At 39.0% G+C, this 62,677-nt stretch overlaps 1 protein-coding gene across 1 annotated transcript; it reads left to right on the forward strand.

Annotated features, from left to right (window-relative positions):
* Positions 1-30,157: 30,157 nt before the first annotated feature.
* PRRG4 (proline rich and Gla domain 4) lies at positions 30,158-55,023 on the forward strand. Its single transcript, XM_003254378.1, has 6 exons — positions 30,158-30,535; positions 30,869-30,993; positions 37,008-37,171; positions 39,131-39,179; positions 40,635-40,767; positions 54,482-55,023. Exons 2-6 carry the CDS (start codon positions 30,891-30,893, stop codon positions 54,711-54,713), a joined length of 681 nt encoding a protein of 226 aa, XP_003254426.1. The 5' UTR covers positions 30,158-30,535; positions 30,869-30,890; the 3' UTR covers positions 54,714-55,023.
* The last annotated feature ends 7,654 nt before the right edge of the window (positions 55,024-62,677 follow it).

Raw genomic sequence — 62,677 nt, forward strand, 5'->3', positions numbered from 1 at the left:
AATAGGTTTCTGCAGCCTACTTAAATGCTATAGTAAAAACAAGTGCTTATAACTTGTTATAGTTACAGGACTTACCACATTTCATTATAGTTATTTCTTTCCATGCTTGTGGGCAGAGAAGTATCATATTCATCTTTGTATCTGTAACCTCGGCACAGTGCTTGGCACATAACATACATTTAATAAATATTAATGGATAAATATTTATAGTCAGAGTTGCATATTAAAATTTTCATGTAATAATTGGTAGCACCACAAATCGTAGTTGAAATCTTTCTAAAATTTGGTGTATGTATTGAATTTTCACTCTAGCTTTTTACTTTGTATATAATATAGTAACATGTCAATTAGCTATTGAATTTTAAGTGTCAATATTAGTATGATGGATTAATCAACTACAAACAATTATCTAGAAGATGTACTACATATACCATGGGAGAGGTTTTATGTGAACTTTTGATTTATTTATTTTATTTAACCTTATTTTAGATATAATGTACATGGGAGAAAAAGTCAAATGTTATTCTTGACTTCAAGGTTGCAGTGGGCTATGATCAAGCCACTGCACTTCAGCCTGGGCAACACAGTGAGACTTCATCTATATATTTTTAAAAGTTATTCTTATTATAAAATTGAGATTAGGCATACTCTTAATAAGACTTTTGCTTTCTTCCTAATAGAATAGGTTTTCTTTTGAGCTTCTAATTCAAAATTTAATGAAAAGCAATAAAACAAACTCAACACATTTATAAAATTTATCTTTTTTGGCCCCCTCAACTAACTCCTCTTCTGGACCCCTTTACTTAAGTTAATGATGGCACTATCCTTTCAGTTAATTAAGACAGAAACTTCAGAGTAATAGTATACTTCTCGTTCCTGCTCTCTTATTCCTCTCCTCCAAGTTGCAGGCCTAGTCAAGGATTTAGGACGAAGTAGGAGAAGAACAGTGAAGTAATGAGTCCTAGCGTTCCTACTTAAGCACCTGGGTAGATAGTATAACCATTTAATAAAACGGAGAAGGAAAGTCAACACTTTAGGGGCAAAAAAATTGTTATCAAGATGCCTTGGCTGCAAATAACAGAAATATTCAACTTAAATTGAATTGTCAATAAAGTTATTGCATCAGATAATAGGAAGTCAAGAGATGGAGGATTCCTGATGTGGTTTGTGAAATCACTTGCTCTATTCCTTAGTATCTTTGTTTTGCTCTCCTCCAGTGTTGGCTCCATCCTCACATAGGCCGAGATTGCTTTTAGTTCTGAGCATCACATTCACATACAACAACATAAAAAAGAAGAAGAAGGCTGGGTAGTCTAGTGACTACTTAAAAGGGAGAAAAATCTTTCCAGAAACTTCCCGGCAGACATCTGCTCATATCTCATTGGCTCAAACTCATTCACATGCCTATCTTAAACCAGTCACTGATAAAAGGAATGGGACATCCAAGGCTGGCTTACATAAATCAAGATTTACTCCTAGAGCTGGAGACAGAGCCATCTTCCCCAATCCACATGGTGGGTAGGGGTACAGAAAACCTAACTGGGTTTATAGAAAACCTACAGTGGCTCACGCCTGTAATCCCAGCACTTTGGGAGGCCAAGGCGGGCAGATCATGAGGTGAGGAGTTCGAGACCAGCCTGGCCAACATAGTGAAACCCCGTCTCTACTAAAAATACAGAAATTAGCCGGGTGTGGTGGCACACACCTGTAGTCCCAGCTACTCGGGAGGCTGAGGCAGGAGAATCGCTTGAACCTGGATGGCAGAGGTTGTGGTGAGTGGAGATTGCACCACTGCACTCCAGCCTGGGCAACAGAGTGAGACTCCATCTCAAAAAAAAAAAAAAAAGACTAACAAAAGTATAACTCTGCCAATAACAAAGAAGGAGAAAATGGAGTTAAGTAGGCAACCAACAGCATCTGCTACAAAAATCAGTGGTTCTATTTTTGCAGATGTCAAGTTTAAGGTATCTATGAGACATCCACATGGAAAAGTAAAAAAGGCAACTGGAAGTATTGAGTCTGAAGCTTAAAGAAGGTTCTCAGCTGGAAATACAAATTTGGAAGTGAATAGCATAAAGTGTTTAATCCATGGAACTAGGTTAGATTACCCAGGAAGAGAACATAGAGAAGAGGACCTTAAATTATTCATCTTTAAATCAGAGATAAAACATTACATATTTTATTGGATTATTATGAGAGTCAGTTGAGACAATGAATATAAAACACTAGATACACAGTGAAAACTCAATATCTGTTAATCATATGCAAATCAATATCTCTGATAGCCAAATTTCAGTCACAGTAACAGCCTATAAAAAAGATATTTTCTATCAGGTAGGTCCTTCCAAATATCATACTTCATAGATGACTGCCTACTGCACTAACATTTATAGTTTTCTCATTCTCTTTTTTTCTGGTATTATTACTATATGAAATGTCTAATTAATTCAAAGTTTTACTTATAAAAAGTTACTAATATCATGAAGGCATGACCAAAAAACACAGGAAAATGTTCTTAAAATATAAAAACACACCAACCATAATTTAATCTTAGTGAATCAACAATTTTCTCATCATCTCATCCCTCAGAGTCTTCATTAGCATCACCAATTGTGAGAATATTGGTTAATATGACATGACACCATTTTGCTAAGATTGTACACTTCTGTAAAGTGACAGATGATCAAGGAAAAAGCTGTATACCAATATATAAAAGCAAGTTACAAGCATCAACAAGCAATTGATGGGCTTACATATACTGTATACAGAATTCTTCCTAACAGAAACTCATCCTACCTCATAATTTAAAGGTTGTTCTAACAAGCAATTCCTGGTGATTATTACACTAAAGTGTGTGAACCACTCACTAATAACTACTGCTATGGAGGAGAACCTCTTGTACCTGGCTATCACAGCTTCAGATTATCCCTGTTTTCTGAAACTATTTACCATAATTTTTTTTTGAGACAAAGTCTTGCTCTGTTGCCCAGGCTGGAGTGCAGTGGCATGATCTCAGCTCACTGCAGCCTCTGCCTCCCAGGTTCAAGCAATTCTCATGCCTCAGCCTCCCAAGTAGCTGAGACCACAGGTGTGCACCACCATGCCCAGCTAATTTTTCTTTTTTTTTTTTTTTTTTTTGGATTTTTAGTAGAGACAGAGTTTCACCATGATAGCCAGGCTGGTCTCAAATTCCTGGCTTCAAGTGATCTGCCAGCCTGGGTCTCCCAAAGTGCTGGAATTACAGACCTGAGCCATCATATTTACCATAAGTTTTGTTTGTTTGTTTGTTTGTTTGTTTGTTTTTGAAATGGAGTCTTGCTCTGTCATCCAGGCTGGAGTGCAGTGGCGTGATCTCGGCTCACTGCAACCTCCTCCTCCCAGGTTCAAGTGATTCTCCTGCCTCAGCCTCCTGAATAGCTGGGATTACAGATGTGTGCCACCACATCTGGCTAATTTTTGTATTTGTAGTAGACATGGGGCTTCACCATGTTGGCCAGGCTGTTTTCAAACTTCTGACCTCAGGTGATCCACTTGCCTTGGCCTCCCAAAGTGCTGGGATTACAGGCGTGAGCCATTGCACCTGGCCAGTATTTACCATAATTTTTGATACTAGTTTGTCTTCACTAATAGACTAATGTACTAAACAGCATGCACCTTTTATTAAATATTAACAAATCACTTATCAATTTAGTTCATAGGATTCAATTATTTAGTCAATTCCATAAGGGAACATATAAAATTGAATTTTTATAGCTTTAGCTTGACTAGATCTTGAACTTTGTATAGTGCCATGAAATTGCAGCTATCCTATATTGCCATGAAATAGTATGTGTTAATCAATTATCCTAGATAGTATAAATGTGACATAATGCTATAGATTTTTCTTTATATTTGAAGATTAGACTGCTAATCACGTCTGGATATCTTTAAATTATGATCTAAAAGTGCAGTATGTAATCATTTTGTGGGTAATTTATTAAACCTGTTTTTGTTTGTTTGTTTGTTTTCTGTTTTGTTTTTGTTTGAGACAGAGTCTTGCTCTGTCACCCAGGCTGGAGTGCAGTGGCACAATCTCAGCTCACTGCAACCTCCCCATCCCAGGTTCAAGTGATTCTTCTGCCTTAGCCTCTTGAATAGCTGAGACTACAGGCGTATGCCACAGCACACGCTAATTTTTTTTTTTTTTAGTAGAGACGGGGTTTCACCATGTTGACCAGGCTCATCTCGAACTCCCGACCTCAAGTGATCCACCCACCTCGGCCTCCCAAAGTACTGGGATTACAGGCTTGAGCCACCACACCCAGTCTAAACCTGGTATTCTTGTCAAATTGAAGACATCATTTCTTTTTTTTTTTTCTTTTTTTTTTTTTGAGACAATATCTCACTCTGTTGCCCAGGCTGGAGTGCAGTGACACAATCACAGCTCACTGCAACCTCTGCCTTCCAAGATCAAGTGATTCTCCTGCCTCAGACTCCCAAGTAGCTGGGACTACAGGCACACACCACCACGCTCCGCTAATTTTTGTATTTTTAGTAGATACAGGGTTTCATCCAAGCAGGTCTTGAACTCCTGGGCTCAGGTGATCTGCCTGCCTCGGCCTCCAACAGTGCTGGGATTACAGGCATGAGCCACTGGTGCCAGCCAAAGATATAATTTCTAGTAACTTTTCATAGTCAAGAGTTTTCTTTACAAACTAGAAGTGAGTGCTTAAAACACTAGGGGTGGCCAGGAGATTTGAATTAGCTCAATTTTCACATTAATAGGCAACTGACCCTACCTTTTGCCTATGGTTTCAAATACTGAACTATTCCTTTGTGCAATAAGACAAGTATTTTCCCAGAAATAGTGAATGGGTTGCCCTGAGCCTTCCATATTCTCTTCCTTCTTCTTCTTTTCATACAGTGGTTAAAGATTTAGTCCATTTGGGCCGGGCGCGGTGGCTCATGCTTGTAATCCCAGCACTTTGGGAGGCCGAGGCGGGCAGATCATGAGGTCAGGAGATCGAGACCACGGTGAAACCCCGTCTCTACTAAAAATACAAAAAAATTAGCCGGGCGTGGTGGCGGGCACCTGTAGTCCCAGCTACTCGGAGAGGCTGAGGCAGGAGAATGGCGTGAACCCGGGAGGCGGAGCTTGCAGTGAGCCGAGATTGCGCCACTGCACTCCAGCCTGGGCGACAGAGAGAGACTCCATCTCAAAAAAAAAAAAAAAAAAGATTTAGTCCATTTGTTTTATGATAGTCTCTAATGTAAAAACAAACAAACAAAAAAGATTTAGTCTATAACCTCAAAACAAAGGTTTACTTAAGCCCTGTCTGTTTGGATGCTTTTGATTCAAAGTAGGAATATTCTTCATTGAGTACTTACATTGAGATTAAAAAGAGACTCCACTAATGCCAAAGTATGTAGTGAATGTTCATCCTCTGCCCATCCTTCATCTGCTTCTTCCTCCAAAATTAGTTCAGGATATAGATTAAACACTTACCTCTTCTTTCCCTGACTCAAACTGCAGAATAAAGGAGTGGGTACAGAGACAGATCACCTTAAGAGAACAGAAAAAAGTCATCAGAAAGTAGTTCTATCTCTGCAATCATTGATACACTAATTCGAACATACAGAAACTTAACATCTCAAAGAAGGCTCTTCCATTACTCAGCCTGAGTAGAGTGAGTTTCTAACAATAGTGTCCCAGCCTTAAGAGTGAAAAAATGAGGCAGTTACCCAGATAGTTAATTCAATTTCCCTCTCAATTCTCTTCAATTAATGATATAGACATATCTTCCACATCTTATTTTCTGCTTTTCATGTTAATGCTATTTGAACTTTTATTTGATGTTCATAAACAAGTAATACCATTTATGTACCTAAAGACTGCTTACTAACTTTCCAAGGTCACAGACTCCCTTTATTTCAATCATAGTAAATCCCTGTGACATTAATAAGCATTCCACATAAGTAGGAAAAGGATGAAAGAGCTCTTAAAACTTATACTGCTATAAAATATACTAAAACGCTTGCTGGGCCCTTTTATTCATAGAGTTCAGTGAGTCAAGTCAAGTGTAAAAAACTGTATCCAAAATGTGGGTCTAAGTTAAACAAAAGTATAAAACACAAAGCCAACTTGAGGTAATTTTCTGAAGAAAATTCTTCAGATCAGATTTATCTACCATACAAATTGTTATTTTGGCCAAATGCGACTTGAAACATCCATATGAAGTCGGTTAAAAATTTCACAAGACATAGCAAGACAGACCTAGACCAGTCTTGGGAAAAGCTATGGTATTCCTTTTCAGTTAATTTCCACATCTTTATGCCTGTCCCCCGGCTCCTGACCAGCCCTCTGAGCCACCAAATGCTTCTCTGTGGAGACTCAACTGGAGCTGACCAGTGACAGGCCTATACTCAACTATAGCATTAAAGAATTTTAGAGCCAGAAGGAAATAAAATTCTCAATTCAAACTACAATGCCAATAATTAAAGCCCAAAGATTTCAAATACTTTTCCCAAAGTTAAACAAGCTATAGCTAATTCCAAATCTGTGGTTCATTTTGTGGCCTTTGCAGGATCCAAGACTCATTTTTGGAAAGTCCCCTTTTCTTATTATGAAGTAGTAAACTAATTTGACCCAAGATAATAATGGGTTTAACTCACATTACCCTATGTGAACTTCCTGACTAATATGTGTATAATCTTTGCTGTAAGCAGAAAACTAGTTAAAGGGGGTAAAAAATCCAAGTTTATTTCCATTATTGATTGTAGCTATTTTTGTGAAAGCCAAGCCTCTTAAAATAACACTTAGATTCCTGTTGATTTGTGTTGACACAAAGGAGACACAGGAAAAATCATGGAGAAAAAAGCTAGTCACTGCCCAGGCATGGTGGCTCACCCCTATAATCCCAGCACTTTGGGAGGCTGAGGCGGGTGGGGGGATCCCTTGAGCCCAGGAGTTCAAGACATGGTGAAACCCCATCTCTACATAAAATATAAAAATTAGCCAGGCGAGGTGGTGCACACTTGTAGTCCCAGCTACTCGGGAGGCTGAGGCAGGAGGATTGCTTGAACCCAGGAGGTGGATGTTGCAGCGAGCTGAGATCATGCCACCACACTCTAGCCTGGCAGCCTGGGTGACAGAGCAAGACCTGTCTAAAAATAAAAATAAAAAAAAAAAAAGAAAGAAAGAAGAGAAAAGTCTTCCAAATAGACTTTTTTCAGGTGGTTAGCCTCCCCAGGTCCAAATCACAGAGCTGGCCTTAAAGGCAAAATGGTTAGAAAATTCTTAGTCAGGATTATGTGAGCAAAAAGGCTGGCACAGTTAAGAATTCTGATCTGGTAGGTCTAACATGGGCCCCAGGCAGACAGAATTTGAAAAAGCATCTGTTTGATTCTGGTACTAACCTGCCACGGTTTGCCACTGTTACTACGGGACTGAGTGAAGGAGGATGAACACAGAAATGAAAACTTAAGACAAAATAATCTGTTTTAAAGAAGGGGTCCAGGGAAGAAGAAGAGGGCTCCCTGCTTCTAGTGAGCAAGAGCAGCCGCCCTGAGCTTCTACAGCCCTTCCTATTTATTGGGTAGAAAGAGCAGGGAGGAGGAGGTAACGATTGGTCAGCTGTTTGATTGATCACAGGTTCACATTATTGCTAACAGGCTTCAAATGTGCCTAATCACAAGAAACACTGCACTTGGGGCGTGACTGCCCCCAGGATTCCTTCTGGGCAGTGGATGCAGTTTGTCAGTTTGCCAACATCCTGCATTTATGAAAACAGTTTGCTGTTTACTCTTATAGCTTCCAGTGGTATACTGAGTTGATCACGACCCTCACTCTTTCAGCCTGCAACACTAACCCCTGCTGATAATGAAAGGAAATAAAGGAAAATCTCTAGACCCATGGAAAACATTCTGAAATTCAAGAGCAAGAGCTACCTACAAATGAGGCCAACAAATTTTTTCTAGAAAGGGCCAGATAGTAAATATTTAGGTTTTGCATGCCATACATAAAGCTTGTCCAACCCATGGCTTGTGGGCTGCATGTGGCCCAGGACAGCTTTGAATGCAGCCCAACACAAATTCATAAACTTTCTTACGACATTATGGGATTTCTTTTTTGCAACTTTTTTTTTTTTAGCTCAGCAGCTATTGTTAGTGTTAGTGTGTTTTATGTATGGTCCAAGATAATTCTTCTTGTTCCAGTGTGACCCAGGGAAGCCAAAAGATTGGACACCCCTGCCATACATCCTCTGTCACAACTCTGTCCTGCATTGTAGCAAGAAAGCAACTACTGTAGCCTGAATTGTGCAAAAGTAGCCACAGGTACTACGTAAATGAATGGATGTGGCTGTATTACAATAAAACTTAGTACAAAAGCAGGCAGCTTTAGTTTGCCCACCCTGACCAAGAGTAATCAGAAGAATGGTTCCCTCTAAAATAAATTCACTAGAAAAGCATGTTTAGAGAAAAGTTTAGAAAATTTTCTGGTTCTTTTTCTCAATAAGATCCAAGAATAAATTGCATTTATGAGAACAAAATAAACATTTATAAAAATGAAACAATTTGAGAACAGAAAAGATTGGATTTAAAACATGATTCCCAAAATTAAAAGCATGTGTACGACAAAGTTGGAAGCAGAATTAGTAGATCAGGAGGCAAACTCAGAAATTTAACCAAATTAAAGAAAGGATAAAGGAAAAAATATATGAGAATAAGGAATAGATGTGTGGAAGAAAAAGTCATTGAATAAGAATTCCTAAAAGGGAAAATAATATACGGAAAAGAAGGAATAACCAATTATAAGAAAAAAAGTCTTTCTATGCTGATAATTTGGCATGAGTGGGGAGTAGGGAACACATCAGATAAAACAAGATAGGCCATGTGGGCTGGGCGTGGTGGCTCACGCCTGTAATCCCAAAATTTTGGGAGGCCGAGGTGGGCGGATAACTTGAGGTCAGGAGTTTGAGACCAGTCTGGCCAACATGGTGAAACCCAGTCTTTACTAAAAATACAAAAATTAGCCAGGCGTGGTGGCATGTGCCTGTAGTCCCAGCTATTCAGGAGGCTAAGGCAGGAGAATCGCTTGAACCTGGGAAGCAGAGGTTGCAGTGAGCTGAGACTGTGCCACCGCACTCCAGCCTAGGAGACAGAGTGAGACTCCATCTCAAAGAAAAAAAAAAAAAGGCCATAAATTGATAATTGTTGAAGCCAAGTGATGAATGCTATTCTTCCTGCTTTTATAAAATAAGAAATATTTTTCTACCTTCGTAAGTTTATCTAAGAAACAAACTTTTAAATTATTATGGTTTTCCATAATTATGAAATAATATATGTTAATTGTTTAATGCCAAATAAAGCACACAGAACTCTAATTTATAATCCTACTACTCAGACATTACTCCTATTAATATTTTCATTATCTATTCTGCCAGTACTTTTATCTATTCACATACAGGTCTATAAAATTGAAATCATTCTGTACATACTGCCTTGTATCTTGCTTTTTCTTGCATCATATAATAGATAGAATTCCATTTTATCCTTATTAATTAGGCCCAGTAAAAAAATATGTGTTTGACATTCTCCTAAAGGCCATATTTACAGGCTCATTATGATTTTGCAGCTAAACTTCAACTAATATGGTAGAGAAACGTTTAAATGTAATGCAAAACTTAAACATTATAAGCATCCAGCACAATTTAGGGATAAAATATGATGCCTTCAACAGAAGTAAGGTTAAGGGAACCTGTGTTCTTGTGTGCAAGCAACTGAAATCAGCTCTGGCTAACATAAGCAGAAGAGAATTTATTGGAAGGATATTGTGAGCTCACAAAATAAGAAACCTGGAGGAGTAGATCCAGAAAATGGCGGAAGCTGAAGGAGCCTGAGTAGCAAGAGCCACAACCTAGACAGTAACAGAGGAAGAGTCTGGTTAGGACGCTAGGGGGCGGAGAGGGGTCACACACAGGACTGGACTGTAGACTTGCTGTCTTGAGCATTACAAGTAATTCCTAAATTCTTTCTGCATCTGTGTGTCAATCCCTGAGTTGGAGTTTCCAGATCCTGGAGCCTAGATAAGGTGCCCTTACTCTTGCTGCCACAAGCCAGGGAAAAGAAACATCCCCCCTCTTTGGTTTCAGTAGTGGAAGGCAGACCCTGCATCCCACTAGAGTTAACCACAACAGAGAATTGCCCCTAAATAGGAAGGAAGGTGGATGGGGGAGGAATATATACATTTCTTTGGTTCTCGTCTTAATGTTCATGACAAAAAAATTACTGTGTGATCATGACCTAATCCTTGACTTTTAATCTTCTCCTTTAAATAATGAGAACAATACTTGCTCCTACTAGCTTCATTGATACGTTGTAAAGATAAATGATTTAATATCTGCTTACCATCCTGAATACCTTAGGAAAAGCATGCATCGTAGGTACAAGTTATTTTAATTAGAGAAATTATAATTAGTAAAGATCACAACATCTGCTGTGCTTCAGACATAGGTAATAATAAATGTTACCTACTCAAAGATACTGGACACTGCAGATATTTTGCTCTAACTTCGTTATATTATATGTAAGCTGCAGTCTTAAAACTGCATTAATTTTTAGTTAACTTTTAAACTTTTTAATGTAAAATACAGTTCCCAGGCTTGTAATTGGAGAGGGGAAGAAAGATGCATAGATTGTTCAGTTGGTTGGATCTGTTACATTAATTTCACTGTCTGTGAAGGAGTGGATTGCCCCTTGAATGGTAATGGAAAATTAGTTTCTTTATTTCTTCATTAAGACTGTGGGAGGAAAATTAATACTGTCTTCAGCTTTTCCAAATTAATAGAATATATCTTTATTAAAATGATGAATGTACATGACTACTTGCTTTTTGGTTGAGAGACTCTCTAACTCATGGAATAACTGAACTTAAAGCTAAGCTTTAGAAATCATCTTTTTAGGAAACTGAGGTTCAATTAGGCTAAATTATTACCCAAAGTCACACGATTAATTAAAACAGAGCAAAACTAGTAAATTGGGTTTCTGACTCTTAACCCAGTGCTCTTTCTAATTCAGCACGCCCTTTAAAGAGGGAAAAAGGAAATTACTTTATTATAGTTTTCACCCTTTTAGTTTCTATGCCCTGAGGAGTAGAAACCCCTAATATAAAATAATAAGAGAAAATATGTAACGTTTCTCAATTTTCTTTTTGTGGGATTCAAGTGGAAAGAAATAGAGCCACTGTCTTAGAAATGGCCAACTTTGGATACAATCCATAAGTCAAGTCTTTCTTTAACTCCCCCCCTTCTCCATTTTATACTTCTACACAACTCCAATTCCCCGTTAACTCATTCCTCTCCCAGCATCCTTACTTCATTAAAACTCTTCTGAGGCCAGGTGCAGTGGCTCACGCTTATAATCCCAGCACTTCGGGAGGCCGAGGCGGGTGGATCACTTGAAATCAGGAGTTTGAGACCAGCCTGGCCATCATGGTGAAACCCCAACTCTACTAAGAATGCAAAAATTAGACGGGCATGGTGGCACAGTGGCATGCCCTTATAATCCCAGCTACATGGGACAGAGTGACAGAGAAGACTCTGTCTCAAAAAAAAAAAAAAAAAAAAAACCTCTTCTGAGATTTACTACTTTATGTGATGCACACACACACCTAGATGTACCCACAACCTATTATTTTAGGAAATAAAGCATAACATTGGAGCCTCTTCTTTATCTTTCCCTGATTACATCTTCTCTCCCTTGCTCAGAAGTTAACCAGTCACTCTCCTGTAATTTCTTTTCTATCATTTCTTTGCTTATCCTTATAGTTTTATTGAATGTACTCCTAATCAAGACATTGTTTAGTTTTGTGCATGCTTCAAACATAATATTGACATAATAAACATACATGTTCCTAACTTTCATTTTCACTCAATATTTCATTTGTTAAGAATTGTTATATACATTGATGCATACTGCCTTAGCATATTTGTTTTCAGTATTGTATTGCATGCCATTAGATGTGTGTTAGTCTGTTTGCATTGCCGTAAAGGAATACCTTAGACTGGGTAATTTATATAGAAAAGAGGTTTATTTGGCTCACGGTTAGGCAGGCTATCCAAGCAGCATGGCACCAGCATCTGCTTCAGGTGAGGCCTCAGGAAACTTATATTATGTCAGAAGGCAAAGTGAGAGCCAGCATATCATGAGGCAAGAGCAAGCAGGAGAGACAGGGAGGAGGTGCTAGACTCTTTTAAACAACCAGATCTCACATGAACACATAGAGTGAAAACTCATTACTATGAGGACAGCACCAAGCCATTCATGAGGGATCCACCCTCATAACCCAAACATCTCCCACTAGGCCTACTTCCAGCATTGCAGATCACATTTTAACATGAGCTTTGTAGGGGACAACACATGTAAACCATATCAGATGAATCTACCAAAATATATTCTATTTATCCATTCTTCTGTTGATGGTTGGTCCTTTTTTTTTTTTTTTTTTTTTTGGTATTACAAACAATGCTGCCAGAATATTTTTTGTGCCTGTCTGCTACTGAGTGGGGGTGTGAGTGCTCCAGTTGCTGAGTGGTAAGGTATGGGCATCTTCAAATTTGAAATAATGACAAATGGTTTTCTGGATATATTTTTAACAATTTTGCTCCACTTAGCGGTGATTTTTAGTTCCCATTGGCCTATGTCCCTGTTAATACTTGGAAGTGTCAGATTTTTTCATTTCTTCTAATCAACAGTAGTTTTATTTTATTAATACATTAATCTAATGAATGGCTGGGTGCGGTGGCTCACACCTAGCACTTTGCAAGGCCAAGGTGGGAGGATCGCTTGAGTCCAGGAGTTCGAAATCAGCCTGAGCAACATGGTGAAACCCCATCTCTACCAAAAATACAAAAATTAGTCAGGCATAGCCCGGGCGCGGTGGCTCACCCCTGTAATTCCAACACTTTGGGAGGCCGAGGCGGGTGGATCACCTGAGGTCGGGAGTTCGAGGCTAGCCTGACCAACATGGAGAAACCCCATCTCTACTAAAAATACAAAAAAATCAGCCGGATGTGGTGGTGCATGCCTGTAATCCCAGCTACTCGGGAGGCTGAGGCAGGAGAATCACTTGAACCCAGGAGGCAGCGGTTGTGGTGAGCCGAGATCATGCCATTGCATTCCAGCCTGGGCAACAAGAGTGAAACTACGTCTCCAAAAAAAAAAAAATTGGTCAGGCATGGTGGTGCATGCCTGTAGTCCCAGCTACTCAGGAGGCTGAGGTGGGAGGATTGCCTGAGCCTGCAAGTGGAGTTTGCAGTGAGCCGAGATTATGCCACTGCACTCCAGTCTGGGCAGCCTGTCTCAAAACAAGAAAAAGAAAAAAAATACCAAACTGTAACTGAAATTTAACAAATCTTTCACTCATGAATGTAGGCAACAAACCACAGTCAAATACCTATGGCTTTGTCACCAAAGAAAATCACATTTAGGAAAAAGGAATAATAAGGAATAATAACATTTAGCATGTTTTTATATATTTATTGGCCGTTCTGAATTTTCCTCTGAATATTTTAATTAGGTTGTTTGTCTTTTTTTATTGATTTGCAGGTCTTTATGTATTTTGAATATCATTGTTTGCCAATTTTCTGTTTTGAAACTATTTCTTCCGTTTTGTGAATTGTCTTTTCAATTTTTTCAGTTTGTCCTTTGCTGAAAAAATTCATTTATCAATATTTTTCATTGAGGATGTGTTTTTAGTGTCTTAAAAATTCCTTCTTCTCTTGATGTCATATAAATATTCTTGTATATTTGTTTCTAAATGTTTTAAAGTTTTGCTTTTCACATAAAGTCTCTTTTTTTTTCTGCAGCCTCAACCTCCTGAGCTCAAGTGATCCTCCCACCTCAGCCTTCTGAGTAACTGGGACAACAGGGGTGCACCACTACATGCAATGAATTTTTTAATTTTTTATAGAGATGGAGTCCCACTATATTGCCCAGGCTGGTCTTGAACTCCTGGCCTCAAGCAATCCTCCCACCTTGGCCTCCCAAAGCGCTGGAATTACAGGTATGAGTCACTGTGCTTTGGCCTACATGAAGTCTTTAAGCAGCTTAAAATTTATTTTTATATATCATATGAGGGCTGAATTTTTTCCCATATGGATAACAAATTGTCCCAGGATGATTTCTTTAATAATTCTTTAATCCTTATAATTTGCAATGCCAAATCTATTCATATATAAATTATAAATTGTCCATGTTTCTGTTACCAGCTTCTACATTCTGTTCCACTGATTATTAGTCTAATATCACACCATCTTAATCACTATAGCTTTGTAAATCATGTGATTATCTGGTAGAGCAACTCTCCCTCGACCATATTCTTCTTCAGGTGTGTCTTAAGTTATTCTTAGCCTTTTACTTTTCCAATCGATTTTAGAATTATTTTGTCAAATTTCCACGAGTAGTTCTGTTGAAATTTTCATTTTATTATACTGAATTAGATTATGTTAAGGAGAATTGAATATTTCTATCCTTGAACATGTTATTTCTCTTCATTTATTTAGGTCTTCTTTGATCTCTTTCAGTAAAGTTTTAATCATTTTCCTCATAAAGTTTCTATGCCTGCCTCCTTAGTTAGATTTATTTTTAGAGTACCTTATTTATTGCCCTGAGATTCAACATTGACAATTAAGTTATGTCAGATGGCTTTAACCAGGAGCCTCAAATTCAATTATCTATGGAACCAGGTAAAAAAGATAAACATGAAAAGCAACTCAGGTGTAAGACGGTGGAAGATGGTGAACATTGAAAAGCCCTACTAATTTCCAACCAATTGTTGCCCAATGTTACCAGAACTTCCTAATATTCCAGGCTAGGTAGAAATTTCTGGATTCTTAAAACACTGTGCAGCCTGCCAGTGTCAATCACCCTCAGATTATTTAAAATAGAGAATGAAAAGTGAAATACTAGGTTTCAACCAGCAAGTGAGGTAGGACTTCAGAGAGCAGAAAAGAAAGAAAGCCCCTAAGATGGCCGTAACAACAACACAAAATAGACAATAACAAGTGTTGGCAATGATGCGGAGAAATTAGAATCCATTGCTAATGGGAATGTAAACTCATGCAGCCACTTTGGAAAAACAGCTTGGCAGTTCCATAAAAAGTTAAACACAGAGTTACCATATGACCTAGCAAGTCCCCTTGTAGGTATATATCCAAGAGAAATGAAACTATACGTCCACATAAAAACTTGTAACAAATGTTCATAATGACATTATTCATCATAGTCAAAAAATGAAAACAGCCCAAATGCCCATCAGTGATGAATGGATAGATAAAAGGTAGTATATCCACAAAATAAAATATTATTTAGCCATATAAAGGAATGAAGTACTGATGCATGCTACAGTGTGGATGAATCTTGAAAACATCATGCTAAGTGAAAGAAACCAATCACAAAAGACCACATATTGTATGATTTCATTTACATGAAATGTTCAGAATAGCCAAATCCACATAGACAGAAGGGTGATTAAAGTAGTTAATAGGGACTTCTGGAGAGAGAGAGAATGGTGAATGACTGCTAATGAGTGGGGGTTATATTTTGAATATGACAAAAATGTTCCGGAATGACACAGTTGTGATAGTTTTACCACCTTATGAAAATACTAAAATCACTGAATTGTACATATAAAAAGACGAATTTTATAGCATATGATTTATATCTTAAATTTTTAACATTGAAAAGGAGAAGAAAAAAAGAAAGCAAGTATGTGTTGGGTGTTCCTCCAAAGTTAAAATCTGCCAACATAAAGCCTTTTCAGATTAAATAAATTCATCCATAACTAAAAGTGAACATGTGTGGTTGTATTATTTTTGTTTTTTTTTTTTGAGACAGAGTCTCACTTTGTTGCCCAGGCTGGAGTGCAGAGGCACAGTCATAACTCATTGTAACCTCAAACTTCTAGCCTCAAGTGATCCTCCTGCCTCAGCCTCCCAAAGCGCTGGGATTTACAGGCGTGAGCCACCATGCCCAGCCTATTTTGCTTCTCTAATAGGTTCCCAGCCTATTCATAACCATAATACTTCTGGTAATGTACACTTGGCAAGACCTATTCTTCTGGGTGAGAAAGAAAAAAGGTTTGTTACCTCTTTTTGCTTATTAAAACTGTGTGTTATGTTTCCTTTGGTTGGTATCATCTTTCCTTTGCTAGAATTTTGGAAAAAGAGATGTTTGTGCCAGATCTCTACATAGGTCCTTACCCAAACCTGCCACCTTAGTTCTTGAATCCCATCTTCTCCCATTTTCTAAGGAACATTTTTTCCAGACTCATCTCCCTGAAACCATATAGACTTACCAACCTTACACACCTGCAGTTTCCTCAGACAATGCCGCCCTTTTAGATCTCTATGCTTTTATACATGCTATCCTTTCTGCATGGAAACTTCTTCTGGAGTGGGGTAAGGAATGGGTATGAAAAGAGGTTGATGACTGTATTTTGGAGGCAGTGCTAAAAGACTTGTTAATCAATTGGATATGGAAAGAACTGCTAAAGAAGGAAAGAACCAAGGATGACTACTAAGCTTCTGACTTCAGTAACTTTTCAGATGGTACTGCCATTTTCTGAGTTTGGGAAGACTGGAGGCAAGAAGATGAGGACTAGGTTTAACGCGGTAAGTTCCAGGTATCTTTGAGACATCAAGTATAGATATATTAACCTAAAGTGAGATAATATGTCCGGAACACAGAGGAAGGATTTGTGCTAGAGATACAAATTTGAGAGTTGTCAGCACATTAGTCATATCTGAAACCATGGAAATGATCACAATTACCTAGGGATTCTCATGTTGCCCATGAGAGCTCAACAAGTTTTAGATAGTAACAAGTTGTACCAAAACATATTTAACAAATCTCCTCTCTTCCTTTAACATATAACTGTTCCCAGTGTTTTGTGAAACTCATGAGTAATTTTTATATCTTCCACAAATATTTACAACAATTTTTTCTAAAGAGAAACCAGCTTTTTTTAAAAAAAAAGAGGCCTGTTCAGGATAGACTCTGATGCCCAAAGTCAAGTGGAAAAAAGTAACTGTACAGTGAAAGAGAATAAATGAAGGATAAGGACTAAGTGCTGTGGGGAGAAGGGTCACAGCGATGAGGATTCCAGCTCAGTGCTGTGGAGAGGGAAGGCACGTCTAAGGGACTTCTTCAAGTTGTGTACTGAGCGCTTTTCAATGTTATTAAAGCCTCTTTTACATCTCCCCTATGTAATCTTTAGTACATTCAACATTGCTGACTAAATGGTTTTCTTTCTTTTTTTCTTTTCTTTTATTTTTATTTTTTGAGATAGAGTTTCACTCTTGTCGCCTAGGCTAGAGTGCAATGGCGTGATCTTGGCTCACTGCAACCTCTGCCTCCCTGGTTCAAGTGATTCTCCTACCTCAGCCTCCAGAGTAACTGGAACTACAGGCACCTGCCACCAGGCCTGGCTAATTTTTTGTATTTTTAGTAGAGATGGGGTTTCACCATGTTGGCCAGGTTGGTCTCGAACTCCTGACCTCAAGTGATCCACCTGCCTCTGCCTCCCAAAGTGCTGGGATTACTGGCGTGAGCCACCACGCTCAGCCCTAAATGGTTTTCATATAGTGAGTTCTCTGTGGTGAATGTAAGTAATTGCCAAGTCTTGATTCAGGTTAGCTGGTGACGAGAAGAGAAACTGCACAGCCAGTATCTGAGCTACATTTGTTTTTTTAAATGTCAATGCAATGAACATGCAATGAACATACATTTGATTTTTAAAATAGCAATGCAATGAACGTCTTCAGAGCTACATCTTTGCATACATCCAGGCTTACTTCTGTGGCAGAAGTTGCTAAATACTGGGTTAAAAGGACTGAATCATTTTTAAGGCTTTTTACATGTGTTGCCAAATGGCCCTCCAGAAAAGTTGAACCAATGTATCACCAGTAGACTATTTGAGTATTCATTTCCTCATACCTACATTTTAATCTTTATCAAATTAATGGGAAAAAGTGGTTGTCCCCTATTTTGACCAGGTATCACCCACTAAATTTTTTAACATTGCCTTGAACAGTGTCTGTCTCCACTCGTTCACTACATCAATTCATTCTGTATGCCCCTGCCAGATTAATCTTCTTAGAGTAGGGCTCCTATGACACTATTCTCCTGTTTAAAAATTTTCCATGACTCCTCACTACCTACTGACTCATGTACAAACTCTTCAGTCTGTCATTTAAAACACTCTGCCATACAGCCTCACCACATATTGCTAATCTTATTTAAGGCTCCACTTTCCCAACACATACCCTATGATCCAGTCAAAATCACACAGTCATTGCTTTCCAAAATATGACCCATAATTTCTCATCTCCATGTCATAATAGTCCAGTGATGAAAATTCATATCATGAGTGCTACAAATCTCCCCTCCCCTGCCCATGGCAGATATTGTTAATTAATCATCACAGGCTTTCCCACTGAACTGGGATACAGTATCTCTACATAGTGCTACTCACTGCCACTACCAATTAACTAGAACTGGCACTTAACGGTGAAACTAACTTGCCAATCCTGTAATAGTCCTTTCACCTAGTTGGCCTTTACTCCGGTTCCTCTTCTTGAATTTGTTCTTACCAATTGAGGTTTGCTTCAAATGCTCCCTCCTCTGTTGCACTTTCCGCGTGCAATTTTCTAAGTACCTTACATGGCTCTTACAATTCTACTTCATTTGGCTTCATTTGGTTACTTGCGTACTGTCCTCTGCCCTTTCGGGCCATAAGTGTATCAAGGCAGTAAAAGTAGTAAAGAGTTCAGATTCTAGAGCCAGACTACGTTAGCTCAAATCCTGGCTCTGTCCTAACTAGCTGTCAGCCCTTGAGCAAGTTGTTTAACATCTTTGAGCTATAGTGCCCTCATCTGTAAAATGGGCATAATAATTGGGTCTACTGCAGAAAGTTGTGAGAATTCTATAAGAAAATGCAAGTCAAGTGCTTAGCCAAGTACCACACGCATATTAAGCCTTAAAAATGTTACATATTTCTCAAAACGTAAACATAGAGTTACCATATGGCCTAGCAGTTCCACTCCTAGGTGTATATGCTCAAGAAAATGGAAAACATAGGTTCACACAAAAACTTGTACATGAATGTTCATAGCAGCATTATTCGTAACAGCTAAAAATTGGAAACAGCCCAAATGTCTATCAGCTAATGAAGGTTGAACAAAATGCCATATATCCACACAGTGGATTATTATTTAGCCATAAAAAGGAGTGAGTACTGATACATGCTATAATGCAGATGAGCTTTGAAAACGTTATTCTAAGAGAAACAAGCCAGTCACGAAAGACTACATATTGTATGATTCCATTTATATGAAATGTCCAGGATAGGCAAATCCATAGAGACAGAAAGTAGGTTAGTGGTTGCCAGGGGCTGGGGGAATGGGAAATGGGGAGTGACTGTTTAGTGAGTACAGAGCTTCTTTTGGGGGCCATGAAAATGTTCCATAATTAGATAGTGGTGTTGCTTGCACAACACTGTAAATAAACCATAAGCCCTTGTGTTGTACCCTTTAAAATGGTTAAAATGGTAAATTTTGTTATGTAAATTTTATCTCAATTAAAAAATGTTTTTTATATTACCATTCATTCTTATGACCCCCAGAGCACTTAAGGAGATATCGTTAGGACAGTGATTTTTTTTTTCAGGAAAAGATATTTAATATGGTCTTAAATGCAAAGAGGAAACATTTGAGTAACCTCTGTTATTCAAATTATCATGATTACGATTTCCATACAGGACAAACCATAGATAAAATGACTATTTTTCTGTAGAAATTCCAAGAATAGACTAGGCCCAAATAAAAACAAGAGTTTCCACAATCTTGGGATTACACTTGGCTGAAATGCAACTCAGCAAAAAACACTAATGGGGAACTTAAAGAACTACAAATAGCCAATGAGTGTGTAAAAATATGCTAATTAAAACAATAAGAGGTTCTTTTTTTTTTTTTTTTTCCATAGGGTCTCATTCTGTCACCCAGGCTGGAGTGCAGTGGCTGGAACACAGCTCACTGCAGCCTTGACCTCCTGGACTCAAACAATCCTTGCATCTCAGCCTCCCAAGTAGCTGAGACAACAGGTGTGTGCCACTACACGACTAATTTTTGTATTTTGTAGAGACAGAGTTTCGTCATGTTGCCCAGGCTGGTCTTGAACATCTGGGCTCAAGTAATCCTCTTGCCTCAGGCTCCCAAAGTGCTGGGATTACAGGCGTGAGCCACTACACATAACCAAAAGGCTATTTTTAAACCATTTTCTTAAAATGTTTATGTCCACTATTTGAAAAGGGACAATACTTGTCATTTATTATTATATGGAGGTGGATATATACATTTATAATCCCTTCTGGAAGTTCATTTGATAACCTGTATAATACATACATATATGTATGGATGGGAGAAGGCCTGGAATGATGTACTCCAAGTGGTAAACTAGGAAGTGGAATTAGGCATTTTTCTTCTCTTTCCTTAATCTCCTAATTTTTCTATAATAAATATAAATATTGCTTTTGTAATAGAAAATAATAGGAGTATTTCTTAACTTTTCAAAAAGTCATTTGAAAGTAGAGGGGAAGTCAGTTCACTTTGTTGAAGTCAACTTGTTATTTTTTAAAAACCGAAGAATAAACTGGAACTTCTTTTTTGAGACAGAGGCTCACTTTGTCACTCAGGCTGGAGTGCAGTGGCGTGCGCAATCACTCACTGCAGCCTCGATCTCCCAGGCTCAAGCAATCCTCCCACCTCAGTCTCCCAAGTAGCTGGAACTATAGGCATGTGACACCATGCCCCACTAATTTTTCTGGTTTTTTTGTAGAGATGAGGGTCTCACTATGTTGCCTAGGCTGGTCTCGAACTCCTGGTATCAAGCAATCCTCATGCCTCAGCCTCTCAAAGTGGTGGGATTACAGGTGTGAGCCACCACACTCATCCTTAACTTTTTAATATATGTAGAAAATGATAAGTAAAATATAGAAATAACTGAAGAGGCATTAAATATGTAATTAGAGAATGACTCATGAGATACCTTTATAAATCAGCAACATAAAAGTGTAATAGTTAAGTTCCTGAAATGGATGAGGCAATAATCTCTTGTTAAGTTTAAGAACAGAGTCTCCACACTTATTGAAGTGAATTACTAAATTGCCTTCTAAAATGGTTATTCCAGTAGTGAAGAGAGAGTGACCTTTTCACCACACCCTTCCCAGAACTGAATGTGTCATTATTTTTTTCTCTTTGTCAATCTAACTGACAAAACAAAACAAAACAAAAAATCTTATTTAAATTTTTATCATTTTGATTGCTAGTGAAGCTGAACCTTTTCTGAGGTTTACTAATTGGCTATTTTTATTTCTTCTTTTGTGAATTGTCTATGTGTTATATCTGTCTTTTAACTGATTTTTTTCTTGTTTATTTGTTTCAGTACTTTAAAGAGTAAAGATCTCTACCCTTTATCTGTCACATATGTTGCAAATATTTTCCCAATTTATCATTTGCTTTAATAGTGTCTTACTATGTCTGAAAATGTTTAATTTGATGAGGTCAGATTTATCAATCTTTACACTTATAATTTTTCTTTTGCTTTTGTCATTACAGAGTTCTTCTTCACTCCAGAAGAAGATATTATCCACACATATTTTCTTCTCATTCTTTTATGGGGTCATTTTTTCACTTAATTCTTAAAGGCATCTGGAATTTATTTTGAAGTAAGATGTGAGAGTGGCAACAAACTTCTAAAAACATAGTTTTAAAACATTATGCATTACAACAGACTCTATACAAAGAAAATATTCGCAATATTAAATGTGTCCAAAAAAATCATCAACTTAAGACAACAAAATTTCCTGACATAAGTATTTAAATAGTTCTTCAGAGGTCATTTTTAAAAGTCTTGGGCTTTGTGCAAACTTATGTTAACAGTTTAAAAAAGTCCTTTTACTTATTTTATTAATAAACTATATTATTTGGATATCTTACAAAGGCACAAATTGCTTTGCTATTTAAAAATTGCAATTTTCTTTTTAAAAAAGAAAGAAAAAAGTATACCTTTTATTTCCTGAAAAGGTGATGCCACATGTCAGAGTCAGATCTTGAATTTCACCTTTTCATGACTGAAAGAGAACAAAAGAATCTCTTCATAAGTCATAGGGTATGAATCATAAGTGCAATTACTGAATGATTAAGTAAATTCAAATGCTAAGGGGGTAAAGTGGAAATCCTACTGGACAGAAACCAGAAACCCCAGTTGCAATGCTCCTCCTGATTCACTTACTAAATTTCCTTGTGCAAGCTAGTAAAATTTCTGCACCTGTTTGTCAATGCATTAAACAAGGATCTTATTTGATTGTTAGAAATGATGGGCTAGTTAACATATTAAAGTATTAAGAACATTTTGAACTAAAAATCTCCACGGACAGGATCGGCAATGGCAGTCATCAGCAACTCAGGAAACCTGCAATGTTTCCTTAATTAATACATCTCTTCTTCAGGGCTCAGCTGTTACTTCACTGTGCATAAATTCTCAAAGGCCCATTGAAGGGAGGGGAATACCAGAGGTAAATGGTTTGGGAATAACACATACATCATTTTACTGCTAATGAGATTGAAATGGGAATGTATTTTAAGAAACTTAACCTTCCTTTCAATTTCCACAATGTCTGAATAAACTTTCTTTTCTCTTTTACCATAGTTCAGCTTGTTGAGATGTTAACTGTATACAGAAATGCTCACAAAAAGATGCATACTCCGTAAATGGATGTTTACCAACATTCATGCAAATACATACAGAATAACATTGATGCAGGTAACTACATGCTTTCTCACAAGAGTATCCTCAGGTTGATCTGTAGCATGTTGATGACATGGACTAACAGAATCAGGTAATCAGCACATTTGGGAAGATCATTTATGACTAAAGACTTCTGAGTCCACAGTTGGTAAGGAGCCTTTTGCCTAATGCTATCTAGGCCCTTGGGCTCTGCAATATAAATGTCCTGGAATAGTTTGACCAAAAATGATGAAGAGGAGGATTATTTACTAATTCATTCGGTAAGTATTAATTTAGCATCTGCCAGGTCCTGAGGAAAGCAATTATGTTGAACCATATGAAATTGCTGCTATTTGGCTGTTTTTTTATTTACATAAGTGGCAATTTCATATTACTAAACCTAAGAAAATTATAGAAACTTCTTAGTGAAAGGAAACAAGAAAGCATTGAGAATCATAAAAAATTTCTGAAGTAGCGACTTAGAAGAAATAAGAGGGAAGGAAAAGAGAAAGAAACGTAAAATTGTGAAACAGGAAAAAGGGAACCTACAAACAAAAATAGAAGAAAATAAGAAAAGCATATAATGATAAAAATTGGTACCATCTTAAGAATTAATTTAATTCATTCAGTATTTATTGTATCTATCTAAACAACCTCATAGTAGATTCAATACATGCCTCAAAATAAAGAAAAGACATTGTTCTCTTTAAAGATGAAAAACAGGGCCAGGCATGGTGGCTCATGTCTGTAATCCCAGCACTTTGGGAGGCCAAGGCGGGTAGATCGCCTGAGGTCAGGAATTTGAGGCCAGCCTGACTAACATGGCAAAACCCCGCCTCTACTAAAAATACAAAAATTAGCTGGGCATGGTGGTGGGCATCTGTAATCCCAGCTACTCAGGGGGCTAAGGCAGGAGAATCGCTTGAACCCGGGAGGTGGAGGTTGCAGTGAGCCAAGATCATGCCATTGCACTCCAGCCTTGGCAACAGAGCGAGACTCTGCCTCAAAAATAAATAAATAAATAAATAAATTCTGAAGATAAAGAGAAAATAAAATTTGAGGCAGTGGCAGAGCTAAAACAGGGAAATAATAGTAGATATACTACAGGAAAGATATACAAATTCAGTACAAACCCAAGAAAAACAGCAAAATTGGAAAAAAATAAAGTAGAAGTTCTGATAACAGAAAAATTCTGCAATAATATCACCTGATAACACAGGAATCAAATCGAATTATCACAGTACAGAGGCCAATGAAGGTAAATCTAAAAAAAAAAAATTTTTTTTTTTTAAACAGGATGTTGCTCTATCGCCCAAGCTGGAGTGCAGTGGTGCAATCATAACTCAGTGCAGCCCTGATCTCCTGGGCCCAAGCAATCCTCCCACCTCGGCCTCCCTGAAAATGTTTTTTTGTTTGTTTGTTTTTGTTTTGTTTTGTTTTGAGACAGAGTCCTGTTCTGTTGCCCAGACTAGAGTGCAGTGGCGCAATCTTGGCTCACTGCAACCTCTATCTCCCAGGTTGACGTGATTCTCCTGCCTCAGCCTCCAGAGTAGCTGGGATTACAGGCATGCATTACTATGCCCAGTTAATTTTTGTATTTTTAGTGGAGACGGGGTTTCACCATGTTGGCCAGGCTGGTCTCGAATTCCTGACCTCAAGTGATCTGCCTGCTTCAGAGTCCTAAAGTGTTAGGATTACAGGTGTGAGCCACCACGCCCAGCCCCTAAAAATGTTTTCATATCTCTTTTGTCACATAGAGATTTCCCATCAACTTCCCGTTTCATATAATTATGGGTGAAAAACTTATAAAATATATAATTTGTGTTTACAGATAAATTCTAAAATTTTTATTTGTATATGATTGATGGCCTTTTATATAATATACAAATTATATAAAAGCAAGTAATTCAAGACTATCCAGAATGAGAAAGAATAATTAGAAAATTACTTAAATAGAATTTTAGAATAGGAAGGAATCTTAGAGTTCATGCAGACCAAACTCACAACGTCTCAGAAGAGGCAGAGAGAATTCAGAGAAGTGACTTGTTCAAAGTCATCTAGCTAAGGAGAAGCAGACTTAGGACTAGAACTTATGTATTGTTTCATTCACTTAAAAATCACGAAGTCCTGCTACATGCCAGCCAGGTGAGGTACTAAGCAGCAAAAATACTGGGTAAATGTTGCTCCTTGGCTCTCAAGGGACTGTCAGGATTGAAATGTCCAGGGTGGGTAAGGAACATCCGTAAACTTTACTAAAGCCATTAGTAAGCATCAGTAAAAGAAACCACACTTTAAAATCCATATTTTATACTTCAAAACTCAGTTAAGCCTGGCGCTGTGGCTCATGCCTGTAATCCCAGCACTTTGGGAGGTCAAGGCGGGAAGATCCCTTGAACCCGGGAATTCCAGACCAACCTGAGCAACGTGGCAAAACTCCTGTCTCTACAAACAATACAAAAATTAGCCAGGCATGATGGCACGTGCCTGAGGTCCCAGCTACTCTGAAGGCTGAGGCAGGAGGATCGTTGGAGCCCAGGAGGTTGAGGCTGCAGTGAGCCGTGAAACTGCCACTGCACTCCAGCCTGGGTGATAGAGTGAGACCCTGTCTCCAGAAAAGCAAAACAAAACAAAACTCTCAGTTTACACTTCATTCAAGAGTGTCAAGCCAGGGCGGTACATCAAATAACAAAGGAGAATCCTTCACCAAAGGAGGATAAACAGATCCTGGTTGGTATATTTCCCAATAGAACTTCCATGTAATGTGTGTCTTTCAGTACCAACAACATTAACACTTCATTATCGTCTTTCTCTGATGCAGATTTTTTTTTTTTTTAGATGGAGTTTTGTTCTTGTTGCCCAGGCTGGAGTGCAATGGCGCCATCTCGGCTCATCGCAACGTCCACCTTCTGGGTTCAAGCGATTCTGCTACCTCAGTCTCCCAAGTAGCTAGGATTACAGACATGCACCACCACGCCTGGCTAATTTTGTATTTTTAGTAGAGATGGGGTTTCTCCATGTTGGTCAGGCTGGTCTCGAACTCTTAACCTCAGGTGATCCACCTGCCTTGGCCTCCCAAAGTGCTGGGATTACAGGCCTGAGCCGCCTCGTTTGGCTTCTGATGCAGAATTAACAAACGATTCTTAAACACTGTCAATTGCACAGCTAGAAATGCCTAATTTGTTTAAACTTTTTCACATGCGTTTGGAAAGTATAGTTTTTCAATTGATGCCAAATAATCTTTGCTTAGAATATCATGATTACCTGAATATGAGTTTACAAAAAAGAGGCCAAAAATTGTGTGGCAATCAGAAAGTAAGACTATGATGAGAAAATACGGCCGATAAGTGTATAATAGGTGTAAAAATGCCAACATCGGTACACAGAGTGACAGTTCTGTGGCCAGCCATGACACAAGTCCCTGTCATAGGTCCCTGGGGGCAGCCCCGGTGCACTCTAAGAGCTATAAAGATCAATATGTTTTAAGCGTGACACGTAGGCCTTATTACTACTCACAGTGTGACATGAAATCAGATGACCCCTCACACTGTTCTTTTATTTAATTTTTTTGTTATTAACAACCATTTTTCTTAAATGGTAGAATTAAAGTTCTGTTCAAAAGTGTCCTTAAAGGGCTTTAAGCAGATGTTTAAAATAAAATTCTTAACCCCTTTACTGATTTGTTGAATCTGAAAATACCTGCATGTAGATATATAATCAACCTGGAAAGTAGGAGTCTTTCATTTCTCACTTGCTGACTATACTGAGATAAACTAAAACAGCAAACAATTGATGTTGAAATGTCAAGGCTAAAATGCCACAGCAACAGCAAGTTTAATAAAGTTGCATCTCTTGAAGAGGCTAATGATAGTCATCGATGTGCCTTTAAGGATGTGGATGTGACTTTACTTACAGAGCTTCATGGCTGCAACCTTAACATCTCCTGTCACAGTCCTTGAGTCCATCCTCATGCCCACACAGTAAAGTGAGTTTTCATTTCATTCTTGAATTCACACAGGTAAGTGGGTGGGTATGTGCTCAAATTCAGAGATGCATTATCACATTAATCCAAGTCCATTAATCTCATTGCTCCGATTTTTTTTCTTATTTCCTCTGAAACTAAATAATTCTTTACCTACTGCCCTTTATTGCTTGATAATAACTCAAAAAAAAAAAAAAACCCCAGAGTCAAGAACCAGGCTACTACTTGGCCGATGATTATTCATTTACTTCATGCTTCAGTATCCCTCTTTGTAAAATTTGAATTATAATATCTAGCCCAACTCCACAGATAGCCAGAATAAGAAAAATACTATCTGTGAGAACACTTAAAATGCTTTGGAAGAAAGGCATAAGAATATTATAATATTATAACATTATTATTATTATTATTATTATTGAGATGGAGTTTCACTCTTGTTGCCCAGGCTGGAGGGCAATGGCGTGATCTCAGCTCACTGCAACCTCTGCCTCCTGGGTTCAAGCGATTCTCCTGCCTCAGCCTCCCGAGTAGCTGGACTTACAGGTGCCTGCCACCATGCCTGGCTAATTTTTTTTGTATTTTTAGTAGTGACAGGGTTTCATTATGTTGGCCAGGCTGGTCTCAAACTCCTGACCTCATGATCTGACCGCCTACACCTCCCAAAGGACTGAGGTTACAGGTGTGAGCCACCGTGCCCAACCAAGAATATTACAACTTTAAATAGCAGATGGCACAAAATAAAATTAATACAGCAAGGAAATAATAGAAGAAATCAGCTATCTTGGGCACTGTTGTTACTGGCTTTCTCATTTCTCTCTTTGCCATCTAACCTCAAAATATCTTGCAGCTCCATAGTGACTGAAGTTTGTGTGCATGCTGCCAAATGCTGTAACATTCTCTAGGACTCCGTGTTACAGGGAAACACACAGCGATGTAATTCACTACTGAGAAACAGACTTTCATTTCTCTGTCTGCCTCCCTCTCTGTCTATAAACTCTGATATTTGATGTAAGCACAGGGCCTCATTTGTTTTGGTCCAAATATCCAGATATGTGGGCGGACTCATTTTACCAAGGAATGTCATCAAAGTTCACAACTGCTGATTCCATAGTATGAGGCATTTGACCATTGGCCTCTCCCCAAAGTAGTGGGAAATGAAGCACTTTTCCTACCTGAAAATAAATTGCTTCCACTCCATGAAAATGTATTCAGCAAGAACAATGTAGAAAGCACTCCCCTGGGTACTGTGGAGAATGCAAAAATGAGTAAGTCAGTTATTGCACTTGATAAGAACTTTACAGGCCCACATTCTCAGATATAGGTTTCAGCCAGATTAAGTTCTCCTCCACAACAGATGCTGTGGTGTCCGTCTCCCCACCAGGAGGTCTCAGTGCTGTAGGTTGACTCAATGAATAAACAGGAAAATCAGTGTTCTAGTGAAAATGTTTCCTATTCTTGTGTTCAACCACAATAAACCATGTCTGGCCTCTTCATAGTCTGATCCCAATTGCTTGAATAAGAGGGAGAGAAGAATCCATCATAGAAATAGTTTAGACCATGAGGTAGACAAATGGAAAGTGAAGAGGAAGGGATTGGAAGAAGGGAAAGGAAAAGCACTGCCTTTCCTTTCCCTTTCACTGAAGGAATCAGTGAAAACAAAATTTCTGCAGAAAACTTGGGAATAATTCAGTTGATTATCAATAATAATAATAAAATAGACAATATCCTTTGGGAGGAGAAAAACAGAATTTGGTAAAAATTGAATTAGTCAAAAATTTGAGGCCGGGCACAGTGGCTCATGCCTGTAATCCCAGCACTTTGGGAGGCGGAGGTGGGCAGATCACCTGAGGTCAGGAGTTTGAGAACAGCCTGGCCAACATGGTGAAACCCCCTCACTCCTAAATGCACAAAAAATTAGCCGGGCATGGTGGTGGATGCCTGTAAGCCCAGCTACTCGGAAGGCTGAGGCAGGAGAATCGCTTGAACCCAGGAGGCGAAGGTTACAGTGAGCCAAGATTGTGCCACTGTACTCCAGCCTGGGTGACAGAGCAAGACTCTGTCTCAAGGAAAAAAAAAAAAAAAAATGAAAGGGGAAAAAATGTTTCCCTTGGCCCCCAGCAAGTGCCAGGCCACTTTGACCAAAGCATAAATAGTGTTTCAAAGAACTGTTAAGCACGTTCTTTGGATAAAGAAGGATGTGACCATCACCTGGCATAGGTCCTCTGTCCACCTGCTGCCTTCATTACTTGATGCAGCAGTTCTTGAAGTCTTTAATCAAGACCTTTTTACACTCTTTTACATTATCAAGGACCCCAAAGAGCTTTCACTTATGTGAATTGCATCTAATGATATTTATTATCTAACATTAAAACTGAGAAATTTTCAAAATATTATTTGAAATCAAGACAACAAAGCTTACTTTTTGTTATGTTTATGCATAGACTCAAGGAAAAGATCAAGATTTCAAGATAATTATTTGAGAAAAATGAGGTTATAGTTATCCTAGTAGATATGAACAAATAGAACTAATCAAAGTACAAAAGCAGTAGCCAAGAGAGTTGGTGGACACCTGTAGTCCCAGCTACTCTGGAGGATGAGACAGGAGGATCTCTTGAGCCCAGGAGCTCAAGGAGCCAGCCTGGGCAACAAAGTGAGACCCCCTACTCTGAAAAAGAAAAAAGAAAAGAAAAAAATTAAGTTCAGAAGTACTGAGAACAAATTTTATTAATCTCTATAAATCTACATAAATCTCTATAAAATGTACATACTGATACTTTAAACATACTACTATGGAAAATACTAGAAAATACAAGCACGCTCACACAGGTATTCTATTAGGAGACAGAGTGATGACGTTATTACACGTCAAATAGCCCCTGGAAATTTCCGCTGTACACTCTTGAGAGAATGAAAGTGAAAATCGCAAATCGTGTATTGTTACTATAATGGAAATAGTTTTGCCCTCAGAGACCCCTGGAAAAGATCTTGGAGACATCCCAGACGTGGCAGGCCACCATTGGAGAACCAATGTAATCAATTACTTGTAAGGCCACTTCCATTTCTTATCACGAATAAAGGGTATTTTGTCTGATGTATATCTTGTCCTCGTCCCCGGACCACCCCTTTGAGAACAGTTGACCTGTAACCACAGGACTCCTGGCCCAGTGGGACCCAAAGCGAAAAGCCCTGGACGCGCCGAGAGCGCTCTGCTTAAGACTGAGAACCGAAATGCTCCCTGAATTAGGGGCATTGAGAACGCCGAGTGCAGACACAAATCGAAAAGCAGCCACCCGCGCCGCCAAGGCGGGGCCAGAACTGGCGGCAGGCGGCTGGCCCGCCCGGGATTGGAGCAGAAGCTGGGGCGGCTGAGAGCGCAGCGCGAGCTCCGGGGAGACGCCGGCCCACTGCCCGCCCGCTCGCCGCAGGTAGGCCCGGCCCACAGGAGGTGGGGCGCGGCCAGGTATCCCCAGGTAGCCGCCTCCTCCCTTCCTCCGTCGGCCGCTCCCCCGACCGAGGCAGGACCTCGCGCCGCGCGTGTTCCCCGGGAGCCCCTGTGCGGACCCCAGGCGCTTCCCGGGTTTGCGCGCGGGGGCCACCCAGACCCTGCGGAGAGCGAGGCCCGGAGCGTCGCCGAGATTTGAGGGCGCCGGAGACCGAGGGCCTGGCGGCCGAAGGAACCGCCCCAAGAAGAGCCTCTGGCCCGGGGGCTGCTGGAACATGTGCGGGGGGACACAGGTACGAGGCCTGGCGGCAGGACCTCGGCAGGGAGGGGCTTACCGGGAAGGGGCCACCTCGGCGGACTGGGTTGGATTCGAACACATAGTCGAGGGTTGCCCACAGCGACAGGTGCCCGATCAGCCCTCGGCGGGGTCCCTGAGCACGGCGTTTGTCCCAGGCACTCTCAGGGGCTGCTTTTTGGGCGCGCGTCGGGTCCCGGCGACCGAAACCGCGCGCCGGGCGCTCTTGCGCCTAGGCTTTGAGTAAAACAGGTTGGTGATTCAGTTCGACAGAAACTCAAAGTGCTGAGCTAGGGGCCTTTTATTAAAATATGTTTTTTGTTTGTTTTAGTTTGTTTGACAGTTGCCAGACTATGTTTACGCTTCTGGTTCTACTCAGCCAACTGCCCACAGTTACCCTGGGGTTTCCTCATTGCACAAGAGGTCCAAAGGCTTCTAAGCATGCGGGAGAAGAAGGTAAGCACGAAAACGTCCCTGGAACCCAGAGCCCCATAGCACAGATCTCAGTGAGAAAGTGCAGTATTTGAAATTACATACCCCCAGCAATCATAGAAACACTAAAATATCCTTTATTTTAATTTGTGGTATATTTGGCAAGGTTGTGTTTTTTTATGTTCTTTAACTGCAATTTATAGAACTTGATTTCTGTGAGTCTCCTTTAATAAGTATATATGTAAGACCTAGTTTGTGGTTAATTGAATGGAAAACCTATTTCAGCTTCTGAAAATCAGTGAGTGACATTTCTCTAGATGAAGCTGTGTGGTGATTATAATAAGCATAATTACTCGTTCTTCCTGGAAAGGCGAACCGGGAGTCCAGGATCTAGTCTGGACTTGTGAGACCCTGGGCGAGATAACTTAATCCCGTTTGGCTTGAATGTCTTCATCTGTAAAAGTGATGGGGGTGGGGCGTAAAATGATCTCTGAGGTCCTTTTTGACTTCCGATGGTCTAGCTGTCTAGATAAAAGCAGCTAGTTGAGAAAAGATTAGGTTTGGGCTTGCTAACCTAGAAGTCCACAGTTTTTAGGTTTCAGATCATTAACAGTTTGTTTCCTGCCTATATTTTAAAAGCCTAACCTAGTAAAACCAGAAGAAAAAAAAAGCCTCTGGCTCTCAGCATCCTTCTCCCTGACTATTCATGGTGCTTCCCCACTCAGTGTCAGTACTCTGGATCCACGTCTCCACACATTCCTGCCTCTTATCCCTTCTCATCAGATCCGATTCTCAGCTCATTTTCATTTGGGAAGGATCTGTTACACTAGTACTCCTAACTGACTTTATTAATGATTAATACAGCTGTGTGTGTGTTGAGATAGAACAATCCATTAACCCAAAGGCATGAAACTCTGATGACAGAATTCTAGCAACTGGATAGGCTAGCTAGAGGGATAGGGAGAGATTTTGGAAGAGGATCCTTTTTAGTCCCTCTCAAGCTGCACCGTATATGTAAGTCCACTTAGAAGGTTGCACTTATAAGTTTCCATAATCAGATGCTCTTCCCTAAAATGATTGTGAGTGCAATCATTCATTCACATGACACGGGTATAAGAGACACTCTCGCCGGCACAGTGGCTCACACCTGTAATCCTAGCACTTTGGGAGGCCGAGGCGGGTGGATCACCTGTGGTCAGGAGTTTGAGACCAGCCTGGCGAACATGGTGAAACCCCGTCTCTACTAAATATACAAAAATTAGCCTGGCTTGGTGGCACATGCGTATAATCCCAGATACCCGGGAGGTGGAGGCTGCAGTGAGCTGAGATCGTGCCACTGCACTCCAGCCTGGGCGACAGAGGGAGACTCTATCTCAAAAAATAAAAATAAAAATAAAGAAATAAATAAAAGACAGTCTCAAGGACACCACAAGCTATGGAAGGAATTTAGAGGTCATACTTGAGTGGAGGGCTGGAGATGTCTATGGGAATGTGAATGAGGGATCCAACACATTTGAAAAGACAACTTGTTCAGTCAGTCACCACTTGATGAACACATGCTAAGTGCCAGGCCCCATGCTGTGTGGTGAAGACATAGAAATGAAAGACTGCAATCTCTGCCCTGGAGGACATCTTCCTCTGGTGCGGGAGGCAGGGTGTTTGTTAAACAGACAATCTCCATCAACTGTATAACAGAAGCCAGAACAGAGAACTGAGAGCAGAGGAAAGAGTGAGTAGCAGTAACTCTGCCTCAAGAGAGTTGTATGGCAGAGAAGCCAATGCCTTCCATCTGCAAATGGGCTATAATAAATGGAGATATGAAAAGTAACTGGAAATAAAAGACCTTTGGTGAAATTCTTTTTTTTTTTTTCCCAGACAGAGTCTCGCTCTGTCTCCCAGGCTGGAGTGCAGTGGCATGATCACGGCTCACTGCAACCTCCACCTCCTGGGTTCAAGCAATTCTCCTGCTTCAGCCTCCTGAGTAGCTGGGATTACAGGTGCGCACCACTGTCCCAGCTAATTTATTTTGTATTTCTAGTAGAGACGGGGTTTCACCATGTTAGCCAGGCTGGTCTTGAACTCCTGACCTCAGGTGATCCGCCCACCTCGGCCTCCCAAAGGGCTGGAATTACAGGCGTGAGCTACCATGCCTGGCCCTAAAGTCTGATAAAGCATGACGGTGGAGTTGAAATGACTGAAAAAGAGCTATTCAGAAAACACGAGGAGATAGAAGTGAGGAGGAGAATGGAATATCTGGGTTGGTGAATTTATAGCAGTGAAATGCATGGACAGCCTCTTAGGATAGTCTAAGACAGGAAAAATAGAGAAGGGTAGAGAATCTAAGGAAGCAGAGCCAAGGCCATTGCATCCTCCAGCCATGGTCAAGGGGAAAATAGGAGCTCCTGCTGAAAGCCAAGGGTGTTTCAAGGGCAGGGAAGTTTGCTTCCTTTCAATTAAACACAAGTTCAGGGTTACTTAGAATCCAGTAACAAAAGACAGTATTTCTCCTGAGATCATAAGGGATGCAGGGAAAAATTTGATCTGGCACCAAAAGTCAGTCAGCGACAGAATCAGAACTTTCACACTCAGGGAAGTGGCAAACAGCAGCCCCTGGAAGGCAGATTTAATACAGTGTTAATCATAATAGCATGATTAATCATAAATATCATATTTATGATATTGGCATAAATATTATTTCAGGAAAAATAAAAATGTTTGTGGCTCTCCCTTTTTTTGTTTCCTCTTTCAAAGTAGCTTTTGAGTTCCATGGGGGTGTATTTTTAATAACTCAACCTACTGGAACAGAAGACTGTCATGAGAAATTTGGCACTGCTCTTTTTAGCCAATAAAATGTAAGGATCTGGACATATTTGAGAAGTACACAGAGGCAGATATCTAATTCTCCATTCTGAACTTAGATTTCATGCAGTAAGTATAGCTAAGTGAGGCAGGCTATGGGTTGCTTAATCAATAGTTTGATACCTTAAACCTATGCCGAGCTGAGAAACACCAGACTATACCTATGAATTGCTTCAACTGGTAGACTTTAGGTCCAAGAGTTTCCTCCCAGTATAGCAAAGTTGAGTTTGTTCATTCAGTCAGTAATTTTTTGAGCACCTCTTATGGGCCAAGAACGAATATCCTTGCTTTAATGGAGGTTTTCTTCTAGTGAGGAGAACAGAGTGGTAACAAATAAGTAAAGCATGTGGAAAACCAGATGGTGATGAGTACTATGGAGAAAGGCAGAGTGTGGACAGGGAGTGCCAGGAGTGGGTGGGTGGGGTTGGGGGTTCAAGGTAGCATTGAACAAAATCCTGAAGGATGTGAGAGAGCAAACTGAAAGAAGAAAGTTCTCTTCAGAAGAAACAGTAAGTACAAAGGCCAGAGAGAACCAGGTGTGTTGGAAGCCAGCATAGCTACAACAGAATACGTGAGGGATAGTGGTAGGAGATGAGGTTAGAGGGGTAAGGGCTTGGGGACCAGACGGAGAAGGGCCTTGTAAGCCATTGTAATGACTTTGGCTTTTACTCTGCAGGGGGTAGAATTGCTGTTAGAAGGTTTTTAAAAAGCAAAGTAGGAACAAAGTCGATCTTGTCTTTTAAAGGGCCCTCTTTGGCTGTTATGTCAAAAACAGATGGTAGAGCAGCAAGGAGACCCTTGGAAGACCATTGTAGGAATCCCAGTGAGGGGTGATGGAGGCTTGGAAAATTTTTCATTCTATTTCCATTTGGTGGTAATATAACATCTACAAGAAGACAAAGGAGGAAACAGAATAGAAATATTTCATCACACTAGCCCCTCTATCTACCTTTTAGAATACTTTTTAAAACAACTATCACCAATTATCCCATTGTAGCTTCCTGCTTGGTTTGAATAGCCCCTATCTGTTATTTATAACATAGAAATGGACACTGTAGAATATTGCTGCTCCCCCAAAATATAATGTGAACTACATACATAATTTAAATTTTTCCAATAGCCACATTTTAAAACTAAAAAATAATAGGTGAAATTAATTTTAATAATGTATTTAATTTAATCTTGTGTCTGAAATATCACCATTTTAAAATATAAGTAATATAAAACATTATGGAGACATTTCACGTTCTTTTTTTTTTTAACACCAAGTCTTTGAAATCCTTGTGTGTATTTTACACTTACAGCAAATTTCAATTCCGACAAGCCACATTTCTTATTTATTTATTTATTTATTTAGAGATAGGATCTTGCTCTGTCACCCAAGCTGGAGGGCAATGGCATGATCTCCCCTCACTGCAACCTCTGCCTCCTGGCCTCAAGTGATCCTCCCACCTCAGCCTCCCGAGTAGCTGGAACTATAGGTGTGCACCACCACACCGGGCTAATTTTTTGTATTTTTTGTAGAGACGGGGTTTCATCTTGTTGCCCAAGCTGGTCTCCAACTCCTGGGCTCAAGCGATCCACCTGCCTCAGCCTGCTGGGATTACAGGCATGAGCCACCACTCCCAGCCACAAGCTGCATTTCAAGTGCTCAATAGCCATGTGTGGCTAATGGCTACCGTATTAGACAAAATAGTTCTAGAACATTCAGACCTGTTTGGAAAGATAATTCATTTGTGGAAAAAATATCTTGGACAAAATGTGACTGTTCTCAAAGGGCCAAAAATAAATGTACAACTTGAGGTCACTCAAAAATCAGTATGAGTTTTCCAGACCATGATCTCTCATGAACAGTCTTTCAATTGCCTACTTTAATACATTCTTTCCTTAGAAATGGTGAGCAGTGAAAAGTATCCACACTTTTAAATTCTTTTAAGCATTGTGATGTAGTTCTCAGTTTCTGAATTCCAGTCTCAGTAATATGATCTGAAGCAAAATATCTTAAGCTTTGTTTGTGTGACACGAGAACAAGTTTAAAGTTTGTGGGTTTTGAAAATACTACCATGGTTGGATGCTTTGGTTTTGTGTCAGCCTGTTCTTAACCTGTAGTGTTTACCATTTACCTTCCCGTCAAATGTAAAGGGAACCTTATAAAACATTATAGACACGTATGTGGGGTGTACCGTAGAGGGAGCTACTGCTTTGGAAAGGACTAAATGTCTTTAGTTAAATCTTATAATTAGCTTATAGTTTTATTAATGTAGAAGTTTAGAATTTTATAAGTTTTAGCATAAACTTGAATACAGCAATTTTAATATAAAAGTATTAATTTTTAATTTAAGAACTTGGCCAGGCACGGTGGCTCACGCCTGTAATCCCAGCACTTTGGGAGGCTGAGGTGGGTGGATCATGAGGTCAGGAGTTCAAGACCAGCCTGGCCAAAATAGTGAAACCTCGTATCTACTAAAAATACAAAAATTAGCTGGGCGTGGTGGCACATGCCTGTAGTCCCAGCTACTTGGGAGGCTGAGGCAAGAGAATCGCTTGAACCCGGGAGGCGGAGATTGCAGTGAGCTGAGACCGTGCCATTGCACTCCAGCCTCGGTGACAGAGTGAGGCCCCCTCTCAATGATAATAATAATAATAATTAATAACTTAAAGAGATCTTAGTGATTATTTAATCCCCAATTTTATAAATTAGGAAATGGCAGCCCAAAGAATATAAGCGACTTATCTCAGAATACACACCTGATAACTTAAGCTAAATCAGAACCAAAAATCTGTCTTCTCTCAGTTCAATATGTTGTCTATGATGCCCCACTAATTTTTCTCAGTCAAAATAACAGGGAACCAATTCTTTAGAAATAGACCTGTCAATTATTGGAAAAATAATTATCTAGAGGGAAAAGAGATATTTAAATAATTTTTACTTATACTATTAATTTTGGACATAATCAACTCCAGTGGAATTATGCTAACTTTGTATTTCACATTTATCAGAAATTATCTTCACAGATGCTTTTTCTTTCTTTTTTGGGGGGTTAGATTTTAAAGCTTTACAAAAAAGTTTGGTATAATTTAGCCACATCAAGAGAACTATTCACTTTTTTCCACAATTAAAACAGGAATTTTTTGACTATTTTTGATCAATGTTTAAGTCTTTTTCATTACTTTATTAGTGTTTACATCAAAAGAAGAAGCAAACTTTTTCATACATAGACGCCTTCTGTATAATAGATTTGATCTGGAGCTCTTCACTCCCGGCAACCTAGAAAGAGAGTGCAATGAAGAACTTTGCAATTATGAGGAAGCCAGAGAGATTTTTGTGGATGAAGATAAAACGGTAATGTGGTTGATTATGTTAATTAGCTGAAAACTTTAAATTGTACTTAAGGAAGTGGCACTTTCAGTTATTAGAGATTTTATGCCTTAAACAAAATCAGGATTATGTACCTGTTATCTCTTTCTACTTCCTTAAAATGGTAATTAACCTATTTAGACTTGGCTTTACACCTAATTAACTGGTTTCATAGTAGTTAGTAAATTATTGACTGTTGTGATTTTGTTTATTATATTTAAAAGTAATCATGGTGCAGTGTGAATTTAACTCCAAGATTTTGTGGTTAGTGCTCTAACTCAGGCTTCAATATTTATGACTGAGTAATTTGTCCTATCGGTGACCTTACCTTTTTCGATGACCCATATTTGTATTTCAAGTATTTACTGGAAGTCTGCTATGTGCCAGGTATTCTCCTTGAACACGAGGATACAAAATATATAGCCCTTGTATTCGGAAGTATATTATTTGGTCTACCAGTGTAATTTGAGGGAAACATTTTTAAAAGTTCTTTCTTAGAATATAACTAAATTCTGTTAATCTTGATAAGGTACAAAACAGATGGCATTGTGCCTGTGATAATCTGGCATAGTCTTGAAAAATGTTAAGTAACTGAGATGATGATGATGATGATGATGATGATGATGATGATGATGATTTGGAGACGGAGTCTCGCTCTGTTGCCCAGGCTGGAGTGCAGTGGAGCAATCTCGGCTCACTGCAACCTCCACCTCCCGGGTTCAAGCCATTCTCCTGCCTCAGCCTCCCAAGCAGCTGGGACTACAGGCGCATGCCATCACGCCTGGCTACTTTTTTGTATTTTAGTAGAGACAGGGTTTCACCATGTTGCCCAGGCTGGTCTCAAACACCTGAGCTCAGGCAATCCGTCTCCATCGGCCTAACAAAGTGCTAGGATTACAGGCATGAGCCACCACGCCTGATCCTAAATTCTTTACTTTTGTAGATTTCATAACCTTAGCTCCCTTTTCCCTTTCTTAAGAGTCTTATTTTACTTTTTGGTCAATAAGAACCTCCCCAGGTATCCTTCCCTACAAGTATTTGCTGTTTCTATTAAGAAGGAAAATGAAGCATATACTGTGTAGTTGTGCCTGTTGGAATTTTATTCTGTTTTTCACAAACCTTTTATAATTTTATCATAGTTCCTTAAAATTCATTTCTATTCTCTCAAGTAGCACTGAACTTAAAATTGTCTCAACAATGTCTTCCCAAATCAATAAATACCTTTCAATAAGATCTCCCAGAAGGGCACAGTGGCTCATGCTTATAATCCCAGCACTTTGCGGGGCAGAGGTGGGAGGATTACTTGAGCCCAGGAGTTCAAGACCAGCCTGGGCTTCATGATGAAACTCCATCTCTACAAAAAAGAAAAAATTACCTGGGCGTGGTGGCATGCGCCTGTAGTTCCAGCTACTCAGGAGGCTGAGGTGGGAGGATCGTTTGAGCCTGGAAGGTCAAGGCTGCAGTAAGCCATGATCACACCACTGCACTCCAGCTTGGGCAACAGAGCAATCCTGTCTGGAAAAAAAAAAATCTCCTGAGACAAACTGAGGGCTTACCTCCCATAGAAAACTTCAGTCTCCTGTTCAATCATGATAGTGGGTCCACAGCCTCAACTTCTACCTTTGGTACTTTCACCTACTCTCTAATGCAATAATTTCCCCCAATGCCTTAGTGGGGGCTCCAGTCAGGTGAAGGGAAAATAGCAGGCACAGTAGTAAAGAGCTGGGACTGGCAGTAATCCCTTGACAATTAGAGAGATGGCAGAGGCAGTCGTGGGTGGTAGTGCTTTAATTAGAGTGAGTCACACCCTCCAGCTTGAATGAACTGGTCTCCTACCTATAGTGCATACCAAGAGTTTACTACCCCTAGTCTAGGTCATTAGGACCAAATGAAATATGATAATAAAGATATTGAATAAAGTTGGAAATTTTACCTTTTTTTTAGATCGCATTTTGGCAGAAATATTCAGCTAAAGGACCAACCACAAAATCAGGTAAAACAAGAATTGATCAAATTTAATGCTTTTCTCGTCCTCTCTCTGTTGTAATACATTTTAGTTTTATTGTTTGAGTTTGGTTGTTGCTCAACATACATACCTTATAAATCCAAGGAGATTTCTCAACTATGCACTGGGCTATCTCAGACAGAAAAGGACAGATTCATCTATTTATACACTGAAAATCAAGTTTGGTGAGATATTAGGAAAATGAGATAATGGGCTTAAAGCTGTTTTAAACAGCTCAGCTAAGTCAAGACTTGCACAGAATAAAAGTAGATTCTATTCATTTCAAGATGTAAGCTATTTTAACATTTTTTCTTTTTTACCATTAAAGGCAGATGGAACATTTATGTTAGATAAATTAAGATTGTTGGATCGAATTAAGTAACTTGTAGAGAGGGGAGATCCTTTATCTCATCTGTGTTGACCATCTCTAGCTGCATTTTAGTCAGGTGTTTTTTTTTGCCAGCAATTCTTTCATTCCTCTTAGGTAGGGCCCCCTCCATGGCAGGTTATATTGCATAGCTACCCTGAGTTGCTTAATAAATATTATCTCAGTGGTTAATACCAAAGTATGTCTAGGTGAGCAGCGAATATGTTTATCCCACTTAATGCTGAATATTATCCATTTAATAAATGGATATTTTAAATATTTTTAAATAAATAATTTTTAAATAAATAAATTTAAATAAATATATTTTGAAAATTATTAAAATATAAATATTATATTTTGAATATTATTAAAATATAAATATTATATTTTGAATATTATTAAAATATAACTATTATATTTTGAATATTATTAAAATATAGATGTTATATTTTGAATATTATTAAAATATAAATATATTTTGAATACTATTAAAATATAAATAGTATATTTTAAATATTATTAAAATATAAGTAGTATATTTTAAATATTATTAAAATATAGTAGTATATTTTAAATATTATTAAAATATAGTAGTATATTTTAAATATTATTAAAATATAGTAGTATATTTTAAATATTATTAAAATATAAGTAGCATATTTTAAATATTAAAATATAAGTAGCATATTTTAAATATTATTAAAATATAAGTAGTATATTTTAAATATTATTAAAATATAAGAAGTATATTTTAAATATTATTAAAATATAAGTAGTATATTTTAAATATTATTAAAATATAAGTAGTATATTTTAAATATTTAAATAAATAAATATATTTTAAATAAATAAATACATTTATATTTTAATAAATAAAAGAATAACCATAACTAGGGCTTTTAGAAGTGTCATTTAAATTTTTTTCAGGTAGATTCTCTAGCACAAAGACTTGAAAGAAGTCAACATCAATGATTAGATGCTGTATAATGTGTTTAGACCCAGGATTAAATTTGTTGAAATCATAGGTGATGCTATATAGTTGTTATATTTATGTTATTTTAATGATTTATTTTAAGATGGCAACAAAGAGAAAATTGATGTTATGGGCCTTCTGACTGGATTAATTGCTGCTGGAGTATTTTTGGTTATTTTTGGATTACTTGGCTACTATCTTTGTATCACTAAGTGTAATAGGCTACAACATCCATGGTAAGTACTAAGTGAAATTATTTAATTCATTACTAGACATTCTATATTATTATTTTAACAATGGGTCAAGCAAATGGCTGCCTATTTTCTTAAATAAGCCTTTTATTTTGGAAGAATTTTAGATGTATAGGGAAGTTGCAAAGGTTAGTACAGAGAGTTCCCACATATCCATCACCCAATTTCCCACATTGTTAATATCTTGTATTACCATAGTAGATTTATCAAAACTAAGAAAATGACATTGGCTCATGACTATTAACTAAACTCCAGACTTTGATTTCGGCAGTTTTCCCACAGGTGTTTTCTTTCTGCTGCAGGATCCAGTCAAGGTACCACACTGCATTTAGCTGTCATGTCTTCCCAGCCTCTCTAGTCTGTGACAATTGCTTGGTCTCCTAATTTAACATTTACATAAACAACCTAATGATGCTATTTCTAAGGTCCTTCGAAAGAATACAAGAAGTTTCACATATGTCAGCTTCATTTTTCTGTATTTCCTTCTTAAGCAAGAGGCAGATACCAGTGTCTTCACATTATTTCCAGAGGCAAGAAGTCCTGTAGTTTACTCTGAGCCACAGAGTTAGCAGATCCACATGGCTACCCAAATAGAAACAGTGTAACTGGCTTTTAAATTCAACTATTTTTATTAACACTTTAAATAGAAGTTAATAAAATAAAATGCTTACCAATTGAGGATAATAGCACATTGATAAAGCTTCAGAAAGATTCATAATGACCATAATTGTTTGCATAATAGAAGCTCAGCATCCTTATTGAAATAAAAAGTACTGATTATCTTCCCAGTAAGTATGGCTGAGTAGGTGTAGAAACAATCTTATTTAAAAAAAAAAAGCAGCAGATGCTAAACAGGCTATTAGAAATTGATACTTATCACTATTCACACTTTCAAATTCTATGAACAAGCTCAAGGTGGCGATCATGTTCCTTTCTTTTGTGATAACGATCATTTTACTTATCTTTTCAGCAAAATGGGCAGTGTTTTTGTATCCCCCCAAAAGAATAGAAAGTATTCTTTATCATATATATTAGAAGACTCTTTGTCTTCTAAATTAATAATAGCTTTCAAGTCATATCAAGTAAAATTTAAATTTTACATAACGATTGACTTGTATTGTTCAAAAAATGTCAGTGTCATGAAAGACAAAGAGAGGCTAAAGAACTAACTGTTCCAAATTAAAGTAAATGACATGACAATTAATGCAATGTGTGATCCTGGACTGAATCCTAGACCAAAACAATAAATTGCTAAAAAGGAAAATTTGCCTGGCGTGGTGGCTCACGCCTATAATACCAGCACTTTGGGAGGCCAAGGTGAGAGGATCACTTGAGGCCAGGAGTTCAAGACTCAAGACCATCCTGGGCCACATAGTGAGACTCCTATCTCTATAAAAAGAAATTCAAAAATTAGCTGGGCATGGTGGCCTGAGGCTGTGGTCTCATCTGCTTGTGGGGCTGAGGTGGCAGGATCATTTGAGCCTAGGAAGTCAAGGCTGGAGTGAGCCATAATTGCACCACTGCACTCCAGCCTGGACAACAACAACAACAACAACAAAAAGGAAAATTTAGGAGAAAATTTGAATATAGTTACATATTAGATAATAGTAATGAATCAATGTTAATTTAAATATTCCAAATTTATGTGAAGATCTTTTCAAAATACTTAATTCTGTAGTGGTTCTAAAATTCTATCGGCAGTCACAGTAAAAAACAGAAGCTAATTACAACAATGTGGCATCTAAAATTATTTTTAATTGGTTAAATATTTAGAGTTTTTGTTCATTTTAAAAGAGGATTGTACAACTATTCAAATCTAAATACAATATAAAAATAGGCCTATAAGAAACTGGAAGACTTTAATCACAACTGTTTAATTGGTTTAAAGTTTTTCTTCATTGTTTCATATCCAGATATAAAATGAAAATAGAATGACATGTATAGGAAGGGCACCAAACTGGGAATTTGGAGGCAAAAATTCTCATGTTAATTTTGCCACTATTTATGGAGCTTGAAGCAAATTCCTTGATTTTTTTAAGATCTTTCCTCATCTAAAAGAGGAATGGGCCGGGCACGGTGGCTCACGCTTGTAATCCCAGCACTTTGGGAGGCCGAGGCGGGCGGATCACGAGGTCAGGAGATCGAGACCACGGTGAAACCCTGTCTCTACTAAAAATACAAAAAAAATAAGCCGGGCGTGGTGGCGGGCGCCTGTAGTCCCAGCTACTCGGAGAGGCTGAGGCAGGAGAATGGCGTGAACCCGGGAGGCAGAGCTTGCAGTGAGCCGAGACTGTGCCACTGCACTCCAGCCTGGGCGACAGAGCAAGACTCCGTCTCAAAAAAAAAAAAAAAAAAAAAAAGAGGAATGAAGGGAATAGCCTGTGATTCCTCTTAAAGTTCCTTAATGTTTTTTTATTTTGCCAAAGATGAGAACAAATTTTTTGCCCTTGATTATATTGTCAGAATTTTTAAAGTTATTTAATAAAAAGAAGCTTTGCTGGGCGCAGTGGCTCACACCTGTAATCCCAGCATTTTGGGAGGCCAAGCCAGGCAGATCACCTGAGGTCAAGAGTTCAAGACCAGCCTGACCAACATGGAGAAACCCCCGTCTCTACTAAAAATACAAAATTAGCCAGGCATGGTGGCACATGCCTGTAATCCCAGCTACTCGGGAGGCTGAGGCAGGAGAATCACTTGCACCCGGGAGGCAGAGGTTGTGGTGAGCCCAGATCAAGCCATTGCACCCTAGCCTAGGCAGCGAGAGTAAAACTCTGTCTCAAAACATTAATTAATTAAAAACTAAAAAGAAGCTTTTACATATATACACATGTGAATGAAATTAGTAAATATAAAAGATACATTTTCCTCTAAAATTTAATAAAAATATTTTCTCTTGAAGGAAGTTTATTATTATTATTATTTTGAGATGGAGTCTTGCTCTGTTGCCCACGCTGGAGTGCAATGGCATGATCTTGGCTCACTGCAACCTCTGCCTCCCGGGTTCAAGCAATTCCGCTGCCTCAGTCTCCTGAGTAGCTGGGATTACAGGCGTGTGCCACCACACCCAGCTAATTTTTGTATTTTTAGTAGAGACGGGGTTTCACCATGTTGGCCAGGCTAGTCTCCAACTCCTGGCTTCAAGTGATCCGTCTCCTTCGGCTTCCCAAAATTTTCGGATTACAGGCATGAGCCACCGTGCCCAGCCAGAAGAAAGTTTAAAGTAGGTTGTTTCATTTCATCTGGTGTTAATTGCTTAAAAAATCATTTCCATTGTGATAAGAGCATCTGAAAACGTGCTGATTATGGAGGCTAAGGTCTTTAAAAAGATTTTATCCTGTTTTTTGCCTACAAAAGTAATACATGCATTATTTTAAAATTCAAATATTATAGAAAGGTATAATAGAAAAAATGAAAGTCCTCATAATCCTACTTTTCAAAAATAACCACTATTATGAATTTGGTATGTAAAACTCCAGAATTTTTTCTATGTATATACTATTCAGTTGGTGCAAAAGCAATTGTGGTTTTTGCCATTTAAAGTAATGGCAATTGCTTTTGTACCAACCTAATAACATATTTTATGTTTTCAAAAGAAATGTTTGTTACACGTCCTCCTCTGCAACTTGCCTTTGGCACTAAACAATATAATTTAAATATATTTCCAGTGCAGTACATTTTTAAAAAATAGTACAATATATGTAACATAAAATTTACCATCTTAACCGTTTTTAAGTATACAGTTCAGTAGTATTAAGTTGATTCACTGTTGTGCAACCAATCCCCCGTTTTTCTATTTTTTTTTTTATTTTGCAACAGTGAAGTTCTGTGCCCAGTGAACAAACGGTTTCCCATTCTCCCCCTCTCTAGGCTTTGGCAACCACTATTTTACTTTTTGTCTCTGAATTTTACTACAATAACACCTCATATAAGTGGAAGCATACAGTATTAGTCTATTTTTGACTGGCTTATCTAGCGCAGTAATTTTAAATCATTAATAGAGTCTCTTTAAAATGTTTTATTGCAGCATTTCATTTATGTTTGATGAAGTTTTTTTAAATTCTAAAATATAGTAAGATGTGATTCCTTTCTAAATTATGTTAGTCCTAGCCCAGCTCCTGTTTCTGGAAGAGACCACCAAGGTGTATTCTCCCTATCCTAGAAATAGATATGGTATAGTGGTTCACTGTGTGAGCTCTGGAGCCAGACTGCCTGGATTCAAAACCCTGGTACGCCACTAACTAGCCATTTGACTTTGGACATGTTACTTAAACTTATACTCTGCCTCAGTTTCTCTGTGAGTAAATCGAAGGTAATAATCTGACCCACCACATTACATAGTTCCAGAGAGTTGCCATTCACATGGGCTATTGTATGAATGGTACCCTCTGATTTTTGTAGTATGGTAGCTCAGATAATAACTGTATGTATGTCATAAGGGACTTACAGGATTTAAATGATGTGATACACAAAAAGTACTTAAGAGAGTGCTTGGTAGCAAGAGTAGCAAGTACTCAATAAATGTTAGCTATTATTATTATTATTATTTTGAGATGGAGTCTAGCTCTGTCACCCAGGCTGGAGTACAGTGGCATGATCTCGGCTCACTGCAACCTCTGCCTCCCGGGTTCAAGCGATTCTCCTGCCTCAGCCTCCCAAGTAGCTGAGATTACAGGCATCTGCCACCACGCCCAGCTAATTTTTGTATTTTTAGTAGAGATGAGGTTTCACCATGTTGGCCAGGCTGGACTTGAACTCCTGACCTCAAGTAAACCTGCTGCCTTGGCCTCCCAAAGTGCTGGGATTACAGGCATGAGCCACCATGCCCAGTCCAGCTATTATTATTATGAATTTGCAAACTAAGATTTTTCTAAAAAGCTTTCACTGGAATGTTTATGTATTCCCATCCAATGTTTGTATTTCTTTAAAAATATGTTAGACTGTAAATGAACTGCAGATTTTCCAGTGTTCATATAAAATTAAAACATATTATCAGAAAGTAATATAGGTAATCAGAAAGTATTATATTGCAAATAAGTTTTCTTCAAATTTGGTAGATCTACCAAAATTTTATTTGGCCTATGAAATCTCCCTAGCTTACCTGACCTTTATGATCTTGTAAAAAACAAAAAAAAAACAAAAAGAAAAAAATCTCCCTTAGCTGTATTTATAACCATCTTCCACATCACCTGCTGTTGCTAACCATGTACTGTACACCACTTCACACTACCTTCTCTTTCAGTATTCTCAGTATTTGTATAGTGTATTATGGCACATAAAGGAGCTTACATGGAGTGATTACCATTTGAGTGAGGCAACTACATAACAAAAAAGCAACTTGGATATAAACTTGTAAGATAGAGAACACTCGGCTGAGCGCGGTGGCTCACGTCTGTAATCCCAGCACTTTGGGAGGCCAAGACGGGCGGATCATGAAGTCAGGAGATCGAGACCATCCTGGCTAATACGGTGAAACCCTGTCTCTATTAAAAATACAAAAAAAAAAAAAAAATTAGCCAGGCGTGATGGCGGGTGCCTGTAGTCCCAGCTACTTGGGAGGCTGAGGCAGGCAAATGGCGTGAACCCGGGAGCTTGCAGTGAGCCGAGATTGCACCACTGCACTCCAGCCTGGGCAACAGAGCAAGACTCCGTCTCAAAAAAAAAAAAAAAAAAGATAAAGAACACTTTTCTTATAAATGGCTAGGAATGTCAAGCAGGTATACCATCAGTGTGGGATACAACTAGTCACTTTGGCGGACATGAGTTTTAGAAGAATTAACTAGGAAGGGGTGTTTCAAGAAAGTGGACCCACAGGAGCAAAGACGGGTACTATCCAAGGCTCATATAGGAGATGATAAGCAAAATAGTCTTGACCAAAGGTTTTTTTAAAAAATAATTGTAAGCCAAGGCCAGGCACGGTGGCTCATGCCTGTAGTCCCAGCTTTGGGAAGCCAAGGCAGGAAAATCGCTTGAGCCCACGAGTTTGAGATCAGCCTGGGCAACATGGCAAAACCCCATCTCTACTAAAAATACAAAAAAAAATTGGCCAGGTGTGGTGGTGTGTGCCTTTATACCCAACTACTAGGCGGGCTTAGGTAGGAGGAGCACCTGAGCCCAGGAAGTGGAGGCTACTGTGAGCCGTGATCATGCCATTACACTCCAGCCTGGACAATGGGAGAGAGACCCTGTCTTAATAATAAAAATAATAATGATAATAATAATAATTGTAGAGACAGGATCTCACTATGTTGCCCAGGCTGATCTGGAACTCCTGGCCTCAGGCAATCTTCCTGCCTCTGCCTCTCAAAGTGCTAGGATTACAGGCATGAGCCATGGGGCCAAGCCCTTGACCAGAGATTTAAGAGCTGTGATGAAGAGTAGTGAGTGACTGGGGAAATGTTGTATAATTGGAATGGCAGCCACGAATTTACATTTGAGTTGCCAGACATGAGGTGGACCACTTAAACAGAGGATTAAAAGGAAAAATAGCCTTTGGGGAAGGTTTTTGAGAATGTGGTAATATGCTAGGTTCTAGGAACACAGGGTTGAGTAAAACAAGCATAGTGTCTGCCCCCATGGCTCTTATACTCTGGTTTTCTTAAGTAATGTGTGCCAGAGCTGGGAGAAACAGGAAGAGAGAGGAAAACCAATAAGGATGCTAGCATGGCAATTCAGATGTGAGGTAACGAGTTTGAACCTGTCTTCAGGAAAAAGTAGTCATAGAACTTGATGCCTGATTAGAAAGAACTTGGGGCCACGCATGGTGGCTCATGCCTGTAATCCCAGCACTTTGGGAGGCCGAGGCAGGCAGATCACAAGGTCAAGAGATTGAGACCATCCTGGCCAACACGGTGAAACCCCGTCTCTACTAAAAATACAAAAATTAGCTGGACGTGGTGGCGCACACATATAGTCCCAGCTACTCGGGAGGCTGAGGCAGGAGAATTGCTTGAACCAGGGAGGCAAAGGTTGCAGTGAGCCAAGATCCCGCCACTGCACTCCAGCCTGGCAACAGAACGAGACTCTGTCTCAAAAAATAAATAAAGAACGAACTTGGGAATGTTGGAACAATATAACTTGAACCTAAGCTTCTGTGCTGAAGAAATATATATGGAAGCTGGGAGAAGGAAAACAAAATTTGGATTTGACAGGACAAAATGGTTCATATTTTATTTATTTATTTTTTTGAGACAGAGTTTTGCTCTTGTTGCCCAGGCTGGAGTGCAATGGCGCAATCTCGGCTCACTGCAACCTCTACCTCCCGGGTTCAAGTGATTCTCCTGCCTCAGCCTCCCAAGTAGCTGGGGTTACAGGCATGCACCACCATGCCTGCCTGGTTTTGTATTTTTAGTAGAGACGGGGGTTTCACCATGTTGGTTCAGGCCAGTCTTGAACTCCTGACCTCATGTTATCCACCTGCCTTGGCTTCCCAAAGTGCTGGGATTACAGGTGTGAGCCACTGCACCCGGCCAAAATAGTTTACATTTTAAAGATAGCTCAAGAAAGGATAAAACAACAAAGAGACTAATAATCCACGTTTTTTAAATGAAGGACTTGAATGGACATTTCTCTAAAAATATATGAATGGCCAACAAGCACTTGAAAGGTGTTCAACGTTAGACATTAAGGAAAGGGAAATTAAATCAAAACCACAGTGAGAGCCAGGTGCAGTGGCATGCACCTGTAATTCCAGCTATTCTAGAATAGCTGGAATAATAATTTTTAAAATAACAAGTATTGGCAAGGATATGGAGAAATTGGAACCTCATATGCACATTGCCAGTAGGAATGTAAAACGGTACAGCCACTGTGGAAAACAGTTTGACAGTTCCTCAGAAAGTTAAATGTAGAATTACTGTATGACCCAGCAATTTCACTTCTAGATTTGTATCCAAAAGCATTAAAAACAGGAACTCAAACAGATACTTGTACACCAATGTCCATAGTAGCATTATTCAAATAACCAAAGGGTTGATGGAAATAGCCCAAGTGTCCATCAAAATGTGGTATATCCATGCAATGAAATATTATTCAGCCATAAAAAATAATGAAGTTCTGATACGTGCTACAATATGGATGAACCTTGAAAACATGATACCAAGTGAAAGAAGCCAGACACAAAAGAACAACTATTGTATGATTCCACTTATAGGTAATGCCTAGGATAGGCAAGATCTAGGATAGGCAAATTCATAGAGACAAAAAGTAGATTAGAGATTACCTTGGGATGGGAGGATAGGGATGTCCTAGTCTATTTGTGCTGCTATAGCAGAATACTTGAGACTGGGTAATTTATAAGGAACAGAAATTTATCTCTTGTAGTTCTAGAGGCTGGGAAGTCTAAGATCAAGGGACCAGCAGGTTGTATGTCTCATAAGGACACAGTCTCTGCTTCCAAGATGGTGCCTTGAACACTGCATCCTCTAGAGGGGAGGAACATTATTCCTCACATGGCAGAAAAGCAGAAGAAAGAGAGGGCACTACTCCTACAACCCCTTCTTATAGCAGCATTAATCCATTTATGAGGGCAGGACCCTCCTGACCTAAAAGCCTCCCAAAAGGCCCCACCTCCTAATACTGTTGCATTGAGGATTAAGTTTCAACATGAGTTTTGAGCGGGGCAGAAACATTCAAACCATAGCAAGGGGAACGGGGAGTTATTGCTTCTTATATACAGAGTTTCTGTTTGGGTGATGAAAGGGTTATGGAAATAGATAGTGGAGATGGTTGCACCTTGTGAGTGGAATTAATACCACTGACATGTACACTTATGAATGATTAAAATGGAAAATTTAATGTTTTATATATTATATGTAATGTTATATATTGTATATAATATGTGTATATGTATGTGTATATATACATGTTATATGTATATATAATACATACATATTATACATACATATTATATGTATATGTATATATACACATTATTTATATTTTATATATAAATATATATTTATATATTATATGTAATGTTATATATTGTATATAATATGTGTATATGTATGTATATAATTATATGTATATATACATACATATTATACATATATATTATATGTATATGTATATATACACACATTATTTATATTTTATATATAATATGTAATGTTATATATTGTATATGTGTATATGTATGTGTATATAATACATACATATTATACATACATATTATATGTATATGTGTGTGTGTATATATATATATATGTACACACCAGCCACAAAATCTTTTTACTTGGAAAACAAAAAAAGAAAGAGTAAGAATTTGGCCAGGGGTGGTGGCTCATGCCAGTAATCCCAGAACTTTGGGAGGCTGACACAGGCAGATCACCTGAGGACAGGAGTTCAAGACCTGCCTGGCCAGCATGGTGAAATCCCACCTCTACTAAAAATACAAAAATTAGCCGGGCATGATGGCAGGTGCCTGTAATCCCAGCTACTCGGGAGGCTGAGGCCGGAGAATCACTTGAACCAGGGAGGCGGAGGCTGCAGTGAGCCGAGATGGCTCCATTGCACTCCAGCCTGGGTGACAAAATGAGACTCTGTCTCAAAAAAAAAAAAAGAATTTAAGGCAACAGGTGTGAAATTAAGATTCACCTGTTGGAAGATTAAAGGTGAAATCATGAGAGTAGGTAAGTTCTCTAAGTGTAATAAAGGAGCTGGACACAGTGTCTCACGCCTATAATCCTAGCACTTTGGGAGTCCGAGGCACATTGATGGCTTGAGCCCAGGAGTTCAAGATCAGCCTGGGCAAGATGGCGAAACCCCATCTCTACCAACACAAAAAATAGCCTGGTATAGTGGTGCATGCCTGTAGTCCCAGCTACTTGGAAGGCTGAGGTGTGAGAATCGATTGAGCCAGGGAGATTGAAGCTGCAGTGAGCCAAGATCACACCACCAAACTACAGCCTGGGTGACAGAGCAAGACCCTCTCTAAAAAAATAAAATAAAATAAAGTTGGCCGGGCGTGGTGGCTCATGCCTGTAATCCCAGCACTTTGGGAGGCCGAGGTGGGTGGATCGCGAGGTCAGGAGTTCGAGACCAGCCTGACCAACATAGTGAAACCCCGTCTCTACTAAAAATACAAAAAATTAGCCAGGCGTGGTGGTGCGCACCTGTAATCCCAGCTACTCAGGAGGCTGAGGCAGGAGAAACGCTTGAATCCAGGAGGCAGAGGTTGCAGTGAGCCCAGATTGCACCTCTGTACTCCAGCCTGGGCGACAGAGTGAGACTCCATCTCAATAAATAAAATAAAAATATAAAAAATAAAGGGACAGAAGGGAAAAGGACAAAGCCCCTAAAGGATGTCCCTATAAAGCCTATAAAAATTTTGAGAAGTTAGACGAAGTAAGGAAGAATTTGTTTAACAGACCTCTATTTCCCCTATTTAGCAGATAGGAAATGAGCAAGGTCTTTCTAGGACTTTTCACTAAGACTTTATTCAGTGTGACTTTCTCCACAAGCTGGGAGTAATCCACAAGATAATGAAGAAATAGGCAAAATTTGTCTTTGGAGGTTCTTCTTTTCTTCTTTTTCACCTCATTCACAATGTTTTTCAAAAAAGTTCATGTATGTCCTTATATGCAATAGTTTCACTCAATGACTGTGAATAGCACAGTCATTATTTAGTGTCCTCGTGCTTACACTTTCTTCTCTCCCCTGCTTTTCTTCATTTTCCAACTTTTCTGTGTCACTATGTCTTTTCACCTTTTGCCGTTTTTTCCCCCGAAACATTCCTAGCTTCTTCCCTGCATAAGGGATAGAGCAGAATTCGAGTGCAGGAAGTAAAGTGGCGCTGTGATGATGACATGTCTTCCGGGTGTGTTATTATAAAATTTAAAACCCTGGATACCTTTTATTTTAAAAGGACGATTAGTTATACTTAACATTAGCACAGTATAATGCTTCTTGTTCATAGATCATCTTTATATCCATTGTCTCACTTTGTTCCCCTCAGCAACTCTCTGAGTTTCAGGGGATATTCCAAACTAGGTTTACCAGACATTCTCTTATGTTAGCATTAACTGGTAAATACTTACTAAAGTACTTTTCATCTATTGTCCCAAGAAATTCTTCCAGCAGAGTTATTTGTTTCTATATTTTGCAAATCTGAAAGTAGGGGGAGGGAGAAAGAAGCTGAGAAAGAAAAGAGTAAAAAATAAGATCATTGTCAGAAAAGCTTGCCTCATTCCTCTGTAAAAACAAGCCAAGAGGCTGGGAGCGGTGGCTCACACCTGTAATCCCAGCACTTTGGGAGGCCGAAACAGGTGGATCACCTGAGGTCAGGAGTTCAAAACCAGCCTGGCCAACATGGTGAAAACCAGTCTCTACTAAAAAAAATACAAAAATTAGCCAGGTGTGGTGGCGGGCGCCTGTAATCCCATCTATTCAGGAGGCTGAGGCAAGAGAATCACTTGAACCTGGGAGGTGGAGGTTGCAGTGAGCTGAGATCGTGCCATTGCACTCCAGTCTGGGCAACAGGAGTGAAATTCAGTCGCAAAAATAATAATAATAATAATAATAAGCCAAGAAATGAAAAGACCTTTTCATTTCTTAGTTCCTATATTTTGTGGAGGAAAACAGGCATCATAGGATGTTGCCAATTTGAGATGTTATTAGTGCATACTTTCTGATTTCAGTCATGGAAGATTGTGATGTGTAAGGAAACACTGTAGATATTTAATGACTGATGTAATTATTACATTGTTTCCATACATTAAATTTTGAAAGTCAACATGGAAAAATTTATTTATTCAAATAAAATATCTGTCTCCTCCTTTATCCTGTAAGCAAACAAATAGAACTTTTCGTCATGAGCTAATGAATGTGGCAAGTGACTGCCTACCATGAATACATTCCAGATTTCTGACAGAGGAGGAATTGTGTTGAGCTCTCTAAGTAAACTTGTGATCCTCTCAGTCACCTCTCAACTATTGAAGGGCCAATTATCCAGTTCCTGGGTTTACAGACCTTTTGCTTTTCTTCTTTCTCTGCAATTTTTCTCTCTCCTTCCCTCCAATTCAGATCTCATTATTACCTCAAAAGGAAAAATAGTGCTCTAAGAGACATATTGACTGATTTAATTTGGAAAAGTTGGCAGTATTTGGGGCCTGCTAAACTGTTTCTTGATGGGAAGAATATTGTAAATATTGACTAGAAGTTAGGGGTTATCTATGCATTTTTTTCCTTCTTCCTTTTTTTGTGGGTACATAGTGGGTATATATATTTATGAGGTACATGAGATGTTTTGATACAGGCATGCAATGTGAAATAAACACATCATGGAGAATGGCTTATCCATCCCCTATGCATTTTAATTATTTCATTAGCCATAACTATAGGAGGTTAATGTATGTACAGATACCTTATAAACAGCCTAAACAGATCGATTTATTAATGTCTAAATCATAATTTGTACTTCACAAGTGAGAAAGGAAAACCATAGGTTTAAGACCCCAGGCCCATGTTGCATTTCATTGGCTGACAAGGTTTAGTGAAAATGGTGAGACTTGAACTAAGCCATATATTTTTTTTAAGTGTTAGGCTTAGATTAGGGTAGAGGGGAGAAAAGATAGTATTTTGAGAAAGGGAACAATACCAGTGAAAGCACAGAGAAGGGCTGAGAACTTACTGCCTATACAGGGGAGTGTAAAGAAGCTGCCTTGGTAGAGCAGAGAGCTGTAAAAATAAGGTGTGGCTGCAATAAGAGAGGCTTTGAAGAGAAGGCATGGGACTTAGAACTTGACTCAGCCGGAAGTATGCTGCGGGTTTGACTTCTGAGGAGAATGATGTGAAGAAAGTACTGCTTAGGAAGGATTGGCCAGGCAGCAGGACTGCAGGAGGGAACGGAGGAGAGGGACAGGCATCAGCCTGTTGTGATTACCTCTGTGACATCTATTTCCTCGGCCTGGAATTGTGCCACCTTTCAACAAAGCCTGAATTTGGTTTTGGTTTCACATCATACTTTCAAAAAGTTTTAATCCAGGAGTAAGAGAAAAGGGAATTCACTTGTTTTGTGTCCTTATTCTAGTGCACCAGACACTGCTAGAAGCTTTCCATGCATCTTGCTCAATCCACACAAACCAGCTCTGTGGAGACAGCTGATATTAGCCCCATTTTAGAGAGGAGAAAATTGAGGTCAGTAACTTGCCTTTGGTCACATAGTTAGGAAATGACAGGATCAGATTTCTTTTTTTTTTTTTTTTTGAGATGGAGTCTCGCTCTGTCCCCCCAGGCTGGAGTGCAGTGGCGCGATCTCGTCTCACTGCAACCTCCGCTCCTGGGTTCACGCCATTCTCCTGCCTCAGCCTCCCAAGTAGCTGGGACTACAGGTGCCCACCACCACGCCCAGCTAATTTTTTTTTTTTGTATTTTTAGTAGACACGGGGTTTCACCATGTTAGCCAGGATGGTCTCGATCTCCTGACCTCGTGATCCGCACACCTCGGCCTCCCACAGTGCTGGGATTACAGGCGTGAGCCACCACACCTGGCCCAGGATCAGATTTCAAACCCATGTCTGACTTCAAAGCTCTTGGTCTTTCCACTGTACCAAAACTTTCAGAGTCTGGGGGTAAAATAAAACTGTTGTGTTAATACATTGTGTTTAATGTTTATTAAGATAGTCAGTTGGATTTTTAAATATTGTCATCTCAACCTAAAAATGCTACCTTTCCTAGACCTAAATGTTGTCTCTCTGCTTAGCTCTTCAGCCGTCTATGAAAGGGGGAGGCACACTCCCTCCATCATTTTCAGAAGACCTGAGGAGGCTGCCTTGTCTCCATTGCCGCCTTCTGTGGAGGACGCAGGATTACCTTCTTATGAACAGGCAGTGGCACTAACCAGAAAACACAGTGTTTCACCACCACCACCATATCCTGGGCACACAAAAGGATTTAGGGTATTTAAAAAATCTATGTCTCTCCCATCTCACTGACTACCTTGCCATTTTGGTATAAGAAATTTGTGTTATTTGATAGGCCTGGTGGAGTGGCTCATGCCTGTAAGCCCAGCACTTTGGGAGGTCAGGAGTTAGAGACCAGCCTGGCCAACATTGTGAAACCCGGTCTCTACTAAAAATTCAAAAATTAGCTAGGCGTGGTGGGGCATGCCTGTAGTCCCAGCTACTTGGGAGGCTGAGGCAGGAGAATTGCTCGAACCTGGGAGGCAGAGGTTGCAGTGAGCTGAGATCACGCCACTGCACTCCAGCCTGGGCGACAGAGCAAGACTCCATCTCAAAAATAAAAAAGAAAGAAAGAAAAGAGAAGAAGGAGGAGAAGAAGAAGAAGAAGAAAGAGAAGAAGGAGAAGAAGAAGAAATAATTCATGTTATTTGAATGGTTTGTTCTCCCTAAACCAAAAAAGACATGACTATCCAACTTTTTATGACAAACTGCAAGGAATAAAGGAAGAATAAGTCCATGTACTGTACCACAGAAGTTCTGTCTGCATCTTGGACCTGAACTTGATCATTATCATTAACGTTACCAGAAACCTTTTGCATCTCTTAATATGTCTGAACACAAAAGGAAAACACCATAATCATTTAAACCCATTCTTTGTCTCTTCTTCTAAATCATATGTATAACCAGTTTTTCCTTAAGAATGTAGCAGCATATAAGCTATAAATTTCTGGAGTATGTGCACACAAATTTATCTGGGTGGGTATGTAGGTATATGTGAGTTTGTTTCCTCTTCCAGGAGCTCAAGAAATAACATACTCCTGAAAAAATAGATTAGAAATTTCTGTGCTTTATGTTTTTGCCAGGCATTACATTTTCTTATCATTTAGGATCATTTATAAAATGATCATTGTTTATTTTGTTTTATAATTTTTACAGGAGTGAGGCTGCAAACCCACATGTTTGATAGTTCCTACCAAATTAAAAGTTTAGAAAGTATAAATCATATTCAGTGTATATGTGAGTGTATGTCTCTCTTTTAAAATGCATCATCTTGAGGCAGATAAAAGTAAGTCCTTAATCATTACAGACTGCCAAAGACTTTATCCTTTCAGATTCTCAGTCTCTTTGTTGCTTGTTGCAAATAAATCATCTAACAACATTTACATTTAATTAGGAAATCTAACTTGCTTTTAAAAGTTACCCACGTTGCGCATAAAAATCTTGCTATTCGGTTTGTCTTGGCTTTACATAAGCAGTTTTGCTCATGTGACTTTGCACTTTGCACTTACTTTAATCCTCTTTAAAGGGCTACAGGCAAATTCTACTTTGCCATAATCACACTAAGGCATGGAAGAACAACTTGCCCAAAATCTAGCAGGTTGGTGACAACTGGGTTTAGAATGAGTGAGCACACTTTTCTAGTCCTATGTCATGCCTGTAAAATTACACTGCCTCAAATTATGAAATTCAGGGATCTTGTACGTAATTCTAAGTTTGGGACAGAAATTTACAAGCATTTCTCATATATACATACATTTACATATGTACATGTTACATATATTTAGATGTATTCTCACATACATATGAAAAATATTTATGATGAATAGAATTATAAGATATGTATGTATCTTGCACTGAATCATAATTTGAAATATTTCATGAATTCATTTACTTCTATTGACTCCCAAAATTCTAACTGCAAGCAAGCTTCAGAACCTGTGACAACCCCGCCCCACCCAAGCAGCTGCCTAGATTTGTCTACTGCTATCATTTTGTGTAAAGCAGTTGCTCTAACTTGAATGAGTCTAGAATTCATCATTAAGATTGTGATATTTATAGAGCATCCAATGTGGAGATCATGATACTTTAAATATAAAAAGGAAAGTATGATAGAACTGTTATTGACAAATGCTTATAATGATTGAAAGGAAAGTATCTCAACATTGTGTCAGTCACATATATTTCTGTTGCTTTCACCATTTTCTATTCCTGTTGTAAGTTTGGTGGTAGATTTGTTGTTTGGTTTGGTTTATCTGTTTTGTTTGTGTTTTGTCTCCCGGCAATTGATTAGTGTTAATTATTAAATCTATTTTGACACAAGGTTTTATATATAATTAGATCAGTTTTCCACTTTATTACAATTAAGAAATGAGTAAAATATGGATATAAAAGGAGAATTGGATTGAAAAGACAAATACACATCTACAAGGTTATACCTTCGGTAGGACAGACAATTCTATATAGAATATTCTCTTTTGATAATGAAAAAAAGTTAAAGAGAGCACAAACTTTGACTATGTCAAAGTATTTTTATTTTTAATTTTTTGAGACAAGGTCTTGCTCTGCTACCCAGGCTGGAGTGCAGTGGCGCAATCACAACTCACTGTAGCCTGAACTTGGGGGCTCAAGCGATCCTCCCACCTCAGCCTCCTAAGTAGCTGGGACCACAGGTGCACCTCAATACACCTGGCTAATTTTTTTGTGTTTTTTGTAGAGACAGGGTTTCACCATGTTGCCCATGCTGGTCTCCAACTCCTGAGCTCAAGCGATCCATCCACCTCGGCCTCCCAAAGTGCTGGGATTACAGGCATGAGCCACCACGCCGGCCGGCTGTGTCAAAGTTTTGCATCTTTTTTTTTTTTTTTTTTTTTCCAGAAGGAGTCTTGCTTTGTCACCCAGGCTGGAGTGCAGTGGAGTGATCATGGCTCACTGCAACCTCCGCCTCCCGGGTTCAAGCGACTCTCCTGCCTCAGCCTCCCGAGTAGCTGCATTACAGGCACCTGCCACCGCACCTTGCAAATTTTTGTATTTTTAGTGGAGACGAGGTTTTGCCATTTTGGCCATGCTGGTCTCATACTCCTGACCTCAAGTGATCCGCCCGCCTCAGCCTCCTAAAGGGCTGGGATTACAGGCGTGAGCCACTGTGCCCGGCCCCAGGTTTTGCATCTTTTAATGCCCTCTGAACGAATACATAGAGAAAACTCTCAGAACAATTAAAACTGCAGAGCAACAGTATCCTCCATGTCTTAGGTTTCAAGTTTGCCTCTAAAATTCTAATCCATATTTTTCTACTTCTCAGATAATTTATGTGTGTATACTCTTCCTGGATGTACAAAAGACTTTTTAATGCTAAAAGATTTGTCAGTGCTTAACAAAAACTCAATTTCACATTACTCATATTGTTTTTGCTTTAATTGAATGTGAATTAAATTTTTATTAGTTATTTGATTTGGAATGTTATGTATGCCATTAACACTATTAGGGGAATCTCTAGCATTTCTGTATTTTTAAAGAGTTTGATTCTTTTGTAGATTCTGCCTGTGTGGTCATTTTAAAACATGTGTGACATATATCAGTACCTTCATTCTTCTATATTGTGTGTCTCCTCCAACCTCCAACTTTTTTTGTTTTTTGAAAAATGTTTCTCTAACACCTCAACAGTTTAAGGTAATTCAGTACACATATATCAGTATTTTCGTGATCTGAAAAAGCAACCAATTTTTTAAATTCATATTTTGCCTAAAACATTATTACGTTTTTAGTTTAAGAGGTTTCCTGTTATATACACTTTTTACACATGCAAATAAACTTTATACCAAGGGAATATTTGTTGCTTGTTTCATTTAAGCATTCTTCCTCATATAATGGCATATAATGAAATATGATATTATATTAATTAAATTTGAACAACACATTGAGTGTTTTCAAAACAATATTTATAGCATGATGTCAATGTATATCTTTCACCCAATGGGGCTAGCATTCTATTTAGACAATTTAGTTGCAGTTGTGAAAGTGGTATTTTCTTTAACAAAATTTAAATATTTAATATATTATTTGAGGCAAATATATTACTCCTTAATACTAAAGTTATTTTTTTGAGCTATGTCTATACATAATAGAAAAAATCAGTAGTAATGTTATACTAAATTATGAGAGTAATATAGCAAGACTTCCAGCTTAAAAGAAGTAATACGAAGTATCATACACACAAGTGAACATTGATTATTATTCAGTATTACTTAATGTTAAACATTTAGACCACCTTACATTTTTGTGGATCCAAATGAGTTAGACATAAATGTTAATATCTGTACTCCTTAAAATTACCTTTATCAAGAGAATGAGAAGACAAGCTACAGACTGGGAGAAGATATTTGCAAAAGACATGTATGATAAAATGTGTCCAAAAATAAACAAAGACCTCTTACAACTCGACAACAAGAAAACAAACAAGTCAATTTAAAAATGGGCAAAAGACTAAGACACTTCACCAAAGAAGATATGCAGATGGCAAGAAAGCATATGAAATGATGTTTGACATCATAGGTTATTAGAGGATTACAAATGAAAGCAACAGTGAGATGTCACTACACACCTATTAGTATGCCCCAAATCTCAAACACTAACACCACAAAACATCCTGCTGGTGAGGATGTGGAACAACAGGAACTCTTGTTCATTGCTGGTGGGAATGCAAAATGGTATCGCCACTTCGGAGGACAGTGGCAGTTTCTTACAAAACGAAACAGATTCTTACCATATCATCTAGCAACCATGCTCCTTACTATTTACCCAATAGAGTTGGAAACTCATGTCCACACAAAAACCTGCACAGAGGTGTTTGTAAGCAGTTTTGTTCGTAATTGCCAAAACTTGGAAGCAACCAAGATGTTCTTAAGTAGGTGAATGGATAAATAAACTGTGGCACATCCAGACCATGGAACAAAAAAGACTTTCTAATTCTTTTTTAGAGACAGGGTCTCACTCTGTTGCCCAGGCTGGAGTGCAGTGGCGCAATCATAGCTCACTGCAGCTCATTGCAGCCTCAAGCTCCTAGGCTTACATTATCTGCCCACCTCAGCCTCTGGAGTCTCTAGGTTTACGGGCTCTAGGAGTATGACTTTTTTAGATTCCACATATAAGTAAGATCATACGGTATTTGTCTTTCTAGGCAATGCGAGTTAGCATGTGTCGAACACTATACTAATTTTCTATTGCTTCATAACAAAATACCACAAATTAGCAGCTTCAAACAACACACAACCCACAGTTTCTATCAGTCAGAGTCCAGGCACAGCTTAGCAGAATCCTCTACTTAAGCTTTGACAGGGTCGGAATCAAGGTGTTGGCCAGGGTTGGAGTCAAGGTGTTTTCATCTGGACGCTTTACTATAGAAAACTCCACTGTGAAATCTCTCTCGAATTATTAGCAGAATTCATTCCGATGCATCTGTAAGACTGAAACCCTTTATGGGCAGGAGACAATAAGGCAACCATAGCTCCAGAAGCCGCCTGCCGTTCCTAGAAGCTACCTGTAGTTCCTTGTCACATCAGCTTCCTCCGCATGGCCCTCACTCTGTCAAGCCAGCAAAGAGACCTCTAGAGTGTGCCTGCTATAAAAGGAAGCCTTATATAATAAAACATCTTCACAAGAGGGACACCTCATCACCTCTATTGGTTAGGAACAAGTCATGGGTTTTATTAACTCATCAGGAGAAGATTCTACAAAGGAGTAAATACCAGAAGTGAGCAAACCTTGAGAATCACTTTAGGTTCTGTCCACCAAAGGCCCTATCTTGTGCCAGTTTCTAGGCCTTCATGTGCCTTCCATATGATCTTTCCTTTCATATAAGCATATTTAAAAAGTCTTTCAGGCTGGGCGTGGTGGCTCATGCCTGTAATCCCATCACTTTGGGAGGCTAAGGTGGTTGGATCACCTGAGGTCAGGAGATGGAGACCAACCTGGCCAACATGGTGAAATCCCATCTCTACTAAAAATACAAAAATTAGCCCGCCATGGTGGCATAAGCCTGTGATCCAAGCTACTTGGGAGGCTGAGGCAGGAGAATCACTTGAACCTGGGAGGCAGAGGTTGCAGTGAGCCAAGATTGGGCCGCCGCACTCCAGCCTGGGCGACAAAGCAAGACCTTGTCTCAAAAAATAAATAAATAAATAAAAAGTCTTTCAATTGTAAAGTCATATAAATATCATATAACACCTAATGCTAATATCTTATTGTTTCTTGAAAACTTTGTAATGTCTCACTATTTACTAATTTTACCTGTTCATTTTTCTACAATTCCTAGCATTAAATAATTATAAACTGATTAAAGTGCTTATATCAGAGACAATAAATTGAGAGTAGCTTGGGAAACTGGTCCTACTCCTTAGCTGACCAAGGCAGATTCACCCAGATGGAAAGGAGCTGAAGAAGATCCGATCAAACCCACAGTCCTAGCATATCCCTGAATGTCTTCTTTACCCCACATTTGATTTATAATATGGCTGTGTATCGTGTTCTAGGTTAATAATCATTTCTCTTGACATTTTGTAGATATTCTTCTAATGTCTTCTAGCATTTGATTGCAATCAAGAATTCTAACAATAATTCTGATTTTGTGACTTTGCACATGACCCTTTATTTCCCACTGGAACCTTTCAAATCTTTTCATCCCTGGTGATCTCAAATTCATGATTCTGTCCAGGCACAGTGCCTCATGCTTCTAATTCCAACACTTTAGGAGGCTTGAGCCCATGAGTTTGAGACCAGCCTAGGGAACATAGTGAGACCTTGTCTCTACAAAAAATTTTTTTAAAAATTAGCTCAGTGGTACACTCCATAGTGCTCTGGAGGCTGAGGTGGGAGGATCACTTGAGCCTGGGAGGTTGAGGCTGCAGTGAATTGTGATTGGGTCACTACACTCCAGCCTGAGCAAGACAGCAAGTGTCTCAAAAACAAAAAAAAATAGCTGGGTGCGATGGCTCATGCCTGTAATCCCAGCACTTTGGGAGGCCGAGGCAGGCAGATCTCTTGAGCTCGAAGTTCAAGATCAGCCTGGGCAACATAGTGAAACAACATCTCCACCAAAAATACAAAAATAAAATTAGCGAGGCGTGATGGTGCCTGCCTGTGGTCCTAGCTACTCGGGAGGCTGAGGCAGAAGGGTCAACTGAGCCTGGGAGGTGGAGGTTGCAGTGAGCCAAGATTGCACCATTACATTCAAGCCTGGGTGACAGAGTCAGACCCTGACTCAAAAAAAAAAAAAATTATGATTCTGAGGCTTAGGATAAGTTTTCATTTATTGCTCATGGCATCCAATGCCTCCTTTTACTCTAGAGGTCTGTGCCCTCCAATTCTAGGAAATACTCTTGTGTAATTTTTTGCTAGTTTCCTTACCTTTGTTTTCTCTGCTTTTTCTGCGATTTATATTGGCTGAATATTGTACTTCCTTGATTGATCCACTATTTTCTATTTCCTTCTCTATTCTACTTTTGGCATAAGTGTAACTGAACCCAGGTTCAACTGCTTGCTGCTAGAAAGCCGGACACGAGACAAGGGTTGATGGGAGGAAACCAGGTTCATTCAGAAAACCAGCAAAACTGACAAGATGGTGAACTAGTGTGCTAAAGCACCATCTTAAATTTTCAGGTTGGGCCGGGCCTGGTGGCTCACGCCTGTAATCCCAGCACTTTGGGAGGCCGAGGCGGGCAGATCATGAGGTCAGGAGATCAAGACCATCCTGGCTAACATGGTGAAACCTCATCTCTACTAAAAAATGCAAAAAAAAATTAGCCAGGTGTGGTGGTGGGCGCCTGTAGTCCCAGCTACTTGGGAGGCTGAGGCAGGAGAATGGTGTGAACTCGGGAGGCGGAGTTTGCAGTGAGCCAAGATCACGCCACTGCACTCCACCCTGGGCGACACAGCGAGACTCCATCTCAAAAAAAAAAAAAAATGTTCAGGTTGTCTGGAGAGTTTTTATGGGAGGGGAATAAAGCAAAGAGGAGGGGGTTGGGATCAAGAGGTGACCAAGGACTGCAGATATCTGGGCACCAGCGAGGGTCAGAGGAGGTTGGAAACTTCTTTGTCTTTGGTCAGTTCACAATGCTCCTGTACGTCTTTAACAAAACATAGTTAGTTGTTTAGATACTTACCCTTTAATCCCAGACTTAGTTGTAAAAATTACACGATTACTGTTTTTGCATATTATTTCAGTG

Source organism: Nomascus leucogenys, chromosome 15 (assembly GCF_006542625.1).
Source record: "Nomascus leucogenys isolate Asia chromosome 15, Asia_NLE_v1, whole genome shotgun sequence".
In the NCBI taxonomy this organism is placed as follows: Eukaryota; Metazoa; Chordata; class Mammalia; order Primates; family Hylobatidae; genus Nomascus; species Nomascus leucogenys.

Excerpts from the sequence above, each read along its gene's own strand:
- PRRG4 (XM_003254378.1), top strand. The coding sequence starts at position 30,891 with ATGTTTACGCTTCTGGTTCTACTCAGCCAACTGCCCACAGTTACCCTG. Across the intron at positions 39,180-40,634 it reads AGGACCAACCACAAAATCAG|ATGGCAACAAAGAGAAAATT; the intron begins GTAAAACAAGAA and ends ATTTATTTTAAG. Across the intron at positions 40,768-54,481 it reads AATAGGCTACAACATCCATG|CTCTTCAGCCGTCTATGAAA; the intron begins GTAAGTACTAAG and ends CTCTCTGCTTAG.